Below are 60,948 nucleotides of genomic sequence, written 5' to 3'. Positions count from 1 at the left end.
TCTGTTCAGTTTTATCGAGTTGCCGCTGCTCGCTGGTCTTCAGCCCACGCACAGCCTTCTGCAATGATCCTCAGAGGAGCATAAAACCGTCATTAAAGACACATTAAAACTGGGTTTGCTTGGCACATACTTTATATTGCCCGGCCCCTGTGGCTTGCAGTTTGATGAGAGTGGAGATTTGTTGTGGCTGAGCAGAGCTCTTGTTTACTACAGTTTGTTGGACTATAAATATAGTGTGACCCCCCCCTCCTCCAGCGGCACTTACTGTACATGGAGAGGTGATAGTCAGTTGATGGGTCTGTTGGTGGCATCACTATGACTCACTCTGATTCTCTGCCTACAGGCTCTCACCCACGTATAATATGGACCAAGACTCAAGTTAACTCTAATAGGCGATTATTCACTTTTTTGGCAGGAGAAACTATGGAAACTCAGAGTGAACACTGTCATCAGCTCAAGAGGACGAGCACAACAAGGTCCACACATGATCCTAATGAACACATTACATAACTGCAGCTGATTCTGCAGCACTAAAATAACAGCAACATGTATAAACATGCAAGAATTTTAATCACTGAAGGCTTTTAAAACACAGCTAACACAAATGAGGGGAAGTCTTTATTTTCGTAAATCAACCTTTACCTGAAGTGTTGAGACACATACTGCTGCTTCGGTGCATAGCAGCAGTATGTGTCTCATGTGTTATATTTCCTCTCGTCAGACTGTCTGACTCGACTCAAACCATCAGGGACAAATGAGCCTCACAGTTCTCCTGGATGCCGGTTAGAGCAGAGTTTCTATTTGTTGTCATTTTGTTTGTTTTTTTCCTAGCAGTGCTGCTGTAGTTCCAGTGTTTGGATTTATGACTCAGTCAGTTATTCAGACTCTAGCATGAAGAATCTAAAAACATTTATATGCATAACTACAGATTCCAGAGACAGATCCAAGTATTAACAACACAGGTGTTTGTCCTCCATGTTAAAAATCAGGAAAAACTGCTAACCCCCCCCCACCCTCACCACTAATTTCAGTCACATTATTAGTCTTTTCCATTTCAGTCATGGGTCTTTTATTTGATAATCAGTTCTATCCTGGCCATTATTTACAGTCGATGTCAACCATAAAAAATAGAAATAAATTAATCACAGAAAATAAATTAATTAAGTGGAAAGAGCCAAATATTCTGTGGCCTTTGGTACCTAACGCTTTTTACAGAAAGTAAATATACACTCACCAGCCAATTTATTAGGTACACCTATTCAAGTCCTTGTTAAAGTAAATATCTAATCAACCTAAATACTTTTTGTCTTTCATTTGGATGAAGTATTAAACTTGGTTACAAAAGTCCACAGCCTAATAAAGTCAACTGTTAATGAAAGGGTGACACATGCATGGTTGTGTAGGTTATTTCCTGATACAGAAGACTCAGAAGGAGCCTGTCAGAAATGTCAGCTCATTAAACTCATCTCAGAAACAAAGCAAACAAAAGGGAAGACAGAAGAGTCTTATCTGTGTGTGTTGACTCAGAAAGCAATAAAGAATACATTATATTCCAGTAAATGTTGTGCTTCATGCTGGTGCTGGTTTTTGTATTTTTCTTGCATAAATAAGGTTTCCACCACAAATTGATTTCTGAAAATGGCATAAATTGATGCATCTAAAATAAATGAATTAGAAAAAAAGACAGACTCCAGGAAATGAATTTTCTGGGAAAGTAATCAGACCTTCCTGCCTAATGTGTCCCCTAATTTTTCAATGTAACATACTGTGCAAATAAGTCTTCAGTTATGACCTTTAAATTTAGATATGGTGGTTTTATTGTCTCAGATAAGATGTAGGTCTAGGTAGGTTTGTAAAGCTTTTGTATTGGACTCCTTATTTAAATGTTGCGTTCAAGAGAAAAAAATTTAAAGTGTGATGCACCATTCCAGAGATTTTAAAGTGTTGTATCCTGAAGATGGATCTACCATTTATCAGCTCAAACATCCAACGACATGAATGCTTCAAAAGCATCAACATCAGCTCTTCTCTGACAGCATGGTGGGAGTTTCTAAAATTGACAGAGTCTTCATTAATCCCATGCAAACGTACACCTATCTGGAACAACCCTGACATATTACAAAACAATAATATGATAAACTTTTCAGATTGGAGTGGTAAAGGAATCAAATATTTAGAACATATACTAGAAGGAACAGAATTTATTTCATTTGACAGACTAGTTACACAATGTGGGATCAACAAGAAAAGATTTTTAGAATATCAACAAATGAAATCCATAGTAAAAAAGAAATTTAAACCGGGTCAAGTTGAACTACAAACACCACCAAGTGTGGTTCAATTTCTTACTCTTAAAACCCCCAAATTACTATCCAAAATATACAGAATGCTTTCTAAAACAGATGAATCAATATCACTTCCTATTGCAAAATGGGAAGCGGATTTATCAGTTAACTTAGACCAAAACTTCTGGTCTCAGATTTGCTTAAAAACCTTTCATCTAATTAGAAATCCCAGTCTTCAATTAATTCAATACAAAATACTACATAGAGTGCACTATACAGGTCATCGGATGTTCAAGATGGGCTTTACGTCTACCAACAACTGCTCACACTGCCAAACCAATTCACCGGACAATTATATCCACGCTCTTTGGTTCTGTCCACCAGTTTAGAAGTTTTGGCGTGAGATATGTGAAGACTTATCAAAGTGTCTGAAATGTAACATATAAAAATAATCTTAATTCTAACCAATAATTCTAACCAATATAGAAATTATCTATTAGATTACATTAGTCTTGATACAGCCTCTGCCACCACATCAGATCAATTGCTCTGGGCTCCTTTGATCAGCTCCATCACCTAGCGGGGGTGGGGGGTCATAGTTTGGTCCCACCTTCACTGTTGTGATTGGTGTGGGGGTAGGGACAGGCTTAGGGCGTCGGGGGGTTCCCCAGGAGCATCTTCCTTGGGGGGCTCAACCCGGGGTAGCGGTCATGGCCAATTAGGGGCTCTGTTGGCTCTTAGGTGACGGTTTCCTCGTGGCTGCGTGCAGCGGGGCTAGGGGAGGGTCTGTGCTGACGGATGTGGGTTACTGACCTGGTAGCCTGGCTGCCCCTGGGTGGGTCCGGGACGGGCGTGAGGTTCTGGGGGCGCTCCGTCTCTGCGCTGGGGCCCTGGCCGGGCCTCGGGGGCTTGGGTCCTGGTTGGTGTGTTGCCGGGGTTGTGGGCGGGTGGGTGTATGGGGGCCCAGCCCTGGCGCAGGGTGCCGCCAGTGCATCGAGCCACCTGGGGGGCTCTTCAACTGGTGGGGGAGGTTGTCACATCTTGCAGGAGCTTTCCTTTCTTCAGGAACTCTCTCTGCAGGAGGGGGAGATACAGGAGAGGTGGAGGAAGATCTCAGCCTGAGCGTCTATTGTCTTGTGTAGTCTGGAAGATGAGTGGATGACGGGGTGGGTGCAGTTTTCTCTGTGGTGGGGTCGGGTGGGCTGTCCCGGGCTCTGTGGGGCCGGGCGGCGCTGCTGCACTGGGCCCCAGTCCGGATGGGCCTGGGCCCCCTGCAGAGTATGGGGGTGCCTACTGGGGTCAGCGGGGGAGCTGGCCCCAGGGAGGGGTCACTTGCCCCTCCCTTCCTTCCCTCCCCATCTCCAGCTGCCTCCCTCTTCCCGCTCCACCACAATCACCCACACATGCAGGGCCTTGGGGTAAGGGTGGGTCACCAGGGTGCAGAGGAGGCATCCCCCCCCCTGTCCCCTTCTGGCTGCCTGTGCCTCAATTTTATCCCACGACTTAGACATTCACATTACTCAGACTCTCATAACACATACATATAGGATCTTGGGGGTGGGCATGCAACACGGACTCCAAATTACCATCAGGGTGTACACCTCACCCCTGGCGTCGTTGCCCACTTCTCAATTTTAAATACATGTAGACATTGAGGGCTAGCAGGAGGGGCTATGCGCTTACCTGCTGCTCTGGCAGGTAGCTCCATGCCCTCCTGGGTTTTAAATGCACCTTAGAACACACATACATCAACACTACATATGAGCGGGTGGAGGGAGGTTTGGAGTCTTCTCACACCCCCGGTCTCTGCGGCCTGCTGGAGTGGGGGGGCTAGGAGGAGGAGTTGGCCGTCCGACTGGGGTCTGGAATTTGGGGCCTCCCTGCTGCTGCGGAGTCGGGGCAGTCTGCTTCTCCCCACCGCAGGGAAAAGGGTAACACCACCTGGGTCTGGGTGCAGTTTCCCCCTCCAGGGGGAAGGGTACCTAGACCCGGTTCTTAGAGTACGCTTGGGGAGTGTGATTGTGTGTACAGTGTCTATTTATGTCTGTCTCCACGTTGGTTGAGTGTGGAGTAATTGCTTATGAGAGCATGAGGGTGGGAATGGATGTTTGTATCTGTGTGCCTGTTTGTCTGTGTCTATATGTCAGGTTGGGTATCAGACGTCACCTCTCTGAGGACATCTCAGACCCTCCAAGGTTTGGAGGCCTATCTCCCCCCACCACTTCCCCTGCCAGTGGCGGACGCCCTCAGACATCGGTGCATTGGTGGTTCTTTGTGTCCGGGGATGGGCGTCCAGGTACACACCGGCTCACTCCTTGGTGGCTGCTTATCGGGGCCTGGAGCCTGGGGCTCGCTCGGGCCACTTCGGGGATGGGGTGCCCTCGGCCTCTCGGCCTGGGGTTCGGTCACTCAGGCACAGCTCAGGCACAGCTGGCTGCCGGCGGAGCTCACGGGCACGTCACTGCAACCCCCCCTGGCTTCTGCTCCGCAGCTGCTAAGTGGATGAGCAGCTGGCAAATAATGAAATTTCAGAATAATATCCAGACTAAAACCTTAAAACTTCCATCTATAACAGAGTGGATGAGCACGGTGGACTGGATTGATTCCCTGTGTGCAGAAGATTTAACTGCTCTTTTCAACTCAACATGCACTTCTATTCTGGACTCCATCGCTCCCCTAAAATCACTCCGTCCCAAAGCTCACGCTGAACCCTGGATTACAGACTCTGTTCGCGCTCCTGCAGGCGCTCCTGCAGGCGCTCCTGCAGGCGCTCCTGCAGGCGCTCCTGCAGGCGTGCTGAGAGAAAGTGGAAAAAGGACAAGCTGCAAATCTCCTTCAATATCCTGAGAGACTCTCTTTTATCTTATCAGAAAGCTGCTAAAGAGGCTAAGTCCTCCTACATATCTAACCTGGTTAGCAGTAATGTCCATAAACCTCAGACTTTGTTTCGTGTTTTAAACTCCATTGTTGATCCTCATACGTCCACTGGCCTCACACCTTCTGCCACCCTTTGCAATGACTATTTATGTTTCTTTGTTAATAAGATTTCCTCCCTGCAGTCTGTCATTCCACCTCCACTTTTAAATCCCTGTGTTTCTCTCCCGTGCCAATCTGCTTTTAATCAGTTCGAGTTAATCTCTCTTTCTCAGCTGCATGAAACAGTCTGTAAGGTCAAGTCTACCAACTGTTCCACTGACGCTATCCCCTCTCGTCTTCTGAAGCAGGTCCTGGACTCAGTTGGACCTGTCCTTCTGGTCCTGATCAATGCCTGTCTCAGCTCTGGTTGTTTCCCAACACTTTTTAAGCATGCTGTTGTTCAACCTCTCCTCAAAAAGCCTAACCTGGATCCATCTATACTCTCTAATTATAGGCCCATCTCCAATCTGCCCTTTCTGTCCAAAGTATTGGAACAAGTTGTCTTTAGGCAGCTCCAGTCATTTTTAGACAACAACAGTCTCTATGAGAAGTTTCAGTCTTGTTTTAGAGCTCGTCACAGTACTGAAACCGCCTTACTGAGAGTTTTTAATGATTTGCTTTTAACTGTAGACTCTGGTCGTGCTGCTGTCCTAGTAACCTTAGACCTGACAGCAGCCTTCGACACTGTCGATCACAACATACTGTTATCCCGCCTAGAACACTGTGTCGGTCTGAAAGGTACTGTTTTAAAGTTTTTCCAGTCCTACCTGGATAACAGGAGTTTTTCTGTTCACCTTGGCGAACTGTCATCTCCCAGAGCTCCTTTAACTTGTGGTGTACCTCAGGGGTCCATTCTAGGCCCCCTGCTGTTTATTCTGTATTTGCTCCCTCTGGGCGATGTGCTGCGCAAACATAATGTGTCCTTCCACTTTTTTCTGATGACATACAGATCTACCTCCCTCTGAGGTTAGACTGTAAGGACTCTTTGCAGCCGTTATTCTCCTGTCTGTCTGACGTTAAGTCTTGGATGGCTCTTAACCTTCTACATTTAAATGAAAGTAAAACTGAAGTCATTGTTTTTGGGCTTCCTAAAGACCCCAACCCTTCCTTTGATTTTATGGGACCCCTAACTTCTGAATGTACTTCCTCCATTAAGAGCCTCGGTGTTACTTTTGACAGTGCTTTTAAATTTGATAAACAAATCAGCTCCGTAGTCAAGGGATCTTTTTATCACCTATGGATTTTAGCTAAAGTCAAGTCTTACCTGTGCAGGAATGATCTAGAAAGGGTGGTCCATGCTCTTATTACTTCACGGCTGGACTACTGTAACTCCCTTTATGCTGGTTTAGATCGTTCCTGTTTGCATCGCCTCCAACTGGTGCAGAACGCTGCTGCTCGCATGCTGACCGGTTCCAAAAAGAGAGACCACATCACTCCGGTCCTCTGCTCTCTCCACTGGCTCCCAGTTGCTTTTAGGATTGATTTTAAAATTTTACTGCTGGTTTTTAAGGTTCTAAACGGTACTGCACCTCCTTACCTGGCAGAGCTTCTTAGCACTTACTGCCCCAGGAGATCTTTGAGGTCAGCAGACTTGATGCTTTTAAATGTTCCCAGGTACAGATTGAAGACTAGGGGAGAGAGGGCTTTTGCTGTGGCTGCACCCAGACTGTGGAACAGTCTACCCCCTCACATCAGATTCTCCACAAGCCTAGGAACTTTTAAAACTGCTCTTAAAACTCACCTCTTTTCATTGGCTTTTAGCAAGGTTTCACCTATTGTTTTAATTTATTGTTTTATCAGTGAGGTATTTTATGTACCTGTGTTTTATAGTATTTTATATTTGTATTTTATTGTACAGCACTTTGGTCAGCCTTGGTTGTTTTTAAATGTGCTTTATAAATAAACTTGACTTGACTTGACCCCTCATCTGGGACTCTCCTCAGCTCTTTCTGGGACAGTGGCGCGGCTGCCCCTCTGTTGGTCTTCCTTGGTCTCTTGTGTTCTGGGGGCCTCTGGATGTCTGGAGTTTTGATCTCCTCCATACCTGCTTCATGCCCTGGAGGACTGGGCTGTGGCCCCCCACACCCTCTAGCAGATCATTACATAAAGGAACCTTTTAAAAACAAGCGCGTTCATGCTCACAGGTGTACACACAGGTGATCACACACACAAACTACACCCTTTATGGCTCCTACCTCAAAGCACACTGTGCGCTGTCAATCTTACATGCTGCACAATAATGTTTAATATTTAGTATTTACTGTCATATTCCCATATATCATTGTGATGTTGTTTATTCTATTACTCTCGTTTTCTTCTGCTTGTTTTCTTTTTTCTTTCTCAACAGGTGATCCAGGTGATCGATATATGTATTTTTTGTCTACTTATTCTGTTGGTTTTTGTTTTTTGCCCTTTTCCCCCGTCCCTCTTCTCAGCTGTTTTTCTTTCCCTCTTTCTTTCTAACCTTCTTTCCCTCAGTCATGTCTGTCCCGTATTCAGCAAGTAAAAATAAAATAAACAATAAAAGGTGAATCAAATAGACCATTACGGCAAGGCTGGGATGGTCCATTTGGTAAAGTAAATCCGTTGGGCATCTTTCTTCGCCTTTAGACAATAATTCTGATGTCAAAAGAGCCAAACGGGACAGGCAAAAAAGAAAAAAGAAAAAAAAAAAAGAAGAAGATGGACACTGATGAAAAAGAGGATGACCACGTGACTTCTGTTTCAAATGATTACATGCATTTTTCCCAAGGATAAAGCACCTGTGTGGAATCTTCAGCCTTGATCCTTTTTGAAAACCATCCCACAACTCAGCTGGTTTGACAACTGAATATTAAGCACTGTTAACATTTGGGGTAGCTTCAGTTTGGAAGAAAATCAGAGTGGCCAGCATCTGCAAAATGTGAATTTTAGAGGCAACCCTTCCCACTGCCACTGATTCTAACATTGACCAAATGCATGAAGAAAGATGCAAAATGACTGAAAAGATTCAAACTAACCATGAAAAAACTCAAAGTAATCAGAACAATGTGTTCACAAAGAAACTCAAATGACTGAAAACACCAGCTGCAGAGCACAAACACAAAATCGCAAGACACAAAAGGACCAGTGAATGGACGCTGACTGCAGAGTGATGCAAAGCAACCACAAAGAGGCTAAAATGATCCAAAAGAGACAAGAAACAATGAAAGAAAAGTAATGACTAAAAAAAATGTACAGTGGGGGAAAGAATTATTTGATCCCCTGCTCAATCATGTTAGTTGATTTTAATGGAGAGAGATAGAATATCAACTGCAAAATACAGAAAAGCTGGTCAATTCATACAAGAATTCTGGCTTCCATGGATTGGGATTGATTACAATCACGCAATCTGTTACAGATATTGCTGATGTTAACAAACTGTATGTGTAAGTCACACCTGTCCACAGAAAAATGGGCAAGACCAAAGAGCAAGACTGTAGAGCTGCTGTAGCTAAGATTAGCGTAAAAACTGTATACAGCAAACTTGGCTCTGTCTCAGCACCATCCTCAGCACCATGTGTTTCTCTCTGAGCTTTTCACTAAGTCTTCAACAGGCCCAGTCTCCCTGTAGCTCATTTGCAGTTCTCTGGTTTTTGAGGTTGTTTTCATGGTCATCTGGCATCCTTTGTTGGGCATTCTCCATATCTTTGTGATAATTTTGTGTCACTATGTAGTTGTTTGTGCTGCTGCATCTCTTTGTAGCCCTTTGATTATCCTCAGATTTCCCAGCTCGGGCCCTGGGCTTGTGCCCGGCATCTTCAGTAATCTCTCCATGCAGCTGCTGCTCTGCTTTTGAACACAAATGAAATGTGCCCCAAAGACAATATTAATGACTGTTACAAAGCAGTGTAAGAAGTGTATTAACGTTGAGGGATGGTTGGTTTAATGCAGTACTGGACTTTGAACCAAGCTATTTTCTCCCAGAAGAAATCGCAGCTATAAGATGAGCCTAGTTTTAAAAGCCAGATAACAAGGGGACCTTTTATATGATCTAACTTGTTTGGAGCAGCCACCTATCCCAAATTTTAAAATTACCCTTGAAATGTTTCACAAAATGCACTTCAGTTTTTTCCCTTGCAAATTATGAGAAAGGAAATAAAATATTGTGGATAGCAGTGCTTGATTCTCTTCCTCTCCACTGTACACTTTCATAATGAAACTGTAGTATAATGTTTGATGCAATGCTCTGGGTTTGTTACAGAAATGACGAATCAGCTTTAGATTATAACACTTGGAGTCTGAGTAAGTCTAATTCGATGAAAAAAAATTCTGTTTTCACTCTGTTGTTGTTTTTTCAATTAATTCAATGGCCAAATTCAGTTCATTCAGTAATAATTTCAAGTTTCCTCAGTCCAATTTAGTTTTATTTATAAATCGGTGCTTTACATTGTAAAGTAAAAACCCTACAATAATTCTTATTTATAACAAGTGAATGGCCACATCATCATCAGCTTGTTTAACTCTTGATATCTGTTTAACAAACATCAGTGCTGACTATGTGCAGGAGTTCATTCCTGCTGCACATCATTGTTCACTGTGTTACAATGCATAACGTGTGTGTGTGAACAAAAATCTTTTTCTGCTGCTGAACTTCAACCAGAAACAAACAGTAAAACAGTACAAATGTGTTACCTCAGGGTCGTGTTCAAACAGAATAAATAATTTTTAAAAACAAATGATCAGTCAGGTTGGGCATTTTCAAATTTTACATGTTGTTTTACTGAGAGAAAGAGATGTTATTGAAATTATCCCAGCCTGGCTTGGCAAACAGTGTTTATAGTTTGATCACTATGATCTCTACTAAAGACAAAGACGATGTGATTGATTCTTTTTTTTACATCTCAAACGTTAGGCCAATCTGATTTTCCAATGATTTTCTGGTAGTTCTGAGCTCAGTGAATATCCTCACTTTTAGTCTTACAAACATCAAAGACCTCAGGACTGTGAAGACTTGTTTTAGTTAATGCGAGTTAACGTCATTTTACAAAAGCCTGTTGGAGGTTAAAATGGGCGGATCAAAGACTTGTTGTGTGATACAGTTCAGGAAAAACAGAGAACAGAAAATCCTCCAGCTGCACACTAAAACAGCCAAACGAGGAACTTCCCAATATTTCCTGTGTTTGCTACTTTGACTTCACTGTCTGGAAATATCTTTCAAAACTATGGCTGAAAAATGTAATTTATTAATCAGATCAATTTTTTGCACAAAGTATCTAGAACTTTTTAGGAAGCAAAAAAGCAAAAAAACTGACAAATTTGGACTTTGGCTGGGTTTTTGCAGAATAAAGGCCTTTTATTACTTTTTTTTTGAGTGTCTGGCTTTAGTTTGACTTTGAATAAGTCACAGGTCTCCTGCAGGCTAACATGTAATTGTCTTTTGCTGCCTATAATATTAAAAAATTATTTATAATTGTAAATGATTTTTGTGGAATTTTTAAGAAATGTCCAATAAATTTAAAAAAAAATACAAATTTAGATAATAAATAATGCACAAAACTAGTGAAAGATATTTATGTTTCATTAGAAAGCTGCAGTTCAAAAAGAGTCATGCAAGTTGATTAATTCTTACTGAAAGCCAAATGATTACAAGGTTAAACATAAATACCAGTAAACAACAGTTTTAAAGGAGAATGAGTGTTAGCAGCCTGTTGCATAACAGAAGCAAACTTCAGCTTCCCTTTGTCTTCATTATCCTTCCTTTTGTCCTCACCGTATTCACTTTGAGCGTGAACTGTGAAGTAATTTGTCCTTCAAATGCTCAGTGTCTTTTCAGCACATGTAGCACCAGCCCACTTTGAACCGCAGCCATGACGAAGACCCAATCACCAAAGCATTTAAGCTTCATATTGCCAGGATGGTGAAGCACCAGGTAGCATGGATGTTGCTGTCTAGGCTGAATCTGTTCTGAATCTAGTTCTTTGGTTTCAGCTATATTCCTTTTTTCAGACAAACATGCCCATTTTTGCATCCTATGATTAGGGGTACATGCCATGACCACAGGTTGTATTTATCAATTTCATTGATTATTTACTACAAGCAGTGATCAGTTTTAAATGAGGCACATTTATTTTTAATTACTGCAAAAAGTCTGCAGGTTCCATCATTTATTAACAGAAAATGTGCACACTACACTAGAATGTGTTTTTTTGTGTTGCTGGATATCAAGTTTTGCTTTACACTAGGATACATGTTTTTGAATATTACTTTCATCATTATTTGTCCAAAATAATCATTAAAACTGAGAAACGTGTTTTAAAGACAATATGACATCACATATTTACTTGTTTTACAGATTTTAATTTATATATTTTACAAAAAATGCAGAGAAAGTCTATTTAAACATGAGTTGAGTTTACATGTTAGTATTTAGTGGTTAACACATGCCCACAGTGTTACACTTATATACAGAAACGCGGCTGATAGTATATCAGGGCTTAGGCGTGATGTCATAGTTTATGTTTACATTAAAAAAGTGCAATAACATATAAATGCGTAAAAGCTTGTTATTGACATGATAATTTATAGGGGATTATTGTAACTGATCTAAACATTATTATAGCGTATACAGTGAAAAAATAATCAGACTCCCAGCAGACCTCCCTGCCTGCTTAAAGAGCATCTGTTTTTTAGCGTTATCTTGGAAAGAATCGAGGGAATAATGATTTCATGAAGTATGAATCATTTCAGTATGATTCAGAGGTGTGAAAGGATGGGTGACATTTCTGCTGACATTTCTTTAATTTGATCCATAACAGGGGAAGGTTGGAAAACTGCAAAGTACTCCTTTAAGCCATCATACTCACACGTTTACACACATTAAAGTGTTTTATGTTTTAGGAAGATGAGGTTATCTACAATTGAGAAGCATCGCCAGGTCCTGATTCTGAGAAAAAAGCTTCATATTTATAGAAACACAGAGGGGAAATAAACTGTTTTAAAAAGATGTTTCTATTTTTCCCCTAATCCATTGTGTGAGGTGTGCTGCATGTGATTTTTGTCTTAAATATCGGATAAATGGTAAAATAAATGTTAGGGTACGTTTTTAGAGATGGAAGTCTTACATAAAGATGTTGAATAACCATAAATTCTGTGTAATGTTGAAAAAATATTACATTTAAGGATAGCTCAGACTTCAAGGACATGCTTTTTCAAATGTGTAGTACCTCGTGTACGTCTACTACCAAACAGCTTTTGTCTGTAACACAGTGGACAATATAATGATAATAAATATTGTTTACAGTTTTTGGTTGATATGAAATGTAACTCTGATTATAGACTCACTCTGGGATGAAAAATAGCGTGCTAAGTTCAGCTAAGGCTAGCTGTCACGCTCAAAGTGAATATGCGAAACACAAAGAATCAGATTCTTCTGCTCATTGAAGCAACAGAATAATAAAATATCAGAATTTAACTCAGCACAGCTGAAGCACGGGTTTCTGAGATGCTCTGTCCTGCACAGGGAGCCACATTATTGTTGGAAATGCTCAGTGGAGAGTTCATGATCAGTGACTCCAAGCAGCAGAGGCGAGTCAGCACACCTGCCAATCAAAGTAGGCCATGCCCCTAACTCCAGCATCCAGGTGGATGAGTTATAAAGAATCAGGATTTATGAAGAGGACAAAAACATAAATATGGTATAAAATGCCTTTTAATTCTGTAAAGTTTGGCATTTGTTTTAAATCCTGTCCTGTCTGACAGCGTTTCCAATCAGATTTGTGATCCGAATGCACGCTGGTGCCAAATACATTTTGCTTTCCTAAGAACAGCTATATAAAATCTGCTTGTTCAGGTGTTTCTTTCTTTTATTTATTCATTTTTATTTATGTTATTTCAGTTATTACATTATCTGTGGGATGATATGATGATGTCTAAGGCAGGACATTAGAAGATGTTTTTGTACTCTGTTTTCCAGTTGCTTGGTCCAAACCTGTAAAACAGGCTCGGCAAGACTTATAGACATTTTCAAAAAGAAAGTTAAAGATTTACTTTTTTGCTTTTAAATTTTCAGGATTTTTATTTTTATAATTTTCTTATACCTTCTGCAGCTGTGAAGCAGCTTGGTGTGAGGTGGATGTCAGTATCAGGTGGAGTTGCTGCGCTGGCTCCTCTCACTGGGTCCAGCTTGATTTATTAATCAAGTGTGGAGGTTGCAGCAGATTGTCATTACTATTGTGATGAACATTGTGCTGTTACCTGTTGTTTGCAATCATCTGCTTGTAATAATCCCGTTTCTCCTCACCTCTCCTGGTTTCCTGCTCCCAGCTGTCTTGGAAACCTTTCCTCCTTCGGAAACACACTCGGCTGCTGCCTGTGGAGCAAACTTGCCCACTTCATCACTTGTTCTCTGTAACCTGTCAAAGAAAGGAATCACCTGCTCCCCAGCCTACCCACGCTCTGCCTGTTCCCCTTACTAACTTCTGATTTGCCTCCAGCCGCCCACGGACCCCCCTCCAGTCTCCTATAACACAAATAAGACTGACACAGTTTATCAAACTCAGCTCTGCAAACAATATTCCTCATCTGCAGCTCCGTTAGCTCCCTGTCTCACTCGGGGAGACCTCCTGTGTTTTGACACTTATGTTGCAGAACGTTGACACCTCCAGCCCGCTAGTTTTTCACTATTCATTCTTTACCAATAAATGTCTTAAACTTGCTAACTTGAAACAGCTAAATGGCAGTTTTCTTGAGAAACTGTTACTAGAATACATTCTTTTCTATCCATCCATCAATCATCTTGATGCATGCTCAATCATCCAGGTAAGTAAAAAAGTTGATTCTGTTCATCTGGACGTAGCGTTTTGTGGGAGAAACATTTCGTCACTCATCCAAGTGACTTCTTCAGTCTCAGCTGACTGCAGGTTTCCCCAATCTTATAAACAGTACATTTGCATAATGACTGAAACCAGCCCACTGAAGGAACAGTTGTGAATGGTACTCATGGCCATTGATCAGTGGGCTTTGATCAGTGGGTTTTGGTCAGTGGTTGTTGATCAATGGTCATGAGAATTTGCATAATTAAGATTAAGGAACTGACCACCCAGCCCATTGTTCCTTCAACATACATCAATCATCATCTTCGGGTCACGATGGCAGCAGGCTTAGCAAGGTTTCCCAGATATCCTTCTTCCCAGCAACGCTTTCCAGTTCCCCTTGAATGATCCTGAGGCCTTCCACAGGCCATTCAACACATATCATCTCTCCTGGGTTCTCCTTCCAGTTGGTCATGGCTGGAAAACCTCTTGGGAACATCCTAATCAAACACCTGAGCCAATGAAGCGCGCTCCCTTTGACGGGAAGGACCAGCAACTCTTCTCTGAGCTCCCTCCAGATGTTTGACCTCCTCACCACAATCTTGTGCTTTCAGTCACTACCCAAAGCTCGTGAGCATAGGTGAGGGTTGGAACGTAGATCTAAAATTGAAAGCTTCGTCTTCCTCACGCTCCAGTTTCCCATTCTTTTGTGAACAAAATCCAAAGAGTTTTGAACTTTCTTCCTTGGTGCAACTTTTCCCTGACCTGTGTTTAAATTCTACTTGAAAAAAACTGAGAAACAAGGATTTTTCATTAAACTGGAGCTGCCAGTAAACTGTATATGTCTGGCACTTGATTTTCCCGCGGTGGCCCTTAGTAAAACTGAGTCTGACACCTTTGGTTTAGAACAAAGTGGTGTGACAGATGTTGCTGCTGCTGTAAAATTGCAAAGAAACATCAAGTCTGACAAAAATACACCTCTGCGTCAGACGGCGGCCGTCTTGTTCCTTTCCACCTGCTAGCAAAACACCCTCTGCATGAGGGTGTAAAAGATATTCTTTTTGGTTTACAGAAATAATTCATACATCCATCAAGATACATAATAAAATCACTTAGCACACACTGTGCTGACCATCTGTTGTCAGCGCCGCTCCAGAAATCCCGGAAGGACGACTGTGGGCATGTTTGATATGACTCACCGCCCAGCTGCCGGGAGATAATCAACACACAAAACAAGGAAAATGGCAGAGTTCACTGTGGTGCTGTATCTGTTGTCTACACAGTGAGAATCTGTGGTTTTGTTCAAGCTCGACTACATGACGGGGACGAGAATGCAGATGTGGAGAAAGACTTGCAGATATGCAAAGATGGCAGCATTATTCATCACCCGACTGATCCCTGAGCAGCAGGAAGGGCTGACGCTGCTGCAGGAGAATTCATTTTCTCTCTGCCAAATTGACAACAGTCGCGCACACAGACTCCTTTTTGTGTTTTAATCAGATTTCCTGACCTTTGAGCCGCATGAGTAACATCTTAATTGGATCGGGGATTCGTTTAGAAGCCCCTCTCGAGGCCTCTGAGGTGATGTGCGTCTGATTTACATTTCCAAAGCACTTTTGACAGAACGTGTATGAGATTAAGCTCTAATTACTTGCATAAAGCAGTATTAAAAAGACAAAATGAAACACGGTGGACTGACAATAAATGGAGCCTGTATGAATCTTGTATCTGCTGAGAAAACAAGGAGAGAGAAAAGAAAAAGAAACATGCTCAGAAAGCAAACCTGTTTTCCTCTAAGTTGAGCTTTGCTCCAGTTGCTCCAGTTGAGTCCATACAGTCCAACACTGTGAGCTACACCCTCACAGGCCATCTCAGAAATGGCAAAAAGAAGAGAAGACAACACACAAAAAGGAAAGAAAACAACAACTTACACGTGGCAAGGTTCAGTAACCAGCACTTTATATGGAATGCAACAGCAGGAGCTTGGATGAGGGACACTTTCTGCAGAACGGGGAAACCCAATAATGTGTCCAGGTGTTACTCATGCAGATTAACAAATCCTCCAGGCCAGCCTTCAACACACAACACGCACACACCTGTAGTTCTCAGGTGGCAAACAGTGTTGTTTTGCTGCAGGTTCACGTGCAGCTCCCCACAAATGTGACTGCACAGCGTGGTGATGCATACTGCGCCGGAGTAATCTGTAAACATGACATATTGATCTGCAGAATGATTTTGAATCCTCTGAATGATTTTTCTAATGTGGCTGTCTCCTGTTCTCTTGCTGCAAAGCTCTGACGAGCGTCTCATCACCTTTCTGACTTTCAGGAGTTTCAGTGGTAGTAACTGTTGGCTGACGTTAATCACTTCCAGTTGTGCTCGTTTTTAGTTGTCGCTGGTTGGTTGCACAAAGAACTTCAACAAATAGGCTGAGAAACACCATCACTCACAGCTGCTTCCAAAGGCTCCATTTATATTCAAACACAGGAGTTTAAATCAAGCCAAAAAATTTAATTGAATCTGCAAACTGTCAGATAGGTGCAGTGCAATAAATGTGCATGCAGTGATGTAAAAATAGCATAAAATGCAAATAAAAGAACCTCAAAACTGAGTTTGTTGTCCCAGTAACCAAACCCTGTGACACCCTCATGATTGATGGATGGATGAATGGATGGGTTTATCAGGATTCTGCTACTGACTGAACAAAAATTAAGATACCAAAAAATTACCATATAAAAATGACCATATGGAAATACTTTCCTGTTTTAAATGGCTTAACAAAATTAATTAAATAATACTCATTCTATGCTTTTTAGAAAGTATAGGTATTTTAGGCTGTGAATATTGGATATAATTTGTAGTTTCAAATGTATTTCTACACATCAACGTAAGAAAACATAATATTTACCCCATTTACCTTGTTTTTTAATATTTTAACAGCTGTTTGAATGTTTGAATTTGGAAATTGCGCCCGGAAGTGTAAATATATATTTTGGACGTTTGTGGAGACCGTGGGCGATCACAATGTAAAGTATTCACTGCCCTCCTGTGGTCAAAGTGGGGAATTGCAGCACTTTTTGGCAAGAAAAGTTTTTAAATACTTGTTAAAAGCAAAACGTCTGAGTGATTATTGTTGCAATTATTAAAAAACACCACCACTGTTGACAAACCGCAGTATTTAAGGCTTTTTTGGAAACATTTTTTGATTGTGTCGTTGACCGCTAGCAGGAAGACATGTAGTTGCTACCCTCTGGCGGTGACGTCACTGAACTGCAGCACACAACAGCTGCCAAGTTAGACGTGATAGCATAGCTTTACATCCGATGCGTTCTTTCAAAATAAAAAGACACGTAACTAACGCAAAGGGATTAAAAAATCTCTCGAAAAATAGCCAATGAAACCCAAATAAAATTGACTAAAAATGTAGTAATATGCAAAATTATACAACATCCAAAGATCTACAGTATATCTATATGACTGATTGTTGTATTTCTCTGTAACAATATTGAAAATTAAACTTCATAAGCATAGAATTTGAAAATAGCATTTCAAAAGGCCATTCAACCGTTTATTTGCTCTTTGGCCTAATTAATTATTAAAATTACATACATTAACCTGTATTTTTTTTTCTTTTTCGTGTAATGTAAAAATAGCAGTTATTTTATTTTTTTAGGGAACGCTCATTTCACACGACGGTAAAAAACTGACGTACTACGTCGGCTGTTGCTGTAACACTGCAGGAAACACTGCGTTATACGGCACTTCGCACTTCCTTTCATACCGGCGCTGTGTTGGGGCAGAGCAGCGTCAGAGGGACTGCTGGATTAAAAGACTCCATATACTGACACAGAATTCACGGTAAGAGCAGAGAAAGCACACACAGACGTGTGAAAAGCGCCTGTTTTTAGCAGCATTTTCAATCAAATATCAGAGATTTGTGTTTACGCGCGTGGTTAGCACCCGGTTAGCTTAGCATTGCTAGCATGACCACCTGGCGGTGCCTAGGGTTAGCATTAGCCACGATGAGCTAACGGTGCAGAAAAAGCGTTTCAGTGCTGCTCTATTTCTTTTAAAGAATTACACTGGCTGATCTGAAGTTAGCAACTGTGCGTTTAGTCTCAGTATATCTAGTTTTTAAGCAGCGATTATTACCAGTTGGCTACCGAAAGCCCGTAAAGAGCCCATTTATTCATTTTTAATATCACAAATCTAAAAGATCAAATCCAACGACAAAATGATGTTCTTGGACGTCCTTATGGTTGAAATCTTAGAGTCGTGAATGTACCAGCAGTGAGCACCGATCATTACTTTATGTTACCAACTTTAATGCAGCATCACTGGATGATGAAATGATCCACGTCAGGCCTACTGCGCACTCAATCTGCTTTGGAGATTGTCTTGATTGGTCTTTGTTCGTCGGTCTTAAAAAGACACCGAGTTAGTAAGGGATGTTTTATTTTAGCCACAGGGCGGTTCTTTGTTGGTGGGAGCATGCCAGATGTTATCATGAAGGGCGTTCCCTCAACACAGTACCGGTTCCTTTACTCTGGTTTTTTAACTGTACCACCTAAACCTTACAAAGAAATATTTGACCCAGCTGTGGCCCACATTTGCAGCTTCCTTTGGCCTACATTTAGGCTTGACTCAGGATATGTATGTTAACATGAATGCAACCTCAGGTCCATCTGAAATGGCCCAGATGTCCCACATGTGGGTCAATCAACATTTAATCCATTTAAATACTGTATTTGTGGCCTGTGGTTCATGTCTGTGGGGCATGCAGCATTTGCTGTGCTGTAACTGAGCCTTGAGTGTCAAAAGTAGACCAGATTTCTACAGGTCAAGCTGCCCCACACTAAAATCATTTGGGGTGCATCCACACACATTCATTTTTGTTCAAAAGCCCTTCTGTTTTGCTTTATTGTAATTAAACAGCATTGTGGTATAGAAACCCCACGGCACCCTGCTGATTTAATTATAGAGTAACAGAGACACCCTCCACCCACGCTAATAGCTCAAAAGGTGTTGGTTACATGCTTAGGCAACAGCTTGTACCATAGGATCCCAAGTGGTGTACTGCAGGATCCTATGTTGATCATACAGCTGTAATGACTGATTCACGAGCTATGTAAGTACTTTTTAGGCACTCATGTACCAGAATTCTCTTTCTGTTTTTGTCGAAGGGATCCAAAATCTCTTTGTTGATAGATGGTGGGAAATAATACAGCATGACACATTAAAAGCATTGAATGATAAAAAAAAAAAAAAAATTGAGAAGGGGCAAACCACAACTAACCATCAGTTAGATCCACCACCTAAAGAAAAGAGAAATGTGGGAAGAAACTATCCCAAAGACTTGCTTATATTGGCTAATTATGCAGGAGATAAATGAAATAAAAACTCAAACAAGGCAATTGTTGTAAAGAAAATAATTATTGCAATTCGGTTTTAACAATCAGTGGAAGCCAAAATTGTAACTAAAACGAAAATTTGTTTAACTGAAGAATCCCGTCACTGTTTTAATATGTTGTATTATAGCCATAAATCATGGAGTTGACTTTCAGGGGTCAGTGATGACTAGCCCACTGCGCAAGCTGATCAATGCCTGTTTCTTTTAGTGCATTGCTGAAGAAATCAGTGCTGCTCATTGCCTGAGACCCTGTATGTGTACTATCAGTCAGCTAGACCCAGAAGGTTTTTAATGTTTGGTCTCATAGGGTTTGTCGTCTTTTTCCGTGTCCCCTCAGTCTTCAGGCCATGGCGAAGTTCCACGCCCCTGTGATCCAGGACAACCCATCCGGCTGGGGCCCTTGTGCGGTCCCTGAGAAATTTAAAGACATGCCCTACCAGCCGTTCAGCAAAGGAGATCGTCTGGGAAAGGTTTGTTATCAGTTTTGCTCTGAAAAGAGGAAAAAGGTTTTCCAGGGTTTGTTTTTTTACTGACTTTGTGTGTTTTGTGTCTGGCAGGTTGCAGACTGGACCGGAGCTACTTACCAAGACAAGAGATACACAAGTAAGTCACAGCTGTACATAGGGCTGTGCGATATGACCAAAATCTCATATCCCGATATAAGACATTTATCGTCCTGACAACGATATAAATCACAAAAATTTAACATTTTCTGTAAATTCTATGAATCTCGGGCAGCTCGACTTGGCGTGAAGTGTTGTCAGCTGGGCGACCTTTACCTGGAGTCGAGTGTTTTAAACGATGCATGAAACAATACATTTTTACACATAGGTTGTAACGGCCGCTGTTTTCTTTGTATTTATTACACGGCGTGCTGCGGGGAAAAGCCTGTTCTAACGTTTGAGTCTAAGGTTTATTTTTTTAGCACCTGGCGGCTCTTTTTTACTTCTCAACCGTAAATAATCTGCTCTTTCACGTGATTCAGTTTATTTTGAAAAGTCTCAACAGGATCTTGAGCTTTATTGTGAAAGGTTTACATGGAAAACAAACAAGCGGACAGCGGAGCCACGCGATGGTTTTACCATAATTGTTGCTAACGACAACGCATAAAAACAGGCACTTGTCCGTCCGTAGTGTGGTTATATTAAATATAAGAGAAAGAGAGAACTTTAAGAAATTAATATAGCCACTACAGTGACCATCAAAACGATGAACAAATAAACAGTTTATTTCACGACACCACGAAACAAACGATAGCGTGATAGGAAACGATAGACGTTTTTATATCGTCATCCGATATATATTGCTATATCGAACAGCCCTAGCTGTACAAAATCTGCCTCTTTGGTACGTTTTATTTGGCGGATTTTCTTTGATTTTCTTATATCTAAAATAAAGTTTTTAGATGAAAATAGACTTGAATATAGCTGGTTTTCAAGCGAATCTGTTATACCTAAATTATGTGGAAAAGATAATTTCTTGTGTTTAATTAGAATATCAGCAGGACCACAACATCTGTTTTATTTGTATGACATCACAGTTTTTTCTCTTTTATATTCTGATTTACTTTTCTGTTTGCACAAGCATTTCAAACATCATCAAAAAACCTTCAATTTATTTTGTGGTTTCTTGCTGATTTCTTAATTGTTTATGTTTATTTTATCCTCAGATAAATATTCCTCTCAGTTTGGAGGCGGCAGTCAGTATGCCTACTTTCACGAGGAGGATGAGACGAGCTTCCAGCTGGTGGACACTGCCAAGACCCAGAAGACGGCTTACCAGAGGAACCGCATGAGGTTTGCTCAGGTACGACAGATCGTCGCAGAGTGGGTGATATTTAAATGTTTTTAATCTAACGTTTTAAGACTTTGGTAACAGTATGTTTTTGTTTTCACAGAGGAACCTGCGCAGGGACAAAGACCGCAGGAACATGACGCAGTTCAACATGCAGACGCTCCCGAAGAGCGCTAAGCAGAAAGAGAGGTGAGAGGAGAGAACATCTGAACGCTTTTGGTCACAGGCGGTGAAATCGTCACATCTTGAAGTTTGATCTCATGTTTTTGTCTTTTCAGAGAGCGAATGCGGCTGCAGAAGAAGTTCCAAAAGCAGTTTGGTGTCCGTCAGAAATGGGACCAAAAATCCCAGGTGTTTATTTACTGTTGAAATATAAATTCAATTTTTTGTGATGTAATAATGGGATGGTTCATGTGTTTTTGCTTCAGGTTGTTTTGGATTCTTTCATTTTTATGATGTAAACAATTAATCAAGAAAATAACTGGAAGGTAAACTGATACTGGAAGTCCAGAAAGAATACTGGCCACAGCGTAAATTTAAGTTTCACACTCTGGCTGTTTCACAAATAAGCTTAAGAAGTAAATAAATCCCAGTGAGCCTGACCTCGTATCATTTAATATTGGCTAGTTTTGTAGTGCATCTTAGTCAAAGTAATGTCAGCATATGCTGCTTTAAATCTCAGCCCTTGCCAACAGTAAGAATTACATTTTTTCTGGTATGATTGCTTTTGTGGCTCACATCATTTTTAAAGATAATGTGATCTCAAGGTTTTAAGACTCAAAGGTGTGTTTGTACCCTGGTGTTATTGACTTTGTTCTTGACATCCCTGTCTGTTCACGAAGGCGCAGCTGAAGCCCAGAGACTCCTCTGTGGAGGTTAGGAGTGACTGGGAGGTGAAGGAGGAGATGGACTTCCCCAGACTGATGAAGATGAGATACATGGAGGTGTCTGACCCTCTTGACATGTAGGTGAAGCTGAGCCGCTGTTTGTAATAGATTATTTGAGTGGGAAATACAGGTGATGATGAGGTTTCACTTCTCATTTCCTGCAGTGAGTGCTGTGGTGCTTTGGAGTACTACGATAAGGCCTTCGATCGAATCACCACCCGCAACGAGAAGCAGCTGAAGAGCATCAAAAGGATCTTCCACACTGTTACTACCACCGACGACCCCGTCATCCGCAAGGTAAAAAATACATTGCCTGAAAATGCATTGCTGTCTGAAGTCTGTGTTTGGCAGCTTTCTTACACGATTATTTATTTCTTTCCTCCCTCCAGCTGGCTAAGACTCAGGGTAATGTGTTTGCCACTGATGCCATCTTGGCCACCTTGATGTGCTGCACGCGCTCAGTCAACTCCTGGGACATCATCGTGCAGAGAGTGGGCAACAAGCTGTTCTTCGACAAGAGAGATAACTCAGACTTTGGTGAGCAACCTGCAGTCACCAGCAGCTGGTTTCACTCTGATGTTTTACACTTAGTTTGCTCTGAAAAACAAGTTTGACTAAAGTTAAATAAAGCCTGAGAGAACAGCTCATAGGGCTGTTCGATATAGCGATATATATCGGATGACGATATAAAAACGTCTACCGTTTCCTATCGCGCTATCGTTTGTTTCGTGGTATCGCAAAATAAACTGTTTACAGCAATATTTTTTCATCGTTTTGATGGTCACTGTAGTGGCTATATTCATTTCTTAAAGTTCTCTCTTTCTCTTATATTTAATAAAACCACACTACGGACGGACAAGTGCCTGTTTTTATGTGTTGTCGTTAGCAACAATGACGGTAAAACCATCGCGCGGCTCCGCTGTCCGCTTGTTTGTTTTCCACGTAAACCTTTCACAATAAAGCTCAAGATCCTGTTGAGACTTTTCAAAATAAACTGAATCACGTGAAAGAGTATGCAGAGAGTTTACGGATGAGAAGCAAAAAAGAGCCGTCCGGTGCTAAAAAAAATAAACCTTAGACTCAAACTTTGAAAGAAAATGTCGGCCATTACAACTTATGTCTAAAAATGTTTCATGTATCGGTTAAAAAAACTCGACTCCAGGTAAAGGACGCCCAGCTGGAAAAACTTCACGCAAGTCGTGTTGCCCGAGATTCACAGAATTGACAGAAAATATTACATTTTTGTGATTTATATCGTTGTCAGGACGATAAATGTCTTATATCGGGATATGAGATTTTGGTCATATCGCACAGCCCTAACAGCTCATGACCCAGGTGTTTTTCTGCAGAGAAGAAAATTTGAAGGATTGTGATGAGAATTTTTAAACCACTTTTTTATTTACCCCAGATTTTGTTTACTTGAATGTAACATATATTTTTGTACAGAAAATGGCATAAATGTCAGTTAAGCAACATAACACTTTGCTTTATCTGTATGTGGCTCCATTATATTTTGCGCTGGGAAAATCCAACTACTTAAAGGAAAACAAAATCTCCTAGTGAGTGACTGCATTGACCCTGCTGTTAACAGCCCTGAAAGACGTTCTCATTGTGGGGAAAAAATGCCCCAAAACATTCACCAGTGAACATGACTGAGTTCTATCAGACATAGTGATGCTCTGCTCTCCAACTGTTCCCCTCAGATCTGCTAACTGTGAGCGAGACTGCCAACGAGCCTCCCCAGGATGAGGGCAACTCCTTCAACTCTCCTCGCAACCTGGCAATGGAGGCCACGTACATTAACCACAACTTCAGCCAGCAGTGTTTACGCATGGTACGAAGTCACATGATTGCAAGCCCCAACGCCTTTCGGTGCTAAGCTAAGCTAGCCTTACACAAAATTGGCTCATGAAAGTGAGTTGTCTTTGTTTTCTTTCTTTTAGGGTGGAGAGCGTTACAAGTTTCCTAACTCCAACCCATTTGTGGAGGAGGATATGGACAAGAGTGAGGTGGCATCTGTAGCTTACCGGTATGTTCAGTAGCTTCAAACCAATTTGTAATTTCTCATCTTTCCAGCAGAACAGGAGGCTGTTGTAACTGCTGTAGTAAATATTCCTGGATTTAATTCCTGATATTTTGTGTTTGTGTTAAAGGTACCGTCACTGGAAGCTCGGAGAAGACATCGATCTGATCGTCCGCTGTGAGCACGATGGCGTGATGACTGGAGCCAGCGGAGAAGTGTCCTTCATTAACGTCAAGACTCTCAATGAGTGGGACTCCAGGGTAAGACAGGAAACGGGTTTAATGAAGTAGAGCTTAGTCAGTCAGGCTCATCTGTCTGTTAGTCGAGGAAATGGCCCGAAATAATTAAAGCCCTTGCTAGGTGCGGCGTCTTCATCTGCTCAACTTAAAATGTATTAGATATATCTCCCTGACAGTTTTTACAAAAACTTAGAAAAACAAGGAAAGCAGGTGATCTGGAGAAAACAAAAAGGCCTAAATGGCAATTCCAAAAAAACAGAAATGTGTTTTCCTCAGTCTTTTTCACGTGCTTCTAAGAACTGCTGCATTCTGTACTTCACATGTTTGATCACTAGATGTCAGCAAAAGGAAGTAGGACTCCTTCAGTGCTTCTGAACCTATGGTCAGCTATGTTTGTGGGTTGAGTCTATTGTTGGCGACCAAGCTCTCAGGTCCTTCCAGATGTTTCACCTCACACAGAACAGAGTCTATGCTGTGTTAAAAATAACCATGGTTGTACTTCTCAGCTGCATCTGTCTGATGTGTATTTTCATTGAGTAAAAATCAGAGAAGTGGTGACAGATCTCCAGATTCAGACTCTGTGAAATACTGCTGTAACGAAGGCAGTTTTGTTATTCCAGATGCTTTTAAGGCATGCACTACTAGAGCCACTCCTCTGTTCACAGGCGGTTAACCTCCTCCTTCAGCTAAGTATTTGCTGTTCTGTTTATAAGCTTTGGTGCCTCTGATTTGTCTTGTCCTGTAGTATTGTAATGGTGTGGACTGGCGTCAGAAGCTGGACTCTCAGAGAGGAGCCGTCTTGGCCACCGAGCTGAAGAATAACAGCTACAAACTGGCGCGCTGGACCTGCTGCGCCATGCTGGCTGGATCCGAGTACCTGAAACTGGGGTGAGGAGCGAGATTCCAATTCTGTGTGTAAAAGAAGAGGAGGCTAATTTAAATATTAAGATGCAGAAAAAGGTTTTTCACTGATCGTTGATTGTGAGGAGCAATCCAGTTCCTTCTTGCAGTGCTCGTAGGCCAAGGCAGTAAGCTGGACTGACTGTCTCTGCATCACTCTGTGGTTTCTCCAGGTACGTTTCTCGGTACCACGTGAAAGACTCTGCTCGCCACGTCATCCTGGGCACCCAGCAGTTCAAACCCAATGAATTCGCCAGCCAGATCAACCTGAGCATGGAGAACGCCTGGGGAATCCTGCGCTGCGTCATCGACATCTGCCTCAAGCTGGACGAGGGCAAGTACCTGATCCTGAAGGACCCGAACAAGGTGAGCCGGCGCAGAGAGCAGAAGAACTGAAAGGCAGCTGGGAGGTGTGTGAGCTCACAAGCTGATATTCTGTGCTTCTCATCTACAGCAAGTGATCCGTGTGTACAGCCTGCCTGATGGGACCTTCAGCTCTGATGAAGATGAGGAAGAGGAGGAGGATGAAGAAGACGAGGAGGAAGAAGGTATGGTTTAGCTCCTATTTTAAATAGAGGTTGAACTAAAGCTTGTGTGGGAAGCACAGGATGTTCCAGTTTAACATGTTGGTGCTGGTGTGAAAATGGTTTCTGTCACTGGTGTGTGTTAGCGGTGAATACAAGTGCAGGATTTCTTCAGGTACAAATGTTTCTTACACACAGGACAGCAGGGATGTGCCCGACCAGCTGATGGTGCTGCTGCCCTCATTGGTCAGGCCCACAAATGCCAGTCGATTAACTAATTCATATTTTTAAATGGATTGTAATGCATGCTACATTTGCACATTCAGTGTTTGGTGCTCAAATTTGAGTGTTTTGTCACTTTTAGCCCATTTTCGTGTTTTACCCTTATTATTCAAGAAGTAACATTATCACATCTGTACTGGACCAGACTGCATGCTTAGTTGTCAGAGAACAGATATAAGCTTGGTAAAAATACAAGAAACTGTTGGAATTTGTTAAAATCACATTTTCTCTTAGTGTTTTAGTCTTTTTATAAAACTTAATTCTTAAGTCTGTTTCTGGGGTTGAGAAGGTCTTTTTCTCTCCAGTGGCTCCCTTATGCTGCATTGACAAGAAACATTATGATTATGAAATGACCAGTGGCTATTTTTTAACATAAATTTTTATTTATAATTGCTGTCATTGTTTTTGAACACTTTCTTTGGAACATGCAATCACATGAACTGCTGGGGTCACAAGAAGTTACTCATAGTTAAAAAGGAAAAAAACAAAGTAGCCTGTAACCTCAAAGAAACATTTTAATGGGTAACAGCTCATCTTTCAAATGCTATAAATTAAATGATTCAATTCCAGGATGAAGAAATGCATTTGTCTGCACATTCTTTTTTTCTTTTTTCTTTTTTAAATTATAAATTCCAAAGTTTGTGTGTCTTTGGTTTTTGAGTGTTCATTGTTCATATATCAGATTCTTCTTGCATTTATGTTGAACCCTTTTCATTTCAGATGATGATAATTGAAGTGTGGAGTCGGCTTCAGTGACCAAAACAGCCTTGATCCTTCACTGAGAAACAAGTGAATTCCTTTATACATTCAATAAAGGCAATAGCAGATTATACAACTACTTTTAATGTCTTGTGTTTTATTTCCTGTGCTGAAGTTCAAAACATGTTCATTAGGGTGATATTTTTGTCACCCTAATGAACGCACCGGTGGACACCCAAGTTTGTAAATGTGATAACTCGAGAATGAAGCCACACAGGATTTTATAGCTGAGCACAACGGACACAACACTGAGCTTGATAAACGAGGAGTGGATGTGACTGAAAACTGCTTGCTCATGGGCAGAGTAGTCAGAAGATGCTCAAATATAATCTGAAGCAAGTGACTGAACATAAAGTCAGGAAAATGTTTGCAAAGGACAAGTCTGATGGTTGTGTTTGATTTTTTTTTTTGTAAAAGAAGAAAATAAATTTACTTAATATTTGAATAACAGTTACTATTACTTTCTTTACAACACTGATGGGATATTTTTGTCACCCTAATGAACGCACCGGTGGACACCCAAGTTTGTAAATGTGATAACTCGAGAATGAAGCCACACAGGATTTTCAAATTGATAACAGGTGCATCTACTAAAAGTGTTGGGTGAGTATAAATCTCAGTGACCTCAGGACAGAGATGAAGTTTACTGAAAATCTTGTGAGTGTGATAACACAGGTGTATCTACTTGGAGGCCTGAGGTGTACAACATGCCACTGCCAGTATTTTTACTGGGAGACGCTGAAGAGCTGCTCTGCTTATTCCCAGATGAACCTTAAAGGCAAATCACTACGTTTCTCCTGAAGGAGTTGATCCACTCTTTCACTCTGTGCAACAGTCAGTGTGTTCTTCCAGTCTCCAATCTGACCTGTAATGAAGACAAAAACACAACACCTGATACCCTGATGTCACATTTGTCTGCACAGCAGCTGCAGGTCTGTTATGTTACCTTTACGCAGGAATTTTCCACTGAACTTCTCTGGTGGAATGTGCTCATAGTTTGCTTTCGAGTCATTCTTCATGTTCTCAAACTTAGCTTTTTCCACAACATGACTGATGGCGGCTTCAGTCAGGTTTATCCCAAAGAAGTTGCAGATCTTCTTCACTGATCCTTTCAGGTCCTGAGAGAAAAGCAGGAATGCAACAGAAAAAGAACCTTAAACTCTGCCAGATTTGAGTGTTTCTAATGAACAACAAAAGTGTGAAGAAACATCTTACCAAAATCATTTCCTCGTAGGTCAGGAAGAGGATGTTGTACTGCTCTCTGTTTGAATACCACTCCCTGACATGGTCAAACCAGGATGATGCTGGTACTGTATAGCAGCATAAGGCATCTGGTCATTTGGCATTTTAATTTAAAATCAAGTGTCTGTTGACTATATTTACCCCACTAGAATTCTAATACCAGCAGCATGATAACAGGTGGAGGAAGAAAAAAGGTTTTTGTTACACAAACAAATATCTTTTTGGAGTTTTTGTTTTAACAATAGATGTGGAACAGCACTGTCCTCTTCACAAGCGGTCCTCTTCGGATGTTAGAAGCTAACTTGGAGTAAGTCACTTACAGCCACATAACTAAACTTTGATCAAAAGCAAAAAACAAAATGTTAGAACAAAGTCAGTGCTTTAGGAAATCTTTCACTTTGATTTAATTTGGATTAAAGTGAAGTAAAGTATATTAATGATACCAGAATGACAGTGATTTAAAGGGTCGAAAGGGGAATGAGTTCAAAAGAGTACAAGCTGTTCTTGTGTGACCCACCTCTGTTTGCTTAGAAAAGACACCAGCACAGGTAGGTGGGTAGAAGGTCCTTTGTGTTTAGGGCCCATTTTCCAAATAACCTGTCAATGATTTCTGTCTCTTCAGCTCTGAGACATTTATCTTATCTGCTAATTGCTCAATCTGGTGAAAAGGTTTTACAATGTCAAGAGTCAAATAACTGAGGTACCACTGTTTTAATTTGTAAAGTAACTAAAAGATATGCAGTATGTGTCATATCAAAAGTATTTTTGTGAAATGCTATGTGGAAGAAGTATAAAGCCATATAATTTTTTCTATATGGATGTGCTATTATCCGTTAGTCTGTGCACTTGGGTAAGTATGTCAAACTCAGTTCAGTTTGAAATAATCAATTTCAGTTCTTCCTGATCACATTGATATCTGTTATTATGTATCAGACCTGGACTCTTCTTGGTCATCATCATTAGGCAGATAGTGGAGATGAGGACACGTACCGTTTCCCGTCAGGTACCACTGGAAAAACTGAGCAAAGCTCTCAGGAGTCTCAAGGTCTGCAAGGGCTTTGCTGAAGTGATAATAAGACATCATGTTGTCCTTTGGATTCCTCATCAAATACACAATCTGACATAAAAACAAAATAAAAAAACAGAATCCATGCCACTTTCAAAATCACTCATTCTTTTACAATATCTTGAGTTTGAGCAGTTTCTTAATTTCTACCAGTTTTAAGAGTTGTTTTATATATAAAGTTTTATATATAAAGTTGTTTTTATAAGCAACTTGTTTTCATTGGCTGTATATAAAAGCTAGATGTTGTCACCATAAGGTGACCCATTGATATGGAAACCACATTTTGAAGCTTCATTTGAGCATTCTAGTGTTTGTTTTTTTCTACTCAGGAGTGTCTATGTTTCAAAAAGCTGTGTGCTTAGTTATCAGCAACATGATAATTAGTGCTATGTAACTGACTAAGGAAAAACATCTGAATTTCATATGAACTTGTTACAAATACTGCCTCTAATCCTTTAATGTCTTTCCTTAACAATAAAACTTCACTAAAATGTTGCTTTTCTTCATCAAATTAATCTATCATTTAATACAATTACACTCAACAATTATGAGCAAATTATATTTTTTTAACCACTTAAAGAACTTTGTCATACTACATCTCTAAACCTGCTCTTTCTTCAGGCTGCTTGAACATCTATACAGCTCTGACCTTTCCCTTCTTGTCCATCAGTCCTGGAGGCATGAGAACCTGGGAGAGATGTGATGTGAAGAGCCGTGGAGAGGGGCGACGAGTGTATGCACCCCCTGTGAACTCCAGCCATGGCATCTTCTGTGAGTTGGTAAAATATTCATTCACATGCCCATCCAGCTCATAGATAGAAATGATGATCTGCTGAGCCCATACGGTGCCTTTTGAGGAAAAATGTATTGGATATTATATCTAACCAGTCTGGACAGAATAAAACTGTTAAATAATGGGATGCTACAGAGATTTCTCACTGACCTGACTTTGGATAAGACACGAGGAAGACATCGCTGTCTCTTATTTCAAAACTCTGAAGAGATTCTATGTACTCTGCAGTTGTGTTACTGGAGAGAAAGTTATAGTTCTTATACCGGCAGAGACGGTTACTGAGCTGCTCCATCTTAGTTCCGAATCACACAGACGGATAAGGAGAAGAGACACAGTTTATGTAGTTCTTCACCCCATGTCAATCGTGATCCCAACCGCCATTTATGCCAGCGAGACTTGGAAGGTGTCGGCCTGCATCAACACCAAGCTCGACGTCTTTCAGCAGCGATGTCTTCGCCGGATTCTGAGGATCCGCTACACCGACCACATCACCAATGAGGAGATCCTGCGAAGGAGTGGCACAGTCAAATTTTCACAACATCGTTGCACGCAAAAGGCTCCGACTGGCCGGCCATATCCTCCGCATGGATGACGCACAGATTCCAAAAACAGCGATGCGCTGGCAACCCCTGGGCGTTAAAAGACCACGAGGACGTCCCCGCAACACCTGGCGAAGGTAATTCCATCAAGACCTAAAGACATCGAATATATTGTTGGAAGAAGCTGAAGCCCGGGCACAAGATCGAGCCTGGTGGCGTTCGTTTGCCGCCCGATATGCCACATAAAGCATGGGAGGATCTAAGTCTAAGTAAGTCACCCCATGTGACAATAGTCTGAGGAACAACTATAGTTAATGTTGAACTAAAGTGTTAAGCAGTTAGGTTTTACTTAAGTCTTTTTTGCGCTCGATTCTGATCTACAGGTTTTGTCTCTCTCCAACCAAAATTCACTGAACCAGCAGCAAAACAAGATCCAAACTGCGCTTCACATTTGATAAATGTCATCATTAATTCTCTCTGACTTTTGCTGTTTTGCTTCCACCACGATAAAAATCAAACTTTAAGAACAGCTCACTGTGTGTACTTCAAGATCAGTTTCCCATCTCAAATCTCTGTTTTCTGCATTATTCATTCACTCATTATTACCCACCAGTCTGTCGTTGTTTACAACGCTGTCAGCCGCTGTCTCTTTTTTGTATTTTTGTTTGTTTGTTTTTTTACTTAAATGACCTCGGACATCGGACATTTGACAAGGATGCCTCCTGGGCGCCTCCTGAGTGAGGTGATCTGGGCATGTCCCACCAGGAGGAGGCCCCGGGGCAGACCCAGGACGCGCTGGAGAGATTATATCTCTCGGCTGGCCAGGGAACTCCTTGGTGTTCCCCTGGATAAGCTGGAGGAGGTGGCTGGGGAGAGGGAGGTCTGGGCTTCTCTGCTTAGGCTGCTGCCCCCGCAACCCAGCCCCGGATAACGCAGAAGAAGATAGATGGATGGATGGATGTTTTTCTGTGTTTTATTCTCAGTTACTTTAACACAAAGGCATCTGCTGTGATGCTACACCTCTGATGAAGTCTCACAGTATCAGTACTGATAAATGATCAGAAATATAATATTTCTGACTGTCTGAGGCAAAATTGAATCGAATTGGGACCTCGTGAATTGGAATTGAATGGATTATAGAAATCAGTGATGATACCCAGCCCTAGTGAGGCCCAACAGAAGTGGATGTAGCTGTGGGTAAAAAGAAAAGATGAAAAGAACTGTTGATACATTTTTTGTTAAGGCCTGATCCGTCTGAAATTCATAGCCAGTGCTCTGACACGGAGCTATCGATCTCTGAACGCTGAAAAAGCACAATGTATCCAGAAAACACATTATATGCTGCAATAAATGCACTGCCCAAGTGTCTCCTCTCCCCACTGCCTTTCAGTGGCATGCAGCAGCAAACAGGTCATCAGAGGAGGTTGATGTGATGATTAAGTTTAACATTGTCTACAATATTGCCAAAGAGTGCCAAAGCACTTTCAGCACAAGCACTTTTTCAGTAACTTATCTTTTTTGTAGAAATGTGCTCCAAATAAAGAACTTTGTGTTGACAAGATTGTTATTTAATTGTTTACAAATGAATATTGTCTGTATAGACAGCAATTTTCCCCCAAAAAAGTGCACATGTAAAACTGCGGTGCTAAGCGTTGTGGTTGAAAATTTGGATGCGCCTAAATTTTGTGCTGGTGCGACTAAGAAAAAAAGTTAGGCACACCAGTGCAACCGTGGCAAAAAGTTAGTCTAGAGCCCTGCTGGGTCCTGGACACAAACATGTCACAGGACGTTCTACGCACCCACCTGTGCTTGTGTCTTTTCTAAGCAAACAGAGACTGTTGATGACAAAACAGCTTGTAATCTTTGGCACTCATACTCATGACCTTTTGACCCTTTAAATCACTGCTATTCTGTTATCATTACTTTGCTTTGATTTTCAAAGTGAAAGATTTCCTAAAACACTGACTTTCTGTTGACTATATTTATATACTTATGTTCTGGTCTGGATGAATACAGCATTCTGGGTAAATTCCAATCTGGCTTTCGTGGAGATCACTCTACTGAAACTGCACTTCTTAGAGTCTCCGGTGACATCTTGATGAGATGTGATGCAGGATGTGATGTTTTGCTGATGTTGGACTTGACCTCTGCCTTTGATATTAAGTGAAAGGTGGTTTATTGTGTCTAAACTGAACCTGAACTCCGGGGTGAACAAAGGCCAAAATAACAAACAAAACAAGCTTATTCAGAAAAGGAGGTGCTACCTAAACCCTAGGTGAAACAAAAACCAAACAAAAGACAAATGAAACACCTAACTCCCTAACTGAACAAACAGGAAAAAACTGTACAGAAATATAAAGGCAGCTCACCCCCTCTGCTTCAGTGCCTATTTACAATTTACTATTTACAAGTGAACTAATTTACACACTACATACAAACTCCGTAAATCTCAGGAATAACACACACAAATCACAGGGTTTGGAAGCCAAGGTCAGGTCTGCTGCTGCTGTCAGTTGCTGCCGCCAACAACTGCTGGTGAGGGATCTGTTAAAACAGTCACATGATGAGGGGACCAATCAGCCGCCGCCAGCTCTCCAATCAGGAAGGACCTGTAGATTCTTAAAGACATAGCACAGAAGAAAACTCTAGACGGCCAGGGCCGTAACAGAAGATATATACCTATTCAGAACCACGATAACAGGGTTCTTGCTGATCGGAACTGGCTGGGCCCTGGCTTATTGAAGATTGAAGAAAGCAGTTATGGCTGTTCAAAACCCCACAAGGCTGGTCGCTATGATTGAAGCGATGGGAAGGTACTCAGACTGTGCTCATTGAATGCAATATGGATAAGATCTTGGAGAAGCTTACGGCGCTTCAGTGGGAAATTGATACACCTGGTGTCCAGTGATGGACATTAGACCAACTGTAAAATGCAGTTTGTTCGCACTAACCCAAACAACCACCATCTTCATTCATGGCTACCCCACGGCGCCAGCTGGAAGGCCCCAAGGCTGAGGCTGGCTGGAACAACAATTCTTCTCCCTGATAACGGGACTGTGTTTTAACTCTCTGCTCATATCAAGGTCACCTGCATCAGCCTTGAAGGATACTGACTGTTGACTTCCGCTAACTGGGTGAAAGGACACTGTCAAGTTGAACACAGGACACACACACACGCACACAAACACATATACAATGACACAGATACGCACTCACCCACCTTCCCTCATCCCAAACGCCTCCGATGCTTGCTACCACATGGTGCAGATTCATGGAGAGTGTCCAAATTCTCCTCGCTGTCCTCCGGGGAGTTGTAAATGATTAAGCAGACAGGTTTAACCCTTTAAAGCCGGTCGGAGCGGGCACGCTCCGTTTTGCGTAACTATTTTTAAATCCCGGTAGAACTGCAACCATGTAAGCTAGCACAATAAATTTTTTTGCATATGAAACCGGAGGAGTTGTACTTACATCTTATGCCATCAGCTTGTCCTAGGTCACGGTTTCCTTCCACATATAGCTTTGCAAAAATTGCATAAAAAGCACTTGCAGCAACAAAAACATAATATTCCAGAAAAGCTTGCCGATCCGATCAGCTGTTCGTAACACTTCCTATGTTGGAATAGACGCCAGTGTGAACTATCGCATGTCCACCATTACCTGCCCGAAACCAGAAGTGACGTCATTTTCGCGGAAATGTAGTTTTTTTTACCTTCAGGGCCTTATAAGCCTATACTGGTGTTTTTAAAAGTTATGTTTGACTTTATGACTTTCTGTGTCGTTTCTGGGATGCTTAGAACTCAAATTGCACTGCTGGAAATAGTTTATTTTGATGCATATGCTGTTTTTTTTTTTGCAAATTTGCATTATAATATTTATTTTTGTTTTTCCTGCAGTATATAAAAATTGGTGTATTTCAAACATAAAACTATGAAGACACTCAAAATAAATTTCCTGTGGTGGGAAACTATTTTGTGCAACTTTTTTGTATTTACAGTTTTGAGGGATAAGCCTCTTAAATTTCTCTAACTAGAAATATATGTTAAAAAAACAATTTTTTTTTGTAGTTTATTGCACTTTTTTGCAATTTATGTAATTACTATGCACTTAATGCATACATATTATTAAAATTTGGGCTATAACGGTTGTATTGATGTATAGCAACCTGAAATGCTCCCAAAAAATGGCACTACAGCATGTAAAAATATAATATAAGCTCTGGCGGACTTGGTTCTATGGTAGGTCTTAAAGGGTTAAAGTGCATTTTGTCATTGTAAGTAAAGTAAGTACAAAGTAAAATTTTATTTATATAGCACCTTTCAAGATAAAAATCAAAAAGTGCTTCACAGAAGCTAAAACATAAAAATAAAAATCAACCAAAAGCATGTTTAAAAAGATGAGTTTTTTGCTGTTTTTTAAATGCGACCACTTAGTACACAGATCTCAGGCTCAAAGGGAGAGGGTTCCACAGTCTGGGGGCAACAGTTAAAAAAACATCAGGGTTGAATATCTGAGTTGTATTGAAGGATCTTTTGTAATTTGAAATTATTGGTGGAAGAATAATATTGCCAGTAAAAGCCAAAATAATATATTTTTCATTTTTGAGAATTGTTTTATATATTGCCTTTTTTGTCCTAATAAGGAAAACGGTCATTGAAAATACTGGAGTTTTTTTCCCTTCTCAAGGCTACTTTTTATTTTAACTAAATGATGGAATATGTTGGTGACCATAACAGTAAATACTTTTCAGTAGCATATTTTATGTTTGTCTAATACTACTTTGTCTAATTCCACTTTTCAGCTTTGTAAATAAAAAAAATGGTTAAGGAAAGACAGGGCTTTTTATTATCTGTAAGCATACAAAACATCTTATGTTAACATACCCAAGTCTTTGCTCCTCTACAGTAAATATATTGTTTATTGTTATGGAAGTTTTAAATAACCTGCACACACCCCCAGTGAGCGTTTTGAAGTGGTTTAATAACATATTGCAATATGGAGAGAAACATCCCAGCCAAACACTAGGATGATCTCTGAAATTTGGCCACCGCCCTCACATCTTATATACACACACAGACACTCTCAAACAAAGAACATTCCACAACACATCGTGTATCCCTATACCTTCAGTCCAGCTCATCCTTGACCCCCTCCCACTCTAGGAAATGTTACAACCACCCGTCACCTCCCTTGAGCAGGGTGTGTGGAGATCTTCAAGTCTACAATGGGTCGACTGTGAAGGTGCAATAAAACCCGGGGGCCCACTTGTGATAACATTCTACATGCATGCATACAACTGATGACGGGAGTGATCTTGCTATACTAAAGTAAGAAAGTGATATTACTATTACTAATGTGATATGATTAAAATATGTGATCAATACATCAAAAAAGAAATCTGCCAGTATACTGTTCATGGAGATTTGGGCTTAAGAGCCAATTGGTAGAGAAAAACAAACAAGATAAAGATAAACTCAGATAAAAGAAATTATCTCTACTACAGAGGTCCTAAAAATGTTGTAGTCTGACTCTCTTGAGAAAGCTTCAGATTAATGCAAAGGTCTTTCAAGAAGATCTCAGATTTCTAACAAAGATAAGACAGGGATTAGGCACAAGGAGGATGGTCATTTTGAAATGCCACTCCTATTTAAGATTGAAAGGCCTAACCTGCCAGATAACAAGGCATGGTGCTATTCATTGCCTCAAATGTTTAGAAAAAGGCTGAAAATTAACAAGCAGTACTAAATGGACTATAAGAAATTCACGGATGAGATCATGGCCCCTGGAGACACTGAAAGAGTCCCAGAGCAAGACATTGACAAGACACCGGCTTGGTACATCCCACAGCATGGGATGTATCATCCACAAAAACCTGGAAAGATTCGTGTTATCTTTGACACCTCTGCCAACTTCCAAGGCAATTCACTAACCTGACTGGTCCAGAGCTAACAAACACCCTGCTTAAGGTCTTGTGTTGCTTCCGAAGAGGCCCACTGGCTTTCATGTGTGATATGTTCCACTAGTTCCATGTGCATGCTTGCGACCAAAATTACCTACGAATCTTGTAGTGGGAGAACGGCAACCTTGAAATTCCATTTGCTGTCTAGTAGATGAAAGTACACTTATTTGGAGGAGCGTCTTCTCCAGGTTGCATCAAGTATGGCCTGAAGGACCTTGCAGCTGAAGGAGTTTTGATGAATAAACCATCCAATTCATCAAAACCAACTTCTGTGTTGATGATGGTCTAGCAAGTGTCAACACTGAAGATCAAAAATAATACAGCTTGTCAATTAAGCACGCAAACTCTGCAGCACGGGTAAACTTCAGTTACACAAGTTCATCTCAAGCAGCACCAACAGGCCTGAAAATCGCCTCACCCGAAGAGGAGTATCTTGGAGCTAGGATAATACCTTACATGACACATCTGGATATGGAATGTGCACTTACTTCAGAGCAGTAACCACAACTGGTGATGGCAACTGCTCCTCTGTGATGGGAAGATTGAGAGTTACACCAACCAAAGTCACAACTACACTTCAGCATGAGTTGTCAGCTGCCGTTGTTGCTGTGTGCACCGGTGACTTGCTGAAAAAGGAATTGGCAATGGAAATCTCAGAAAAAAGGTATTAGACTGACCCCAAAGTGGTACTTGGATACATCAGCAATGAAGCCAGGAGGTGTTTGTTGCAAACCAAGTGGAAAAGATCAAACAAAGTACAGAGTCAACATAATGGAGCTATGTAACTTTTGAAGATAATCTGGCAGACCACGCCTCAAGAGGCCATTCAGCAGAAGAACTTGTAGTGTCAAACTGGTTCAAAGTCCCAGACCTTCTCTGGCAGAAAGTCATACCCAGTCGTGAAATCAAGGTGGGAGAGTTATCAAACAGTGACCCGGAGGTTAAGAAGGTTCAAGTCCACAAGATACAAGTGGAAGAACAAAGGTCACTGTTAGATTGCCTACAAAAAGTTTTCTGACTGGTCAAGATTGATTAAGGCTGTTGCTAGATTCAAGTGCTATGTGAAAGAAGTAAAGGATCACAAGAGAAGGTCGTGCATGTTAAGGCCCTGGACATATTTTGAATCAAGGTGTCTGGATTTTGTTCCATATGCGATTTCTGTGCCTTTAAGTGTCTCTTTAGGTCAGGGGTAGGCAACTCCAGGCCTCGAGTGCCGGTGTCCTGGAGGTTTTAGATGTGTCCATGATCCATCACAGCTGATTTAAAGGGCTAAATGACTCCTCAGCATTTCTTGAAGTTCTCCAGAGGCCTGGTAATGAACTAATCATTTGATTCAGGTGTGTTAACCCAGGGTGGGATCTAAAACCAGCAGGACACCGGCACTCGAGGCCTGGAGTTGCCTACCCCTGCTTTAGGTCCTCTTTCTGATTGGAGAGCTGGCAGCTGCTGATTGGTTCCCATTATAAAGTGGCCGCTTTAAAACCCAACCAGCAGGAAATAAGCACTGAAGCATAATGGGTGAACTGCCTTATTGTTTTCTGTACCATTTCTCTTGTTTATTAAATAAGGGAGTTAGGGGTGGCGCTTGTCTTTTGTTTCACGTAGGGTTAGATAGCACCTTTCTTTTTGAAATAGCTTGTTCTGTTTACTTTTTTGGCCTTTGTTCACCCCAGCTTTCACTTTTTGGTAGCAGTAAAACCACCTGGAACAGTAAATTGTCTGTTGGGTATGGCTTTGGGGACCGGGGTGGGGACACTTCTTCTTTAACCCTTATGTTGTGCTCCTGCACCTTAGACCTGGACGTACAATGCGAGTTATTAATCTACAAGAGAGAAAGGAAGCAGAGTTACAAATCATAAAGATGTGATGCAGACCAAAGACAAAGTTAGCAAGTTACACATGTCCATTTCTCGATGGCCAAGGCATTCTTTGGGTAGGTGAATGCTTAACACATTCAGTCCTGCATCCCAATGTCAAACATCTCACAATCCTGCCAAGAAACAGCCACATGTTGGCATTACTGGTCAAACGTTATCATGAGAAGACATACCATCAAGGACGAGGGATAATTATGAACGAACTTTGAGCTAATGGATTCTGGATTCTTGGATGCAGCAAGATTATATCATCTTACATCGATAAATATGTAAAATGCAGAAGGTTCAGAAGGCACACAGGGCAGCAGAAGACAGAAGACCCCCCCAGAGAAAGGGATGGCGACCACACCGCCGTTCACCTACTGTGGAATGGTCCTTTTTACATCAAGGAAGGTCTCAAGGAGTTAAAGCATTTTGGGTAGCTAATCATCTGCATGTGCTCCAGAGCAGTGCATCTTGAGATGCTTGACGATCTCTCTATGGATTCTGTCATCAATTCCTTAGGTGCATTCATAGTCATCAGAGGTACAGTTTGCCAGATAAGATGTGATCAGGGCACGAACTTTGTCGGCACTAGAAATGAGTTTCTTGAAGTATTTAAGGAATTGGATCAAGCCAAGCTGGGAAAACTGGACTATGAGTTTCTCATGAACACCTGAGCATCCAGTCACATGGGTGGTGTCTGGGAAAGAAAAAAATCACACTGTAAGAAGTGTACTGACGTCAATCCTGGAACAATCAGCCAAAGAGCTCAACAGCTCCTCTCTAAGGACATCCCTGTATGAAGTCATAGCAGTGATTATTAGCAGACCATTCACTACTGACCAGCTATGCGATCTATCAAACCCAGAACCTTTAACACCAAACCAGATACTAACCATGAAGTCCACAATCGTCTACCCACCTCCAGGACAGTTTGTGAAGGAAGATCTTTATTTATGTAACACTTTCTGGACAAGGTGGAAAGGAGAGTATTTGTTAAATCTTCAAGGTAGACAGAAGTGGACTAAAGAACACAGAAATGCTAAGATCAATGATGTTGTCCTCCTGAAGGACAACATCATTGAGTTTCATATCAAAAATCCTTGAAAGAGTAGTTGTCAAACAGCTAACAGATCATCTGCAGATGAATGGCTTATTTGAAGAGTTTCAGTCAGGTTTCAGAGCTCATCACAGCACAGAAACAGCTTTAGTGAAGGTTACAAATGATCTTCTTATGGCCTCTGACAGTGGACTCATCTCTGTGCTTGTCCTGCTAGACCTTAGTGCAGCGTTCGATACTGTTGATCATAATATCCTATTAGAGCGATTGGAACATGCTGTAGGTATTACAGGTACTGCGCTGCAGTGGTTTGTATCATATCTATCTAATAGACTCCAATTTGTTCAAGTAAATGAAGAGTCCTCTTCACACACTAAGGTCTATTATGGTGTTCCTCAGGGTTCAGTGCTAGGACCAATTCTATTTACATTAAACATGCTTCCCCTAGGCAGCATCATTAGAAGACATAGCATAAATTTTCACTGCTATGCAGATGATACCCAGCTCTATCTATCCATGAAGCCAGGTAACACACACCACTTAGTTAAACTGCAGGAATGTCTTAAAGACATAAAGACCTGGATGGCCGCTAACTTTCTGCTTCTTAATTCAGATAAAACTGAGGTTATTGTACTCGGCCCTGAAAATCTTAGAAATATGGTATCTAACCAGATTCTTACTCTGGATGGCATTACCTTGGCCTCCAGTAATGCTGTGAGGAACCTTGGAGTCATTTTTGACCAGGACATGTCCTTCAAGGCACATATTAAACAAATATGTAAGACTGCTTTCTTCCATTTGCGCAACATCTCTAAAATTAGAAATATCCTGTCTCAGAGTGATGCTGAAAAACTAGTTCATGCCTTCATTACTTCCAGGCTGGACTACTGTAATTCTTTATTATCAGGATGTCCTAAAAACTCTCTGAAAAGTCTTCAGTTAATCCGAAATGCTGCAGCAAGAGTACTGACAGGGACTAGGAAGAGAGAGCATATTTCTCCTGTTTTGGCTTCCCTTCATTGGCTTCCTGTTAAATCCAGAATTGAATTCAAAATCCTGCTCCTCACTTACAAGGTCTTAAATAATCAGGCCCCATCTTATCTTAATGACCTTGTAGTACCATATCACCCTATTAGAGCACTTCGCTCTCGCTCTGCAGGCCTACTTGTTGTCCCTAGGGTATTTAAAAGTGGAATGGGAGGGAGAGCCTTCAGTTTTCAGGCCCCTCTTCTGTGGAACCAGCTTCCAGTTTGGATTCGGGAGACAGACACTATCTCTACTTTCAAGATTAGGCTTAAAACTTTCCTTTTTGCTAAAGCATATAGTTAGGGCTGGACCAGGTGACCCTGAATCCTCCCTTAGTTATGCTGCAATAGATGTAGGCTGCCGGGGATTCCCATGATGCATCGAGTTTTTCCTTTCCAGTCACCTTCTCACTCACTATGTGTTAATAGACCTCTCTGCATCGAATCATATCTGTTATTAATCTCTGTCTCTCTTCCACAGCATGTCTTTATCCTGTTTTCCTTCTTTCACCCCAACCGGTCGCAGCAGATGGCCCCGCCCCTCCCTGAGCCTGGTTCTGCCGGAGGTTTCTTCCTGTTAAAAGGGAGTTTTTCCTTCCCACTGTCGCCAAAGTGCTTGCTCATAGGGGGTCATATGATTGTTGGGTTTTTCTCTGTATTTAATATTGTGCTATCTACTGTACAATATAAAGCGCCTTGAGGCGACTTTTGTTGTGATTTGGCGCTATATAAATAAAATTGAATTGAATTGAATTGAAAAGAAACATCTTACCAAAATCATTTCCTCGTAGGTCAGGAAGAGGATGTTGTACTGCTCTCTGTTTGAATACCACTCCCTGACGTGATCAAACCAGGATGATGCTGGTACTGTATAGTAGCATAAGGCACCTGCTCATTTGGCATTTTAATTTAAAATCATTGGAGTTTTTGTTTTAACAATAGATGTGGAACGGCACTGTCCTCTTTGCAAGTGGTCCTCTTCGGATGTTAGAAGCTAACTTGGAGTAAGTCACTTACAGCCACAAGACTAAACTTTTATCAAAAGCAAAAAACTAAATGCCAGAACAACGTCAGTGCTTTAGGAAATCTTTCACTTTGATTTACAGTTTTCCCAATTGTTTACACACAATTACTTGTACTTCAGACAGAATGACTACAACATGTAGTCAAACTACAAGCACAATTCCTGCTTTACACTCAAATTGCAGTTTTAAAACACACTTTTTTCAAAACACAACACACAATTCTCTGCATTTGGCACGATTTTCATGAAGAAAATCTCTTGTTTGCACACGAAAAACACTGTCACTCAAAATTGTAAACTCAGTTGCCCTACTTTGCATACTAACTCAACACATGGGTAAACACCTTTCACACATATTTGCAATTTAAAAAAATCAGAGCGTTATAAAAGGGCAACAGCAAAGTATGTTTTATGTATTTGGAAAATGTATTACTATGTATTACTGTATTAGTAATGTATTAGTATTTTGTATTCCTACATAGTAGGCCTATTCACAGTATTTTACATTATCCTAATTGTATTGCAGAGCTGAAAGCTTACCAACACGAGGTGGTCGGGAATGTCTTCTGTCTCCTGAACAGGAGACTGAACTCATAAACATGGTTCTAGAAAATAACGCCATCACAGTACAGTAAATACAAAGACAAATAATAGAAGACAGCAATATTTTTCAAAATATTGATAGGGTCAGCTTATCAACACTGGACCATCTCTTGCACAGAAATAATCTTAGGATGAACCAACTCTACAGGCTGCCATTTGACTGCAATTCAGAAAGAGTCAAAGAATTGCAATGCAACTATGTGCAAGTAAGTCCCATACAATCCCACAATTGATGCATACTCTCAACAATATATAAATTACAGTACTGTACAGTAATCATACTCTGATTATGCTCCACAATAGTGACCACTCCCAGTCTGTATTACATATCATGTGTGTTTCAGAGTCTGTAACTGGTTCACTGTCCACACAAGCTTTTTAGTTGTTTATCTCGCTCCATATTCTTGTCACGGCTAGCACTGTGTGCAGGCAGGGTGTGGACTCAGATACAGGACTCGGAAACAGGAGGTTAACTGAGAGCGCAGCTTTATTTGCTGGAACATCCCTTAACAGAAGAGGCAACAAACTAGGATCCACAAACTTGAACTAAAACTAACTAGACTCTGGGAACTTAAACTAGGAAGCGAGGGCGAGACACAGCACGGAGAAGGAGAGGGTGACGTTAACAACGCGACCTAGAACTAAGGGAAAAGCTGAGATAAATAAACAGAAGGATAACAATGGACGCGGGGCACAGCTGACACGAATCACTGTAATGAGACAGGGGAGGGGGGAAAACACCACATGATGTACACTGACGGGGACCAAGTAAAACAGGCAGCACACAGAGACGCAGACTGGAATGGGAGAGAGGGAACACAGGAGCACGAGAGAGAGGCAGAAGTGACGGACAGGGAATAAGACACAGGGAGAGACACGAATCACACTACAATATAAACACAGGCACACAGAGGGAGACACGGGGGCAAGGGCACAGGGGAACCCTAATGACCAAAAGCTAAACCGAACAACCTAGGTACACACGAATAAACACAGTGAACCTAAAAACACAAATACTAAACACCAAAAGGCAAAAATACAAGACAACTCAAAACACTGGGTCAAAAGGACCCAGGACTGTGACAGTTCTCCATTCCTCAATCCCATAAAGGAATCTTTTTCCGCCTGGAGATGGCAAGTGTATGACATCCACACACACGTATACCCCTTCCCCAAGCTATGGAAGATGCATGTTGATAGATGCATATAGCAGTTGATGCTATTCATGGCTGGATTTGCCATGCTAGGGGATATTTGCCCTGCTGATCGGCCAGGGAAAACATTGCTTGTGATGTGGATGAGGTGCTGTGGCCAGACCGAAACAGAAGAGAGGATGCAGCATAGTTGTTTTTTTGTTTTTTTCTTTGACTGTAACTGTATTCAGTACATTCTTTTGTTGTTTGTATATGTAGACCACATTATGTGCAACTTTGTGTTGGTTGGGATGAACACTGTGCACATTGTTTTTGTTGGAAAAATACAGTAAAATATATTTGGTGCCACGTAATTGTGTGTTTTGTATACAAACATTCTGAAATCTTTTACAGTGCACTTATGTAGGCCTATGTAATGTCTGTAGTAAGTGTAAAACTGAACAAAAAAGGCTTACGGTAAGTCATTATGATGACTGGAGAAGAAGTGGTCATAGTGTTTTACATTAAGTACATCAGTGTTCAACTGGTTCTTATAAATGTCTATTCATGTGATGGTTTGTATGTCATTTGAAAACAAAATGCCATTTTGACAAGAAATTACATTGTTTTTAATTGAAGAGTTTTGCCTGTTGTGTGTTTTTTTTATTTGTTTGTAGAGTTCTGACATGATGAGGCATGCTTTCAGGAAATGTGTGTAAACAATTGGGAAAGTATATTAATGATAACAGAATTTAAAGGTTCAAAAGGGGAATGAGGTCAAAAGATTACAAGCTGTTCTTGTGTGACTAACCTCTGTTTGCTTAGGAAAGACATATGCACTGGTGGGTGGGTAGAACATCCTTTGACATGTTTGTGTCCAGGGTCCAGTTTCAAAATCATGTGTCAGTGATTTCTATCTCTTCAACCCTTAGATATTTATCTAAGTTGAGAAAGAGAGAGAGAGAGAAAACACTGCTAAATAAATAAATAAATGGAACACAAAAACAGGAAATCCCAGATCAGAATGAATGAAATACTCTTAGTAAATACTCTGTATACTTTACATAGTTGAATTTGCTGACAACAAAAAAGACACAGAAATTATCAATGGAAATCAAATTTAGCAACCCATGGACATCTGGATTTGAAGTCACACTCAAAATTAAAGTGGAAAAAACAAACTACAGGCTGATCCAACTTTGATGTAATGTCCTTAAAACAAGTCAAAATGAGGCTCAGTAGCGTGTGTGGCCTCCACATGCCTGTATGACCTCCCTAAAACACCTGGGCATGCTCCTAAGCAGGTGGCAGATGGTCTCCTGAGGGATCTCCTCCCAGACCTGGACTGCTGGAGTTCATTTTGTAGGACTCTGGCAGTGCTTCTCCTGTTCCTCCTTGCCCAAAGGTGGAGGTAGTGGTCCTGCTGCTGGGTTGTCGCCTTCCTATGGCTTCCTCCACATCTCCTGATGTACTGGCCTGTCTCCTGGTAGCGCATCCATGCTCTGGACACTACGCTGACAGACACAGCAAACCTTCTTGCCACAACTCGCATTGATGTGCCATCCTGGATGAGCTGCACTACCTGAGCCACTTGTGTGGGTTGTAGACTCCGTCTCATGCTACCACTAGAGTGAAATCACCACCAGCATTCAATAGTGACCAAAACATCAGCCAGAAAGCAGTGTGGTTCTACAGGTGGCGACCACTTCTTTATTGGGGATGTCTTGCTAGTTGCCAATAATTTCCACCTGTTGTCTATTCCATTTGCACAACAGCACGTGAAATTGATTGTCAATCAGTGTTGCTTCCTAAATGCCCAGTTTGATTTCACAGAAGTGTGATTGACTTGGAGTTACATTGTGTTGTTTAAGTGTTCCCTTTATTTTGTTGAGCAGTGTATGTCTTCTAATAGCTCCATCTCGAGCAAAGGTTTTATAATGTCAAGAGTCAAATAACTGAGATACCACTGTTTTAATTTGTAAAGTAATTAATAGATACACAGTATGTGTCATATCAAAAGTATTTCTGTTAAACGGAATGTGGGAAAAGTATAAAGCAACATAAAATATATGATATAGATGTGATTTATCTATTAGTCTATGCACTGGGTAAGTATGTCAAACACAGTTCAGTTTGAAATAGTCAATTTCAGTTCTTCCTGATCACATTGATATCTGTTATTATTTATCTGTTATTGTTTCAAAAAGCTGTGTGCTAAGTTATCAGCAACCTGATGATTACTGTTATGTAACTGACCAAGAAAAAAAATCTGAATTTCATATGAACTTGTTACAAATACTGCCTCTAATCCTTTAATGTCTTTCCTTAACAATAAAACTTCACTAAAATGTTGCTTTTCTTCATCAAATTAATCTATCATTTAATACAATTGCACTCAACAATTATGAGCAAATTATATTTTTTTAACGACTTAAATAACTTTGTCATACTACATCTCTAAATCTGCTCTTTCTTCAGGCTGCTTGAGCGTCTATACAGCTCAGAGGGGAGAGGGGCGACGAGTGTATGCACCCCCTGTGAACTCCAGCCATGGCACTTCTGCGAGTTAATAGAATATTGAGGAGGAGGAGTTGGCCGTCCGATTGGGGTCTAGAATGTGGGGCCTCCCTGCTGCTGCGGAGTCGGGGCGGTCTGCTTCTCTTAAGAGGGTAACACTACCTGGGTCTGGGTGCAGTTTCCCCCCTCCAGGGGCAAGGGTACCTAGACCTGGGGTTTAGAGTACGCTTGGGGAGTGTGATTGTGTGTACAGTGTCTCTTTATGTCTGTCTCCACGTTGGGTGAGTGCTGAGTAATTGCTTATGAGAGCATGAGGGTGGGAATGGATGTTTGTATCTGTGTGTGCCTGTTTGTCTGTGTCTATATGTCAGGTCGGGTATCAGACCCCACCTCTCTAGGGACATCTCAGGCCCTCCATGGTATGGAGGCCTATCTCCCCCAACCACTTCCCCTGCCAGTGTCAGACGCCCTCAGACATCGGTGCATTGGTGGTTCTTTGTGTCCGGGGATGGGCTTCCAGGTACACACCGGCTCACTCCTGGTGGCTGCTTGTCGGGGCCTGGAGCCTGGGGCTCGCTCGGGCCACTTCGGGGATGGGGTGCCCTCGGCCTGGGGCTCGGTCACTCTGGCACAGCTGGCTGCCGGCGGAGCTCACGGGCACGTCACTGCAACCCCTCCAGGCTTCTGCTCCGCGGCTGCTGAGTGACCCCTCATCTGGGACTCTCCTCAGCTCTTTCTGGGATAGTGGCGCGGCTGCCCCTCTGTTGGTCTTCCTTGGTCTCTTGTATTCTGAGGGCCTCTGGATGTCTGGAGCCTGGATCTTCTCCATACCTGCTTCATGCCCTGGAGGACGGGGCAGTGGCCCCCCACACCCTCTAGCAGATCATTATATGAAGGAACCTTTTAAATACAAGCGTGCTCATGCTGACAGGTGTACACACGGGTGCTCACACACACAAACTACACTTTTTAGCTCCTACCTCAAAGCACACTGTGCGTGGTCGATCTTACGTGCTGCACAATAATATTCAATATTTAGTATTTACTGTTATATTCACATATATCATTGTGATGATGTTGTTGCTCTCTTTTTTTGCTTGTTTTCTCTTTTTTCTTTCTCAACAGGTGATTCAGGTGATTGATATATGTATTTTTTGTCTGTTTGTTTTGTTGGTTTTTGTTTTTTGCCCTTTATCATCGTTCCTCTTCCCCACTGTTTTTCTTTCCCTCTTTCTTTCTCCCTTTTCTTTCCCCCAGTCGTGTCTGTCCCGTATCTAGCAAGTGAAAATAAAATAAAATAAACAATAAAAGCAAAGGTGAATCAAATGGACCAATACGGCAAGGCTGGGATGGTCCATTTGGTAAAGTAAATCCGTTGGGCATCTTTCTTCGCCTTTAGACAATAATTCTGATGGCAAAAGAACAAAATGGGACAGGCGGAAACAAAACAAAACAAAAAAAACAAATAAATGAGATACTTGTGTTTTAACTGTTGAATAATGGGAGGAGAAATCACGTGTGGGTTAACCAAAGGTGACTGTCTTCATGGCAAAAGTACATTTATTTCAAAAAATTTCTTATATTTGAAGGTCAAAGAATACTTTTAAAAGTGATATGATTAAAAAACACAATTAACAGTTAATGACTATTCAGAAATTATGAAAAATTCAGAAAAAATTCAGAATCCAAAGCATCGTGTACTAGGCATTATTAGGCATGTGAGATATGTTGACTGAACATTTTAATGACTGTTGTTGATTCCTGGAATCATGATCTACGTGACATGACTCCATCTTTGGTAAACAATCTTTTCTTGTCTCTTTTTTTTTAGTTTTTTTTTTTTTTATTTAAATAGCAGAAAAACCCATTTTAAGGCTTTCAGATCAATGCTTTTAAAACTCCTGGAAGACCCTGAAGAGCTGCTCTGCTTATTCCCAGATGAACCTCAAAGGCAAATCACCAAGTTTCTCCTGAAGGAGTTGATCCACTCTTTCACTCTGTGCAACAGTCAGTGTGTTCTTCCAGTCTCCAATCTGACCTGTAATGAAGACAAAAACACAACACCTGATACCCTGATATCACATTTGTCTGCACAGCAGCTGCAGGTCTGTTATGTTACCTTTGCGCAGGAATTTTCCACTGAACTTCTCTGGTGGAAGATGCTCATAATTTGCTTTCGAGTCATTCTTCATGTTCTGAAATGTAGCTTTTTCCACTACTTGACTGATGGCGGCTTCAGTCAGGTTTTTCCCTAAGAAGTTGCAGATCTTCTTCACTGATCCTTTCAGGTCCTGAAAGAAAAGCAGGAATGCAACAGAAAAGGAAACCTTAAACTCTGCCAGATTTGAGTGTTTCTAATGAACAACAAAAGTGTGAAGAAACATCTTACCAAAATCATTTCCTCGTAGGTCAGGAAGAGGATGTTGTACTGCTCTCTGTTTGAATACCACTCCCTCACGTGATCAAACCAGGATGACGCTAAAACTGTATATTGGCATAATGCATCCAGTTATTTGGCATTCTCATTTAATTGAGTTCACATACAGCCCTCATGTCACAGTCAGTTGTTGATGTGTTCAATCCACACATTTCACTCACACTCACACACAGACAAAAAAAGAAAAAAAAAAGAAAATGGTGGCGGTGCCACCATACTAACACAGCACCACAAAATCACAAAGTTTCACAGTGAAACCTTCAGGTCACAGAAACCAAAGTCTTTCAAGCATGTAGAGCTGCAAGAACTGCAAGATGAATCATATGACATAAAAGATTAAAAAAAAAACTATTGTATTTACTTTTTTTTTTTTTTTTTTTTTTTTTTAAAAAACCCTTTTGAAACATGGATTACTGCATGGGCATAGAGTGCACATGACCTTCCTGCTGGGCATGCAAAGAAAAGCAGGGGTTTTCATGCATTTCTTATTCATTTTAACTCTGTCACAGAAAATCAGAATTTTGTGGGATATGGATGGATGGATGAATCAATTATTTTTCTTTTTTCTTTTTCTTTTTTAGACAAATGCCATGGTTTACATACTACATTCTTCATTTTTCGAGGCACAGGAGTATGGGGAGTGACAACAGCTTTTTTTCACTCTAGTTTAGTCTGAGCTTTGCACGCTCTACATGGAAAACAAACAATATTTGCAATCTGCTCTGTCTGGTCCATGGCTCATGGCCATGATAATCCATCAGTAATTCTATCCCTACAGTTCTCAAACATTTATATGAGTAAACATAGGATAGGATCAGAGAATCAGTTCAGTTCTATTTGTATAGACAGTTATTGTGATATGACCAAAAAATTACCTTAAAGATGAAATGTGTTTACTGACAACTGAAATCTGCAAAGCATTTTGTAATGCCACAATTTAAACAATACAAGGACAACTGATTTAAATTTACAGATTGTGCTGCATTTACAAATAATTTTTAATGCAAAGTCTATAAGTAATCAATGAATATACAATATATATCAATATTTCAACTTCTGTCAACATGTCACTTTATAGACACATTAAATTAAACTGTTTAACTATAAAATGTTTTTTTTAGTAATCAGTAATGGAATCTAGCAGGTAGTCATCATTATGCAGATGGCAGAAATGACAAACTTACCATTTCCTGCTATGTACCACTTAAAAAACTGCTCAAAGCTTTCCGGAGACCCCAAGGCTATATGTGCTTTGGTGAAGTGATAAAAAGACACCACGTTGTCCTTTGGGTTCCTCATCAAATACACGATCTGATATATATTTAAAAAACAAAACAAAACAAAGAACCCCAGAATTCAGTATATAGTCTGTCACACTTGCCACTTAAATGTAATATTTTACTATTTAATGATAACTGGAGTTTAGGCTGTGATTCTTGTTTTATAGCTCCTTTTCCTATTTCTTCTTGATTTGATGAACCTCTGTTCAGTATCAACAAAAAACTGGACTTCAGTAACCAATAGGTAACATCACAGAAGTTAAAGTGATTTTAGAAAGTAAAAATTTGAACTTCCTTTATATTTGCAACAACAAGCAATCAAATACTTTTCACTTTCTCAAACTTTAAGAATGCCTCTTTCTTCAAGAAGAATTGAGCTTTTACTGACTTTTGTCTTATTCTTCTTCACTCCTGAAGGCATGAGATATTCGAGGAGATGTGAGGCAAAGAGCCGTGGAGAGGGAAGAAAAGTGTAATCAGCCATCTTGTACTCCAGCCAAGGCATCCTCTCCATGTTAGTTGAATATTTATTCCGGTGCCCGTCCAGCTCGTAGATGGAAATGATGATCTGCTGAGCCCACACAGTGCCTGATGTGGGGAAAGACGTTAGAGCTGATCAGTGGATCAGTCTGGCCAGCAACAAAACTGCAAATATAAATAATGTGTAAGATTCCTCACCAACCTGACTTTGGATAAGTGACGAGGAAGACATCACTGTCTCTTATTTCAAAACTCTTAAGAGAGTCTATGTACTCTGCAGTTGTGTGACTGGCCAGAAAGTTGTAGTTCTTATACCGGCACAGACGGTCACTGATCTGCTCCATCTCAGTTCTGAATCACACAGATGGATATGGGGGAAGAGACACAGTATATATTGCTCTTCATCCAACGTGACAGTATTCTGCAGGGTACAAGCAGAATATTGTCACGTTGGAGAAGAGCAATACTGTACAAGAACAACTATAGTTAATGTTAAACTAAAAAGTTAAACAAGTTAAACTAGTTTTTACTTCAAGGAAAAACATTTCCTAGACTATTTTTGTGCACTATAATGCTGCTGCTGGCACCTTGTTTTAATGGATTCACACACAATTTAGTAAGCCATACCTGAACATGAGTCGATGTCTCTAGAAGAATCAAAGATGCTTTCCAAATAATGATTTCCAAATAATGGCGCAGTTGTCACCTTCTCACCGCTCACGTTTTTGCTTTTAGTCTTGTAGACCATTCAAAATGTATGCAGGCCTGCTATTGTGTCCCTCCCATCCTTTACAGAAGTGGCAACGTTGGGTTCTCATTGAATAAACTTGTGCAAATCGACAAAGAGCAGTATACACCAAAGCAGCAGCAGCCGGGAATGAGCAACTACACACCCAAGTACTCAAACCAGAACACTGGTACCCCCACCAATGCGCTGGCGGATGGGGGCACCAGCCACTTAAAGCGAGTGTGGTGGAATTAGGCTCCCATACCTGGGGGAGCCTGAGATGTTGTAAAAGAGGTGGAGTCTAAGACCTGACCTGACACATATGCCGTGTCCAAATTCAGAGGAAGGATGCTTCAAAGGATCCTACCTACCTGCTCCACGTAGGTAGGATTCTTCGACGGCTGGGTAGGACGGAAGTGAGAGGCTGTGAAATTGGACAGCCTTTTAGCCTTCGTTCAAGTCTGCCCTTACTTCCGCATTTTTCCGATCGCGAGCTAGTTTTTTTTGTACATTTTTAATTCTCCAGGAGCTAGAAAAACTTCATCATCATCGCCGACATGTTTTGTACCTTAGGCTCATCTGAGACAATCATATCCAGGTAAAATTACTTTCTGTATCTACACGCATTTAGGAATTTCTTAGCTAATTTCATGGATAATTTCAGTGACTGAATTATTGCCGGTCACTCGTACACATTTACTGTATTATATAAAATATATAAACTAAATGTCTTTGAAACTTATAGAATCTAATATTTTGGTTTCTTTTTTTACATAGCACTGTATCAAACTGTTGTCTGCTACATCGTAACAAGTATTATGCTAATAGTAATATAGCATCCACCATATCCTGCTTGCATATTTCTGAAAACATCTTAGTGGTGTGGCAGCCGTCGATTGAGGCCGCCCTGCCTACCCTGTGGATGGATGATGTAGTGGACAGTGGGAGGAAGCATCCTAAAGATCTCTTTGGAGACCACCCTGTGTGATTCTCCACTCGCCAACCAGAAAAGACAAACCATAGGTCTCATTTGCAGAACCCCATCCACGTCTGATCTTGCTTTAGCAGATTCAGCAACACTGCCAGAGACTTCCTGTAATCTCTTAAAGTTGTTAAAGAAACGGTCCAGGAACAGGTCACTCAGGTTAATCCTGTGTGAACAACTGTAAATATTGTTTTTCCTTCTTTAAATATTGTTGGTGTATTAGAAATATTCTTGTTTAATTGTTATTGTTATTTACTTTATTTTCATTAAATAAATATCCATGTAAAATTGTTCAAAGTTAGCGTTATGTTCATACATGTTACAAATACCTGTAAATAAAATGAGTTACAATGACAATTACTGTTTGTTCCAATCAACTTATTCATAACATAAAAGTTTTGAACTAACACAACACAATGTAACAAATATATTCAAATAAATGCATTTCTCATTTTGGAATTAATCTTTCAAGAAGTGAAAACAGTCTGTCCATCCTCTCCCTGCTCTCCTGCGCTCTCCTCTCCTCAGCCTCTCTTTGCTGCCTCATGTCCTCTCTGATGAGGTCCAGCAGCTCATCATCCCTGTCTCTTTTCCCCTTTTTCCCTGTTGTGATTGTCTGACAACACTTTCCCTCATCGCTGTCATTTTGATCACCCACTGCTGTGCTTGGCCCTGGAGTGTCCTCAGGGAGAGAGGAAATTAGGACATGAGGCCTAATGGAAGGCCTCTGTCCTATCACCTCATCCATGAGGGCAAACCAGGGCCAAGTAGCAGCAGCGGGCTTCCCACTGACTCCCTCTACTTGCAATCCTAAAGGCGGAGGAAATAAAAATGAAAAAATAAAAAAAGACATTAGACAAATAAAAACAACACAACTCTTAGTAATTATGAATTTATTAACTTGTGCTCTTAAGAATTATCTTTTGATAACACACATACATTTTATTTTTGTTTAAATAAAAAAATAAGTTAAGTTTAAGTAAGTTATCCTATTTCTTTCTGGCCTTCAAGGGAGTGACTTTCCCCTGCAGGCCTATCTTCTCCAGAATTGTCCTGATCACACATAACAAGAGAAGAGAGAAAACCATGGCCACTATGTTAATCTCTAAATCCAACAGTTTTCACAGCAGAACACAAGAGGAATACCGTCTGGACATCACAGGTTCTGTACAGCATGAGGGTTAATAAAACCATACACATGAATATGATGTGCAAATGTTTTATTCTTGTACCTCCATGCCAGAGTGGCCGAATTCTTCACCCCAGTGAAGAGGTGATCATTTTGTCCTCTCATTTTAATAAATTGTGCTGTTTGGTCTTTGTTCCCTAAAACTTATCACCAAAAGGTGTCACGGGCTGCGACAGCAGACTGTGGAGTAGCAGTGAAAGTAGGACCCAAAATGCAGGACTCTTTATAATGGACAGTGGATTTATTGACAGAGGGTGGAAAAACACAGGCAGGTGTGGCTGCCTCTAGCACAGAAACACTTCCGGGGTTGCAATCCCTCAGGTGACCCGAAACATCCGGAAGCACACACGGAGAGACGAGGAGAAAAAGGAGAGAAAATAAAACACCACATACGGAAAAATAAATATATATACAAAGATACATGAGCCTAGACCCAGGCCCTGACAAAAGGTTAATTCGCAAAAATCAGAATTGGCTGTATGTAAGCAGCAATACATGAAAAAACCGCTGGACCCACCATACAAGCTAGTTTACTATTATTTCAATTTAAAAAAAAAAAGAACGTCTATCCAGATGCCCAAAGCTTAACAATACAAGAGTTGTAAAAATGTAACTTTTTTACCATATTTTCATATACTTAGATTTGAAAGTGTTTTCCTCTCCCGCATTAACTCCCTCTTCGACCACCATAGATATCAGAAAATGTATGGTCCGCAATGAACCCTGGGATATGGTAGGACACAAAGGATACACCGATCATTCAAATTCGGGGAAATGAAGGACGCGTTTGTCCCCACATTTGGAGGACTTGTCGAATTTGGACAGCCTTCGTCAACGTCATTGCCTACAAATGAACTGGACCATGAGAGAAACGATGAAAAAAAACATGAACATGCCCAGAACTAAAATCATGAAAAAAAACCTTGGAACCGTGACGAGACGGGATGGGTGGTAACACAGACAACCTGACACTGAACAAAGGATGACAGAGGACTTAAATACACGCAAGAGGTGATCAGGGGAAGTGGAAACACAAGGGGAAACAGCTGACTGAAATGAACCTAATGACACCACAGAGGAAGCAAAACTAAACACAATGAACAAAGAAATATAAGACTCTTTCAAAATAAACCAGGAAGCGCTGAGAAACGTAGACATGACAACTAACACAGAAGACAAGAAGACAGGACTCACAGAAGGGGACATAGATGGAAACCTAAACTACAGGGTGGGCCATTTATATGGATACACCGTAATAAAATGAGAATGGTTGGTGATATTAAAGTCCTGTTTGTGGCACATTAGTATATGTGAGGGGGCAAACTCCTCAAGATGGGTGGTGACCATGGTGGCCATATAGAAGTCGGCCATCTTGGATGCAACTTTTGTTTTTTCAATAGGAAGAGGGCTATGTGACACATCAAACTTATTGGTAATGTCACAAGAAAAACAATGGTGTGCTTGGTTCACCGTTCGCGGCCTAGTTGTTTTGCGGATTTTTTTGGTGCAATTTTGTATGGTTTTTTTTTTGTTTGTTTGTTTTTTTTACAGCGTATTGTGTTCTGTGTCCTGATTGGCTGTAGACCATTGTCAATCAATCTCGCACCGTGTCTCCTGTACAGTACAGAATGCCTTCAGTTTGTCAAATTTGCGTAAATCTTCGATCGCTAGCAGTGTGACTCTGAAGTGCTGTACTGTATCCCCAACAAACACAACGTCGACAAAATGTTTTGCACTGTGAAAGGCACCTGCACTAGCAACCAAAAGGCAGAGAAAGATGCTAACCATCGCACAAAAAGTTAGACTTCTGAACATGCTAAAGGAAGGTAGAAGTTACCGTATTTTTCGGACCACAAGGCACACTGGATTTTAAGGCGCATTAAGCGAAAAAAGAACAGTCAGATAATTCAAACTTTACTCAACTCATTCTTCTTGCTTTCTCTACTTCCCTACCATTGATTCATTAATGTTGAATTCTCTCACAATACGCATTAAGAGGCTCTAATGCAGAGGTCTCAAACTCCAGGCCTTGAGGGCCGGTGTCTTGCAGGCTTTAGATGTGTCCTTGATCCAACACAGTTGATTTAAATGGCTAAATTATCTCCTCAACATGTCTTGAAGTTCTCCAGAGGCTTGGTAATGAACTGATCATTTGATTAAGGTTTTCTGACCCAGAGTGAGATCTAAAACCTGCAGGACAATGGCCCTCGAGGCCTGGAGTTCGAGACCTCTGCTCTAATGCCTGTATCACAATCTCACAGTCCATGTCACTCCTACTTGCAGCCTGCATAATGATGTGAAGAAATATTTTAAAAAATTATTATTCAAAAAATTATTTAATATGAAGGCAACAGGCAGAGTGTTACAGGCATAACCCTAAAGAATGTAGCCTCATGGGCAGTGTAGTCCATGCTGTAGGGAGAGTGGACTGCCATACCCACTATGTGTCTGTGAGCACAAGAGAGGGAGAAAAAGGAGAGTCGAAAAGTACGTGTTGGAGCAGCTTTTCAACGCCTCTCTCTGTCTCTCGCTAGCAAAGTTGACCCAAACAACAAAGTAAAGCTAGTTTTCAGATACGAGCCCGACATGGAACCCGATGTATTAGCCAGAGGTCCCTTTACCGCGGACCTGTTTTATATACACGCGGAATAGTTTTCTATACAAGATCCGTGCAAAAAGTGCAGCCTTACTTAATGTCCACCCTACTGTTACTCATTTTATATTAAGATTTAAAAATCTAGTTGGTATTGGTATGGCGAATAACCTTCAGTAAAAGTAATAAATCACACAGCAATTTTTTACAACTACATTGATGTAGTTGTAAGAAGCATATTACAACTACATATAACATATTAAGTAATCCAAAGTATTCAGAATTGAGTAATGTAACGGAATACGTTACAAATACATTTTGGGGCATGTATTCTGCAATCTGTAGTTGGATACATTTTAAAAGTAACCTTCCCAACACTGTTGAAATGTCACTCAACAGAGCTGCTCACTAGGAAATCATCCAGATGGACATATGTTACATGCCAATATACGTTGCTCTGTTTTTCTGTTGCTCTTATCTTTCAGGTGAAAAGCATCAACCTATTGGCCAGTTCAAAAATTATTGGCACGTGTCTATTGGCTGATCTAGACCAATCCTTGATACCTATCTTGCCAGGTATCATTACAAAAGAGCAGCTCCCTGGCCAGCTGGGTGGATTCTGAGTCTCGCTGAACTTTTTGTTTGTAGGCTTCTGTGTATTTTAACAGAGTGTTTTGGTGGGACGCTGGACAGGTAAGCTTGGGGTGCCCTATACACTGGCAGCAGAGTTTTGATTGTTAGAGACACTAGCTTATGCGGTTGATGTCACTTTTATGTTTTGACCGACCTATTTTTTTGAGCAGCTAGGCAGGCCTTTTGTTTTGCATATTGTTTTATTTCACTAGCTGGGCCCACGTCCTCATTTATGTTTGACAGTGTTTTAGTAGGTAGGTAAAGGTGAATGGCTTGGACATGAATTGAGCTGCGGTTTGGGGAAGGTCTCGAAGGGGTCTGGCGGCAGCTCCCGGGCCTGGCAGATAAATACTAAATACTGTTTAACTATATTTGGGGATTGCCAGTTACGCTGAGTTCCAGCTGTACTGAGCCTGTCCATTTCTTTATTCAGTCCAAAGTTGAGGTCTCCCCCAACAACAAGTGAGCAATCTAGGTGATCAGAGGGTGCAGAAAAAAAGCACAGAAGAATGAGGGGTCATCAATATTTGGGCCACACACATACACATACATAACTTTTTGTTAAGTATAGATAATTTGATGATTAGAAATCTACCTAAATCTGGGTTAAGTACTGTGAAATTAACAGTTTTATGTATTAAAATTGCTACTCCCCGTTGCCTAGAGTTATAGTGGGCTGGGAACACATTAGATGTTTTAAGTTCTTCTGTAGCTGTGACAGGTCTTTGAGTCTCTTGTAATAAAACGTCTGCCTGTAGTTTTTTAAACTGGTTAAATATCTTTAACCTTTTCTCTCTGGAGCGCGCTCCATGCACATTCCATGTAAAATACCTTAGTGAAAAAAGCGTGCGTGCGTGTGTGTGTGTTTGTGGCCGACTCTCAAATGAATGAGGAAAAATGTGAAAAGTTCAAGGGTGTTTTGTGCAATTGCTTAGGAAAACAGCTGATCAGTGCAGTGATAGAAAAGAGAAAGAAGAAAAACATGGGAAAAAGGGAAGGAGGTGGGAAGAAAGTGAAAACTTAGAAGAAAAGGGGAACATTGTAATCCACACTTTTATGCTCTGGAGACTGATGGTGATATATCTGTTATGATGTCATGTTAAATTACTGAATTGGAATGAGTAAGCTATATAGATGTTAATGGAAGAGGAGGAGAAAAGAAATGTTGCGGATTTTTTATCTGGAGTGGCATTAATACAACTACAGTTGGTGATGGAATTGCAGTAAAGCTGTCTGTCTACGTAGAGCTGGCCCACAGCGAAAACGTCTAAATGGGGAACAGGACCTTGCGCCACTCCAGAATTTCTGGAGAAATGTTAGGTACATTTTATGAGAGAGAAGACATTAATGTTCAAAGGGCATTTTCTTAATAAACTGCTTGATACATTTATTACGCAGTTAAAGGTTTAAGTTAAAAAGGGCTTCCGTGTCTCTTTGCTCACGTGGGAGACCCAAACAAAGAAAGAGCACCACACTCAGCCAGTAAACACTTTTATTGCGGTTACAGAAACAGAATGTTAGCATGATTGGTTGAATCAGTTGAAGGTGGCCTAATGTTCGGCCTTATGTTTCTTCTTCTGCAGCTTTCTGGACATCTCCTTTTATGATGATGACACTTTTGCAGGAAACACTCCCATTACCATGGCAACCATCTCTTGCCCTCCGGTCAGGCCTGTATGTACGGTGTGCAGTAAAGGATAAAACAAATGTGTGATGGTAATTATGAAGTACAGTGGTCCCTCGCTATAATGTGGTTCACCTTTCGTGACCTCGCTGTTTCGCAGATTTTTTTTTGTGTGCAATTCTGCATGCTTTTTTTTTTACAGCACATTTTTACAGCGCATTGTCAATCAATCTCGTGTCGTGTCTCCTGTACAGTACAGAATGCGTTCAGCTTGTCAAATTGACATTTACATAAAAATCCCATCCTTTACAGAGGTGGGAACATCGGGTTCTCAACCAATAAACTTGTGCAAATCCACAAAAAGCAGAAAACATCAAATCAGCAGCAGCACAGGTCAGCTGATCATAGCCTGTACACAAAGAAAATCTACCAGAGCTCACAACAGAAATTATGGCGAGTTGTGATTCTTTTTCACTGAGCTATTGATCTTATAGTTCCTCCATAAGCTAAAATCTCATTTGGCATTTTCAATTAAAATCAAGTGTCTGTTGATTATATTTACCCCACTATCACTCAAGTACAAACAGCATGATAACAGGTGGAGGAAGAAAAAGGTTTATGCTAGACAAACAAATAACTTTTTGCAGTTTTTATTATAGCAATAGATGTGGAACTACACTGTCCTCTTTGCAAGTGGTCCACTTCGGATGTTAGAAGCTAATTTGACGCAAGTCAGTTAAATCTTATCAAAAGCAAAGAAAGAAAAAAAAGGGGAAAAAAACAGAACAAAGTCAGCTCTTCAGGAAATCTTTCACTTTAATTTTATTTGGATTAAATTGTGTTTGAGTTTTTAAAATTAAGATGTATTTAAACCTGAGATGGTACAAGAATAGCAGTGATTTAAAGGTTGAAAAGGAGAACGATTTCAAAAGATTACAAGCTGTTTTTGAGAGTTTGTTTATTGTGTAACCAATCTTTGTTTGCTTAGGAAAGGCACGTACACTGCATACCCTTTGCGTAAGTGGGTAGAACAGGTATTATGACATTTTCATTGCCATAATAACCTGTCAATGATTACTATCTCTTCAACCCACAGACTTATCTTATCTTCTAATAGTTCAATCTGGAGCAAAGGTTTTACGTTTTACGTAACGTAAAGAGTCAAATAACTGAGGTACCACTGTTTTAATTTATAAAGTAACAAACAAATATGCAGTATGTGTCACGGACCCGGCTCTGGAGGACTCGGGTCCGTGAGCAGGATGGACCGTTATTATTATTATTATTATTATTATTATTATTATTATTATTGTTGTTATTATTTGGGGATGTGTGTTTTTCTGCACTATGCTGTGTTATTCTGTGTTCCACTCATTATATGTATAGGCAGGGTGTGGGTGTGGGTGTGTACATGTGTGGCTGGAGGATGGAGGACAGCCACATGCAGGCCTGATGGGTGTGGCCCTGCAGGAGGACTTGCCACACCTGAAGTTCCTGCCACACACCTGTTAGTGATCAGGGCTCGTCGGGGGAGCTACTTAGGAGAGTGTTGGAGCTCCCACCGGCGCGGGATCATTGCGTTGTCATCCCAAGTTAGTGTGTGTGAGTGTATGTCAGTTCGTGTATGCCGTGGGGGTTAGTGTTGACGGCTGTTTCTGTGGTGGAGCACTAACACAGACATCGGAGGGGAGTACACACACGGGAGTCAAGGGAGCAACGGGGAGTTATTGTTTACAGCCTTCAATGTAAATAAAGTGCACTGTTTGCATCGCAGAACCCTGCGTTTTGGGTCCTCATTCCCCCATATCCCCACGGTCTGCTAGCCAGACCGTGACAGTATGTGAGATACCAAAAGTATTTTACTGAAACAGAATCTGGGAAAAGTATAAAGCAACTTGAATTCTTTTATATGGATGTGCTATTATCCACTGGATAATAACTGGGTAAGTATGTCAAACACAGTTCAGTTTGAAATAATCAATTTCAGTTCTTCCTGATCACATTGATATCTGTTATCATGTATCAGACCTGGACTCTTCTTGGTCATCATCATTAGGCAGATAGTGGAGATGAGGACACGTACCGTTTCCCGTCAGGTACCACTCAAAAAACTGATCGAAGCTCTCAGGAGTCTCAAGGTCTGTAAGGGCTTTGCTGAAGTGATAGGTTTGAGAGTTGTTTTATATAAATGTATAAAACAATTTGTTTTCATTGGCTGTATATAAAAGCTAAATGTTGTCACCATAAGGTGACCCATTTGAAGCTTTAAGCTGCCACTATGTTTATTGTTTCCTTTCAGGAGTGTTTATGTTTCAAAAAGCTGTGTGCTAAGTTATCAGCAACTTGATGATTAGTGCTATGTAACTGACTAAGAAAAAATCTGAATTTTCATATGAACTTGTTACAAATACAAAGCCTCTAATCCTTGAATGTCTTTCCTTAACAATAATACTTCAATAGAACTCTGGTTTTCATCAACAAATTGATCTTTTATTTCATACAATTAAACACAAAAACTATGAGCAAATTATTTTTTAACCACTTAAAGAACTTTGTCTTACTATATCTCAAAACCTGCTCTTTCTTCAGGCTGGCTTGAGCGTCTATACAGCTCTGACCTTTCCCTTCTTGTCCATCAGTCCTGGAAGCATTAGAGCCTGAGACAGATGTGATCTGAAGAGCTGTGGAGAGGGGTGATGAGTGTATGCACCCCCTGTGAACTCCAGCCATGGCATCTTCATGCGAGTTTATAGAATATTGATTCAGATGCCCGTCCAACTCATAGATAGAAGTGATGATCTGCTGAGCTCATATGGTGCCATTTGAGGGAAGATTTATGGGATATTATATGTAACCAGCAGATCAGTCTGGACAGAATAAAACTGCAAAATAATGGGATGCTACAGAGATTTCTCACTGACCTGACTTTGGATAAGACACGAGGAAGACATCGCTGTCTTTTATTTCAAAACTCTGAAGAGAGTCTATGTGCTCGGCAGTTGTGCGACTGGCCAGGAAGTTGTAGTTCTTATACCGGCACAGACGGTTACTGAGCTGCTCCATCTTAGTTGTGAATCACACAGATGGATAAGGGGAAGAGACACAGTTTGTGTTGTTCTTCACCCCATGTGAATGAATGAATGAATGTGAATGTACATATTCTGTACGTTCTTTTAGAGGTACTATAGTTAATGTTAAACTAAAGTGTTAAGCATTTATGTTTTACTTTTACTAAAAAATGTGTACGTTTGACCTATGCTGTGACCCGACTACTGCATTATAATGCTGCTGCTGGAAGATTGGCTTGACGATATAGAAGGCTGTTCTCATTTAAAACCACAAATGGAGTGACATTAAAAGACTCTCAAAACCTGACATACATGTGTTTGAAAC

The 60,948-nt window shown here is 40.9% G+C and overlaps 3 protein-coding genes across 4 annotated transcripts; 1 reads left to right on the top strand and 2 right to left on the bottom strand.

Annotated features, from left to right (window-relative positions):
* The first annotated feature begins 17,733 nt into the window (after positions 1 to 17,733).
* eif3d (eukaryotic translation initiation factor 3, subunit D) lies at positions 17,734 to 26,870 on the top strand. 2 transcript variants are annotated; one of them, XM_063470861.2, is made up of 16 exons: positions 17,734 to 17,830; positions 19,720 to 19,852; positions 19,940 to 19,985; positions 21,052 to 21,188; positions 21,280 to 21,365; positions 21,455 to 21,527; positions 22,025 to 22,140; positions 22,228 to 22,360; positions 22,453 to 22,600; positions 23,767 to 23,897; positions 24,007 to 24,092; positions 24,217 to 24,346; positions 25,071 to 25,213; positions 25,399 to 25,591; positions 25,680 to 25,773; positions 26,752 to 26,870. In XM_063470861.2, exons 2-16 carry the CDS (start codon positions 19,730 to 19,732, stop codon positions 26,763 to 26,765), a joined length of 1,653 nt encoding a protein of 550 aa, XP_063326931.1. In that variant the 5' UTR covers positions 17,734 to 17,830; positions 19,720 to 19,729; the 3' UTR covers positions 26,766 to 26,870. The 2 variants fall into 2 exon arrangements, with proteins under 2 accessions (XP_063326931.1, XP_063326930.1); XM_063470860.2 differs by having other exon boundaries at positions 22,019 to 22,140.
* Positions 26,871 to 27,545: 675 nt separating this feature from the next.
* LOC134625609 (amine sulfotransferase-like) lies at positions 27,546 to 30,183 on the bottom strand. Its single transcript, XM_063470858.1, has 6 exons — positions 30,042 to 30,183; positions 29,748 to 29,947; positions 29,023 to 29,149; positions 28,006 to 28,100; positions 27,737 to 27,908; positions 27,546 to 27,655 (listed from the first exon to the last, which is right to left on the bottom strand). Exons 1-6 carry the CDS (start codon positions 30,181 to 30,183, stop codon positions 27,546 to 27,548), a joined length of 846 nt encoding a protein of 281 aa, XP_063326928.1.
* Positions 30,184 to 47,535: 17,352 nt separating this feature from the next.
* Positions 47,536 to 50,148, bottom strand: LOC134625608 (amine sulfotransferase-like). Its single transcript, XM_065470479.1, has 6 exons — positions 50,007 to 50,148; positions 49,713 to 49,912; positions 49,229 to 49,355; positions 47,997 to 48,091; positions 47,727 to 47,898; positions 47,536 to 47,645 (listed from the first exon to the last, which is right to left on the bottom strand). Exons 1-6 carry the CDS (start codon positions 50,146 to 50,148, stop codon positions 47,536 to 47,538), a joined length of 846 nt encoding a protein of 281 aa, XP_065326551.1.
* Between the last annotated feature and the right edge of the window lie 10,800 nt (positions 50,149 to 60,948).

The sequence above is a fragment of the Pelmatolapia mariae genome, linkage group LG4 (assembly GCF_036321145.2).
Source record: "Pelmatolapia mariae isolate MD_Pm_ZW linkage group LG4, Pm_UMD_F_2, whole genome shotgun sequence".
Classification (NCBI taxonomy): domain Eukaryota; kingdom Metazoa; phylum Chordata; class Actinopteri; order Cichliformes; family Cichlidae; genus Pelmatolapia; species Pelmatolapia mariae.
Note: the sequence above shows the minus strand (reverse complement) of the source record. Positions and strands in the feature narration are given on the sequence as shown.

Coding starts and splice junctions, on each gene's coding strand:
- eif3d (XM_063470860.2), top strand. CDS start 19,730: ATGGCGAAGTTCCACGCCCCTGTGATCCAGGACAACCCATCCGGCTGG. Junction 21,189..21,279: donor ACCGCATGAGGTTTGCTCAG/GTACGACAGATC, acceptor TTGTTTTCACAG/AGGAACCTGCGCAGGGACAA. Junction 22,361..22,452: donor ACGACCCCGTCATCCGCAAG/GTAAAAAATACA, acceptor TCCTCCCTCCAG/CTGGCTAAGACTCAGGGTAA.
- LOC134625609 (XM_063470858.1), bottom strand. CDS start 30,183: ATGGAGCAGCTCAGTAACCGTCTCTGCCGGTATAAGAACTATAACTTT. Junction 27,909..28,005: donor CCTACGAGGAAATGATTTTG/GTAAGATGTTTC, acceptor CTTTTCTCTCAG/GACCTGAAAGGATCAGTGAA. Junction 27,656..27,736: donor TGGAAAATTCCTGCGTAAAG/GTAACATAACAG, acceptor TCTTCATTACAG/GTCAGATTGGAGACTGGAAG.
- LOC134625608 (XM_065470479.1), bottom strand. CDS start 50,148: ATGGAGCAGATCAGTGACCGTCTGTGCCGGTATAAGAACTACAACTTT. Junction 48,092..49,228: donor GTGGTACATAGCAGGAAATG/GTAAGTTTGTCA, acceptor GCCAATATACAG/TTTTAGCGTCATCCTGGTTT. Junction 47,646..47,726: donor TGGAAAATTCCTGCGCAAAG/GTAACATAACAG, acceptor TCTTCATTACAG/GTCAGATTGGAGACTGGAAG.